Genomic DNA, 72,089 nt, shown 5'->3' with positions numbered 1-72,089 from the left:
AAATATATTGTGTTTGTTTATGACTGTCAATATGATAAAATTCCTCACTGATAAAAGTTATTTGCTGGATTTACTTGTACTTAGCATTATGCAAAAATGGTGCATGTATAATTAAAATAAATTCAAAGTAATTTGATGTAAAATTAATAGATATATACATTGATATATGAGTTGGATAATAATTACCATGCATCTGCCACATACTATGTTGCCAGGATTAAGCAAATTGTAGTCACAATTACTCTGTTTGTTTAATTTTAGAGCTTGCAGATTATATTTTAAAAAATAATTTCCTACATTTAAATAACAAAGACTCAATGTCATCATGGCCTTCATATGATGTATTTTGAAATTTGGCCATTGGCTGCATTTGGTAAATAACAACTGATATTATACAGTCATGGCCAAAATTGTTGGCACCCCTGGTAAATATGATCAAAACTGGCTGTAAAAAATAAATCTGCATTGTTTATCCTTTTGATCTTTCATTCAAAAAATTGCCAAAATTCTAACCTTTCATTGAAGCAAGAGAATTGAAAGTGGGGCTAAATCACATTATGAAATAAATGTTTTTCTCCAAAACACGTTGGCCACAATTATTGGCACCCTTTTATTAAATACTTTTTGCAACCTCCTTTTGCCAAGATAACAGCTCTGAGTCTTCTCCTATAATGCCTGATGAGTTTGGAGAACACCTGACAAGAGATCAAAGACCATTCCTCCATACAGAATCTCTCCAGATCCTGCAGATTCCCAGATCCATGTTGGTGCTTCTTCTCTTCAGTTCAGCCCACTCATTTTCTATAGGGTTCAGGCCAGGGACTAGGATGGCCATTGCAGATCTTGGTTTTGTGCTCAGTGACCCATTTTTGTTTTGATTTTGATTTTTGTTTTTGGATCTTAACTTGCTTCAGGTTAGAATTTTGGCAATTTTTTGAATGAAAGATCAAAAGGATAAACAATGCAGATTTATTTTTTACAGCCAGTTTTGATCATATTTACCAGGGGTGCCAACAATTTTGGCCATGACTGTATATGGTCCCTGGCTCATAGTGAATGTATCTAATATGTTCTTTAACTCACACTAAACATATATGTCACTGAGCTAACGGAGTACATCAAGATCAAATCACCTGATGAAGTTGTAGATGATTCAGAGTTTGTGAAGTTCTTCCCTAGTTTCATCTGGGCTGTGAGGGACTTCACCCTGCAGCTTAACATCCATGGCCAAGACGCAACCGAGGATGAATATCTAGAGTTTGCTCTGAAGCTAAAACTAGGTAATATTTAAAGCATGAAAGTTTAAAACCTGGAAAGTTTAAAGCCTGAAAGTTTAAAACCTGGATTATCAGATTGTGAAGCTAGTTTATGGATATGTGGAACTGGCTAGGTTTTGTTTGCTAACAATATAACAGATAAAATAACTGTGTTTATCTACAGTCAATTGGTCATTATGATTTAATTTTTGTAGATACATTGGAGGCTTACAGTTTCTTTGATTTTAAAGAATTAATTTCATTCACTGTGTATCATTTGACTGAAGGAAAGCTTTGTGTTGTTCTTTTGAAGGTAACTCGAGTCAAGTGAATAATTACAACCTTCCAAGAGAGTGCATTCGTAAATATTTCCCTTCACGGAAATGTTTCACCTTCCCATTCCCAACCAATCCAGACAATGTCTCTTATCTGGAGACACTGGACCCAGCTGAGATTTCAAAACAATTCTTGGAGGTCACTGATCGTTTCTGCCAGTTTATCTTTGACCAGAGCCAAGTGAAAAATCTGAAAGATGGACACACGGTCACCGGCAGAGGTAAATCAGGAAGCCTCAATGTTTTGGATTGCCTGTGTTTTTTATGGTGGGCAGTGACGGTGGGACTATTTTTGCACATTTTATTCACCAACATCTTCGTGATGCTTGAAAAATTAAAAACAGCTTCTGAAATTAAGCCTCTCCCGTTAACCAGATTACCTGCCATTTGCTAGGTAGCCATCATCCATTTATTTTGACCTTTTTTATTTCTTTGTGTTTGACCCCTAAAGTTTTGGGTCATCTTGTGAAAACGTACGTGGACACCATCTCCAGTGGGGCTGTGCCGTGTCTGGAGAACGCTGTGATCGCCATGGCAATGATTGAGAATGAGTCTGCTGTGAAGGAGGGGCTTGAGGTTTACCAGAGTGGAATGGAGAAGCTGAAGGACTCCTTCCCTGTGGAACTGAATGAAATCACCTTGGAACACCAGTGTTTCAGCCTCATGGCAACACAAACCTTCATGAAACGCTCCTTCAGGGACCATGATGGGAGTTACTTGACATCTTTAGAGGTGGGTGGGAGTTGCGATACCAAATTATACCATGGTCTGTCTGAATACCTGAGTCTGATTGGCTGGAAGGTGTGTAGTCAAGTCAAGTCATCTTCATTTATATAGCGCTTTTAACAATGTAGATTGTTTCAAAGCGGCTTTACAGTAATAAACGGATAATTTAAGGTAACAGAGATTGTTTTGGCTTTATAGCGGCTCTTGAATAAAGATATTTTCCAGCTAAAGTTAGTTTTGGTTGTGTAATAAAATTGTATAAGATACTGTTTTCTTGAAGCACACACACACACGCATTAGTCACTGTGAGATCGTCTGCTAAAGGATTAGATGGATAATATGCAAATTAACTTAAATAATGAGCAACAAGTATCCTTCCTGTTTTATGTGTGCTGTTTTAGGAAGCCATCAATCGTCAGTTTGATGCGTATCTCTGGGACAATGAGAAGGCTTCTGAGGCAAAATGTGAAAGTCTTATGTCAGTTCTCTCTGACCCAATGACGGAGAGAATCAATCAAGGATTTTATGCCAAAGCTGGTGGTTACGATCTCTTCTGCCAGGACCTGGAGGACATTGTAAAGCAGTACAATACACTGGCCTGCAAAGAAGTCAAGGTCATGAATGTTAAATTATACAAATGATAACTATCATATTTTCAATATGATTTAATATTAGTTAAAATGCAGCAAAGCCATAATAATGCAATAACATATTGTGGTATATATTTTGAATGTAAAGTGATATTATATTTTTTAACACCACTTTTACTCTTCCCTTGTGTGTCCTCATAGATTGCTGAGGTGTTGGAGAAGTTTCTACAGGAAAAGGTTGCAGTGACCACAGCCATTCTGCAAGCTGATGATAAACTAACTGAAAATGAAAGAAGGATTTGTGGTAAAAGCTTTGTGTTTTCAACCTAGTAGACACACATGATGCACCATCCCAGTTGTACAGTTGTTGTTTTCAATAAAAACTGCTCTTTTAAGTATAGCTATATAAGCTATTAATGCATCTAGTAGAAAGGGGATGATGTCAGTCAATGGCCAAGATAATCTGAGGCAGTCTTGTTCCAGATCTACAGCATTTTGAATGCTGCAGTTTTAGTGTACTCATTGTAAACCTGTGGGATGACACTGTAGAGTTGGTCTGTGTTAGATTGTCTCCATGATTGGACTCTTGTCTCTTCTCCCTCTTTAATTCACCTGTTTCCTTAAACTGCTCCTTACTTATTTTTTGGCTCCCCAGAGGAGAGAGAAAAGGCAGTCCTTCTGGAACACGAAATTATAGCCCAGGAAGAGAGGCAGCGTCAACTGGAGGAGAAGATGGAGACTGAACAACAGAATAATGAAGAGAGGGTGAGACAGGTCATAGAAAGGATGGAAGAGGAGATGTCCCGCCAACAACAGGAGACAAAGCGTGCAATGGAGAGTAAGCTGAGGGAGCAGTCTGCCCTGATGGAGAAGGGCTTTCAGGAGAAAGCTGACAGGATGACCTGGGAGATAAAGGAGTTGACGAGAAAGAATGCAGAGGTAGAGGAGAGTGCATCGAGAAAGTATGCTCAGATGATATCAGATCAGCAGCGCAGAAATGAACAGAACATGGAAGTACTGAGGCAGCAGCACAGACAGCAGATGCAAGCAATTCATAGCAGACCCAGACCCGCATCTCGATCCTCCTGTTCTATACAGTGAAATGTGTTGAGAGATGTAGTTCACGGCTTTTACAGAATTTGTAATTACTATAATCTCACTGCATTTGATGTGACTTTTTGATGTTTTTAAATCATAGCTACAAACTTTTATATGTAATATGACAGCTGTTTCAAGTTCTGCGTTTTGTCAATTTAATATGGTAATGTTTGGTAGCTGATCATCCATTTATCTAAATTACATAGTTGATTTTGAAATTCAGAATCTGACAGAAACATATCTGATAGCAATAACATTGCAACCACTGTCTAAATGATTACATTATTTTTTGTCTTCTTAAGCTTTGATAAATATCATATATATTAGATTTAGGCTAGATTTGATTTAGCAGTGAAAACTTCATAGACTGAATGTCTCAGATCCTCACTGAAGTGAGCATGTGAAGCCTTGGCCAGCTGCAGCCAATCTTCTTCCTGTATCGGTGAATGTTGCCTAGATCTTCATGTTCTGTAAACATTGGATTAGACTAAACAAAGGAAGGCAACATGATGTTTATAATAGGTTGTATAATAATACAATACAAGTAGGAGGAGTGGACATTTCTGTGAGTTTCTGGGTGTGGATATTTGAGAAGGGTCTGGCTGCAGACTTGTACTTGCAATCAACACAAATAAACTGGGAATGCGTTTCCTGCAGTTCATTCGAATTATTGACGCTTTGAAGTACTTACGTGTTAAAGCACCACCAAAAGTTATTGTTATGTGGGAGTGTATTTACTTTGTGTTGTTGGGGAAGATGTATATTCGTGGTCTAGTTCTCCCTGGTATGTTTCTTTACTCTCTAACAGTAATGACTCACAGGTGAGCTGCTAACAAGTTTGATTGTTGACGGGAGTGATTTTAATATAACAGTAAAGCTAATGATCATCAAGGATACAAGGGAATTATCAAGTTTTTCCATTTTTATTGTAACTGTTAATTTACATCTATTATTTTTTTTATTACTGAGTAACATGTACAAATATACAAATAATACAATATAAAGATAAACCGGTACCACTTCATTTTACAAGGACCTTATGTACTTACCATAGTAATAACAGTAAATTATGCATAATTACAAGCAACTAACCCTAAACCAAATCCTAACCCTATAGTAAGTAGGCTACATGTTAATTAATTTTATTCAGTACATAAATGTATAATTACACTAACATGGACACCTTAAAATAAAGCGTAACCGATAAACCATTATAACACCTCCATATTTAAAAATAAAAAAATATACAAAAAGAGTCATATTGGCACATTATGTACTTTCTTCTGCTTCAAGCGTAAGCAAAAAGATTTTCAACATTTACTGTTGTTTTTTACTGTAAGTGTAATTCATGTATTGTGAAACTACAGCTTCACACTAACAAAATAAATATGAATGTAAATTTAATGTACACGCAAACAAAATAAATATGAATATACATTTAATTTACAATCTTATGTACACTTCCACAAATCTTACCCTGTCCATGCAAATCTTTTTGGCATCATCAACTTTTAAGTCGTTATAAAGTGGGGACGAGGAGATGGCGTAACGATGGTGGCAGGATGTGGTGAAGGGATGGTGAGGGCTGGACGACTGGATACAGGTGTGGTGAAGACCGGGTGATGAGACACAGGGATGGGACGACGATCCCCAGGTGGCGACGATAGTGTGCTTGGCCAATGGCACAGACCCAGAGCTCCCCAGTGCCGACAGCCCATGACGGGGACGAGGGAGGGATGAGTCCATGTGGTGACAGCTGGGGAACGGCTGGGCTGGAGGACTGACTGAGTTCTGGGGTGATGGAGGTGGTGAGGATATTGACAGAATGACGGTTGAAGTGTAGCGGCGTGTGGTAGCTCTCCGTCTGCAGGGAGCACACACACAAGTACTCCGTGGTCGAAGGTGAAACGGGCTCTGCGTCTGGCTGTGTTTTGAATCCGGGGGCGACGCTCTCCAGACACCTGATGGCGGTCTCTTTCCAGTCCAATCCTGTGGAGTCTATGGTGTCGATATGGTGGTGGAACATTGCCTCGATCCAGAACAAAGTCCTTAGGGTCTCGTCGTCCAGGGCGCTGGTGGCGGCAAGACACAAAGTCCTTCACAAAAGAAAAGAGGTTAGGGCTTACCTGAGGCAGGACGATCATTCTTGCCCTATCGTCCATATTGGGCGGTCCAAACTTCTGTCACGGTTAGCTTAGATAGGAAGATGAAGACAAGCAGTTTAAGACCAATATACATCTATTTTAATGAAAGTTCTCCAAGCAGAGATCGGACAAAGACAGAGTGAACAGGAGGAACTAAATAGCACACACAGATGATGTAATTATTAGGACACAGGTGATACAGTGCTAATGATGAACTAATGATGGTGACCAGGGAGACTAGTGGCGGGGAACTGAACAAAGGAACATTGAGAGCTGTTCTCGGACGTCGCAGGCGGCGGAAAGCAGGTGTCGATTGCAAGTGACGTCATATTTGAGACACTATTGGGATATTTTGCCGCAAGTGATAACTGCCAAATTACATTTATGTATATGGTGCTTTATACAATAGAGATTGTTTCAAAGCAGCTTCACAGTAATAAAATAATGTCAATGTTGCAAAAGTTTAGCAGTTATGAAAAAAGTTAAGATATAAAGAAAGTCAAGTCACATGAGTCACAAAGTCATATGGTGCTATATATATACTGTATAATACTGTAATAACTTTATGCATAGAATCCCAAAAGCCCTGGCCATTATCAACTACATTTTTTAGTGATAGTAAAATAAAATACATAATCATGGCTCTAAAAACCTCTTAGCTCAGCATGTCAGGCCATGGCAGCAATCTGCTATTTCAGAGACCTTAGAATCTAAAGTTAAACGAAGAGTTGAACTGCACATTGCCGTTTGCTCAGTCAATAAAAGGAACATAAATACCATAACTTACTCTAGACCAATTAGCTTTAAGAAGCCGAATCTGAAGGAGTGTCTAAGATATACAGATAGAATGACAAGGAAGCTAAACATGTATTCAACTCAGATTGAGCTGCTGAAAAAGTGTCCCAATCAGCCTGAATTCACCCTAAGTAAAGCCAAAAGGTAAGTGACACTCCTTCACCCATGGATTAAATGGGTATTACAACGGATAGAAAATGATGTTTAAAATAAAACGCTATTACACATATGAAGTCACCATAAGTTATATTTAAGTGTGCGTGTGTGTGTGTGTGTGTGTGTGTGTGTGAGTTGGTATGAGAGAACTCTACACCTTGACATGTCTTGATACATTTAGGGTCTTGTTACAGCTTCAAGTGACCTTGATCATCAACTGAACCCAGTAAGGCCGATATTTTAGCTGGACACAAACAAAGCTTACAGCATTTTTATGCGCCTCATTCAGCTTGTTTGTGTAATTTGTTATGAATGTGTGTATGTGTGCATTATGTGAGTGTGGAAGATGTGGGTTTTATTGGAATGTTTGTATTTGTGTATTTGAATCTTTTGTCCGTTTATCTTTCCATAGTTTTATTTTCTATAGTGTTAAAATCCCTATGAAATCAAAATGGAAGTTTTTTGGCTTTTAGTTATGAATATGTTACTCTTACTGTTATCTAAAAGAAAGTGTGCTCCAAAACGCCAATATGGATGACATCATTCTGCACTTTAGCTTCTCATCAGATATAATCTGAAGTGTCCTTCCCTTAAATGAAGCTGTGGCTAAAATTGGTTACTAGTTCAAACATTTACTATTTTCTACATGGTGAATGGCACATAATGCACTAGTGGCTCCCTGGAGCTTTTTCAAAAATATGAAAATGGAAAAAAAAAAAATATTTTTAAGCCTTTCGCACGTACGATCACACCGGTGTGATTAGAACGGTCAGTGCATCACGCGATCAACTGCTAAATTCAAACGTGCTTTGGCGCGTTGGCTGGCGCTGAGCCAGAGACGGACGCGCTCAGTGCTTGTCATATATCACAACTATTCAGTGTTTTCAACCACATAATGGTTATTTTAGGTTTAAGACATTTAAGAATCACATAGGTACTAAAAAAAACTATTATGGAAGCGGTAATAATAATCCTTTATAATATAAAAAGACAACACGTTTTATTCATATCAGATACACATTGTGTAAGTAGCTTTACATTTTACCCTATGTATTTCGGGAGAAGTGGAGGAATTGACGTGTTGTAAATCCAACAGATCCGATTCTCTGAACTGTGGCACAAACTAACATGGCGCGGCGCATAACTTACAGCTCAACTAACGCGATCGTTATAAAGGTGTTTATACAACAAAACACATCCACTTGCACATATTTGACAATCGGAATATCAGTGTTTCATACTATAGATAATGTGTGAATATTTTTAATAAAAAAGGAAAAATTACATAAAAGCAGATCATCATTCATTCAGCGCTGTGTCGTGGTTGCGCTGTGTCACGTGACAAGCAATAACGCGTAACCATGGAAACAATAAAGTGACAGATTCTAAATAACGGTCGGCTTGCTCATTATGTATTTGTACACTACTTATCATTTTGATACTAGGGGGCTAATAAAGCTAATATAGACACTTACAGCATGTGTTGTCTTCATTATAAAGCTTATATAAGGCTTTTATTTTTTTGCTGTAAGTTTGTCTGTCTTTCAACATACCCGTTCATTCATGTTTATTTACTAGATGATCGGTTCGCGTGCTGCTTAAACAGAGGCGCTACAGAGATGTCGTAATAAAACGTGAATTTCGAAATAATATTGACAGAATCTGAGAGCTGAGAATTAGTTTTTTTTTATCAAAAGTAACCTTTGTTGTCTTGTCTCTGTCGGTGTCAATGTTCTCTGCTTCGCAATTTTTCTCGCCGTGAGAAAATGGATGTGTGGCGTGAGAGCGTGTGAAAAGTGTCAATTGCGTGAGTCTCACGCTCAGTGCGTGAGAGTTGGCAGCCCTGTTTGAGCTGACCTAAGAAACACTTTTACAGAAACTTCCCCAAACAAAAAATGCTGCTCATCTAGTGTTCGGTAAAATAACTGGAATATTTCTCAATGCACCTCAACTTTTATTTCTTGTACACTGCAGTAGCTTGAAGGATTTTAAACGTGTGTATCTGTTGGACAGCTGTATTCTCCAGTGATCATGGATACACCAGTCTGCTTGATTGACACTGGGTCAGAAGGGAAGCTGTGTGTGCAGGAGTCAGCACTACAGATCCTGCAGAAGATCCAGGAGCCGGTGGTGGTGGTGGCCGTGGTGGGTCTCTACCGCACCGGGAAGTCCTACCTGATGAATCGCCTCGCAGGGAAACAAACAGGTTAGAACAGGCAGTGATGAGAGCATCCAAAAGCTCAAGAGAAACATTGTGCAGTTACATGCATACAAGTCTGTTACATGCATACAAGTCTTTTTTTTTCTTGGTGTGGCATTATCAGGATTTGCATTGGGCAGCACCATTGAGTCCAAGACGAAGGGCATCTGGATGTGGTGTGTGTCTCACCCCACTAAAGCAGGAACCACTCTGGTGCTGCTGGACACGGAGGGACTCGGAGACGTGGACAAGGTGACGTAAAAACCAAAGTACTGAAACACAACTAAAAGCATCAAATGTCACAAGCATTTTCAATAGTCCAGGAAGACTTTCATTTTCAGAGCAGAGCAGAGATACCCTTATTCAGAAATGTCACATTCAGCATGTTGTTGGCTTTTGAGTATGAACACATGTATTTCATTAATAGCTTTCTAGTTTGTTGTTGATAGGAGTCAGTGAATGCACTTTCTTAGAAATGGACTGATGCAACACATTTACGTAAAGACTAATTTGCACTCTTTTATTACACATCATTTACACTGATTTAACACTATTAAAATAGAGCAGCTTTCTTTGAGATTAATCTCCAGTTTTTCTAACTCCATGATTGTCTTTCTCTTTCTCAGGGAGACTCAAAGCATGACACCAACATCTTCTGTCTGGCTGTGTTACTGAGCAGCACTCTGGTCTACAACAGCCGAGGGACGATTGACAACAGGGCTGTAGAGGAGCTGCAGTATCCTTCTGACAGTCTAGACAAATTAGTACATATACATCATGACATTGTAGTCAAAACAAGGAGATGTCTCTTGCTCCACATTGCCATGTACAGGTACAGTCTATTATGAGGAAGTGCATTGGGTTTATTTTGCATTGGTTTTATTTATTAGTTATTGAGAAAGACACAAAAAGATGGAAAACTGGTTGGGGGACTTATTTACATCTACTTACCCACATCTACATCTATCTGCTTCCTTCATAGCTAGGCTTTGTGATACTAAAAAGTATTTAGGAAATGGTGTTGAGAGTTTGCTTAGTACTTCATGGAATGACACATTTGTTTTGTTAGACCATCAATAATTTGTTTTTTGACAGTCACTTGACATTCCTGAACAAACTGTCAGATTTGTTACTGAACTAACAGAGTGTATCAAGGTCAAATCATCAGACGAGGATGCCGACGATTCAAGCGAGTTTGTGAAGTTCTTCCCTAGTTTCATCTGGGCTGTGAGAGACTTTACCCTTGAGCGAAAGATCGATGGCAAAGACGCAACAGAGAATGAGTACCTAGAGTTTGCTCTGAAGCTCAAACATGGTAATTTATTAATAGTCTAAAATATTATCAGAGCAATCACCATCACAATGTGTGACTAGTTTTTGTCAACAGGATTGTCATCAGATCTTTGTATTACTCTTTTAAAATTCATAGTTTATTGGGGTAATACTTATAGTTTAATAATATTTTAATTGAGGCACATCAAATTTTGTTTTAGGCACATCAAAAAAAGTGATGGAGTTCAACTTGCCCAGGGAGTGCATCCAAAAATTCTTCCCTTCCAGGACGTGCTTCACTTTCCCGTTTCCAACCGCCCCAGAGAATGTGTCTCATTTGGAGAGCTTGGATCCTGCTGATCTTTCCTCTGAGTTCCTAGATGTCACAGATCGTTTCTGCAAGTTAGTCTTTCACGAGAGCCGAGTGAAGAAGCTGAAGGATGGAATCACAGTCAATGGCAGAGGTGACTCAAAATAAAATCTGAAGAGCTTGTACTTACAGATGACTGTCTATTCTTCAATACCTTTCCCGTATCATGTTGTTTGACTTCTTTCCTTCTCTGAAGTTCTGAGTCATTTGGTGAAAATGTACGTGGACACCATCTCCAGTGGGGCTGTGCCGTGTCTGGAGAACGCTGTGATCGCCATGGCAATGATTGAGAATGAGTCTGCAGTGAAGGAGGGGCTTCAGGTTTACAAGAGTGGAATGGAGAAGCTGAAGGACTCTTTCCCTGTGGAACTGAAGGACGTGTCCTCAGAACACCAACATCTCAGCAGCTTGGCGACACAAACCTTCATGAAGCGTTCCTTCAGGGACACTGACGGGAAGTACCTGAAATCTCTAGAGGTAGACAGAATCTCTTCACAGATTTCCATTTTCAGTTCATTTAGGATGATGCTGTGAACTGTTGACTCAGTAACACTGGGCAACCACCTGCAAAAATTGTATCTCTCTTCTGGCCCTTTGTTGGTTCTGAATACAAACCCAATAATCAGTGTGATTATTTCACTGTCCTCTCCTGGGGTTCAATGGTATGAAGAGAAGTCAGAGTGTACATAGATGAAAATGAAAGATGTATATAACTGGCAACTGCTACTTAAATTCTAAATGTCATGTTTTTAGGAAAACATTAATAAACTCTTTGATGGATACCTGTGCCAAAACGAGCAAGCTTCAAAGAGACGATGTGAGGATCTCTTGTCATTGCTCTCGGAACCAATGACAGAAAAACTCAATCAGGGTTTCTATGCCAAACCTGGTGGCTATGATCTCTTCTGCAAGGATCTGGAGGACATTGTGAAGAATTATAATAACCAGGCCAATAAAGAAGTCAAGGTCTTGCCCATATTACACTAATTACACCTCACAGAAATATGATCATTGTCATAATTATTGTTTTTCATTGTTTTTCTATATGTGTCTGTATGTAATAGGCTGAAGAGGTCCTGGAGGAGTTTCTGAAGCAGAAGTCTGTGGAATCAAAAGCAATTCTGCAGGCTGACAAAAAACTGACCGAGAAGGAAAAAAAGATTAAGGGTGAGAGTCTTAAGTCTAGGGTTGTGCTAATAGACGATAGTATCGTGTATCGACGATAACCAGAGATATCGCCTATGACGATATTATCAAGACGATAATTGGCTCGTTTTCCAATTAATGCATAAAATGATAATTATTATAAAAATGCTATTATTATTATTAAATTATTATTAGGGCGGGACCACAATTCATTTGCATTCCCTAATTTCATAACGACATCGCATAACCACACTTGCGACACAAACAACTACAAAACTACATCCCACATCAAAATAGAATTTCAAGAGTGCTTGTTGTTAAAGAATATACAGTAATCCAAGTCAAAAGCACATTTTTAGTACATAGTCATACCTGGAAACAAATCCTGTTCAAATAGGCTATATGAGTTATAGTTGGAAACATCTTGAAAGCAAAATTGTCTTTTTCCACACATTTTTATGCAAATTGTATAATATCCAAGGTAAACATATCTAGTGATTGTGCAGTTAATTCTCATACTGTATTTTCAGAACGTTTTGGAATATACCCTCTCCCCAAATGTGTCACTAATAAAAAACAATAATAAATAATTTCATGAGAAGGCTTATATTGACCTATTAATATTTTGTGTACATCTACCTTGTAAATATATTTTTTGCTATTTTTATTAAAAAGTTTTCACATGTAAATCAACAACATTTCGAATTTTAACAATATTTCAAGTGTAATCTTTCTTTTTTTAAAGTATACTTTTTATCATACATATTTCAAAGTTAAGGATTTATTAGTTTGAATATAGCCTACATTGGAACAAACACTATAATAAGAACATCTTAGTTGATGACTTTATTTTTTACATACTAAATATTACTTATTAATATTTAACATATTAGTATGAAAACATACTAAATATTTAACACATGAGCAATTGGCGAACAAAAGCTATTTTGATGTGGCACAGTAGTCTATTTTACAATTTATTTATTTTTTTATCTATCCAAAACTAGTCAACGAAATGTTTAGCGCGTTTACCGACCCCAGCTTTATAAAGCATCTGTTTCCCCCTTTCTCTTTTTGTCAATGACTGACCAGAGGAAATAGAGAAAACAGCCCTTCTGGAGCAGGAAATCAAAGCTAAAGAGGAGAAGCAGCGACAACTTGAAGAGAAGATGGAAGCAGAGAGAAAGAGTAACAAAGAGAGTATGAGACAGATGAAAGAGAAGATGGATGAGGAGATCAGACTCCAGAGAGAGGAGGCTGAGCGTGCCATGGACAGCAAACTGAGGGAGCAGGCTGATCTGTTGGAGAAGGGCTTTCAGGAGAAGGCAGACAGGATGAGCCAGGAGATGGAAGTGTTCAAGAGACAAAATGCTGAAGCTGAGAGAAATAGAGCTAGAGAGTTTGCAGAGATGTTAGACAACTCCAACAAGAGACATGAGGAGTCTATGGCTATGATGATGCAGCAAAGCAGAGAACAGATGCAGGCCATCCAGGAGATGAATGCACGCTCTTCAGACGGATGTTGTATCTTGTGAAATGCTTTAATTCTGTGATCATCAAACTCATCAGAGGATTGTAATGGCACAGTATATATAGAGGTATATATAGAGGTATAATCTTACATTAAAACAATACAATCGATCTCATTATCTTCACAATAACTTTAGTGATATTTTATATGATAAATTAGGAAATTTTTATTTCAGTTCACAAGCATGTTTTGTGTGTCCAGTTAAAATGATCTATGACATATCATAATAGTTGTTATGTTTATTTGACATTGCTAATTAATTATAAACAGTGACAAATAAGGTTAATTAGTGAGTCGGTAACACTTTATTTTGATGGTCCCTTTTAAACATTCTGTTGGCTAAAGTAATGTTGCACCTATGTGTCAAATAACTCTCATTAAGGTATGAGTAGACTATCTGCTTAAAGTCGGCATGAAATCAAAATTGACCCTATTTACTTTGTTAGCGCATATTACTAGTCTTGTGGTGAACAATTAATCCATGCAAGTTAATACACAGAAAAAATTAGTTTGCCACGGTAATCTTTAATCAAAATCTGAAATGTTACTTCCGGTCTGGAATGGCGTTCCTTTTCTGATGACGTCAGTTTGACGGCTTGGGTTGAAAACGCTTAACCACTCCCCTCAAACCGTTAGTCTGCTATGAGTGAGAGATGGAGAGAAGGAGCGCTAAAGTAAAACCCTACCCTCTGTTCAATATTCCCTTTCACTTGGAAATACGTCACAACACTGGAGAAAAGTTGTTTGCAACTTCCGGTTCACGCAGACTTGAATATCTGCTAACTGTTTATTGTTGTGGTCCTCCAACAGACATTCTACTGACTATAAGTAACTTTGCAACTAAATGTCACTTCTTATAACCCTACCAGTCTATTAAGTATCTACTAACACTCTAATGACATGTATAATAGACATGTAGGCGCAACGTTACTTATAGTCAACAGAATGCTCAGGGGAAAAGGGACCATCAAATTAAAGTGAAACCAGTTCAACTATTTATCTGACATTCCATGTAAGCGTCAAATAAACTGATGGTATTTGTAAAAACAAAACCTGTGTGTTTGTGGTATGGTTAATTATTTGAGTACTAACTGTCAATATTCAGACAAATAATGAGATAATTACGCAATTAGATTTGTCAGTTTTTCTTCAATGGAATTGTGCCTTATGCATGCTACAACAAACAATAAAAATAATGACATTAAAGGAGATTTTCACAATATGCAATGTAAGGGTCACAGGTCGGGGCGGGCCAATCAGACTGCACCCACCCCTGAGACCCTTACCACCCTTGGGGAGTCGGACAGAGGCCAGGCAAGGAGGACAGACACAAGGCTTCAAACAACAGTTTCTTTTATTAATATAAAAATAGATAAAATCATTTAAAATGGTCAGTCTTCGGAGCAGGGTCGTTACATCCTGCTGACCCGCCGAAGGCCCACTTACGGCTGGGTAGCTTCACTGCCAAGCAGTCAGGTGAGTACACAGGCGCGTAATCCTCTTCTTCAGCAAGTGACAGACAGGGAACTTACGGCTGGAGGCTTCACTGCAAAGCAGTCAGGTGAGTATACGGGCACGTCTTCCTCTTCTTCTCCGCTGGGGAGCTTCACTGCAAAGCAGTCAGGTGGGTGTACAGGCACATAATCCTCTTCTTCAGCACGTGACAGACAGAGAACTTACGGCTGGAGGGCTTCACTGCAAAGCAGTCGGGTGGGTGTACAGGCACATAATCCTCTTCTTCAGCACATGACAGACAGAGAACTTACGGCTGGAGGGCTTCGCTGCAAAGCAGTCAGGTGGGTATATAGGCACGTCATCCTCTTGAGGGGCCGGCAGACACAGAGCTTACGGCTGGAGAAGTTCACTACAAAGCAGACAGGTGAATAATACAGACACGTAATCCTCTTCTTCAGCAGGGGACAGAGAACTTACGGCTGGGGAGCTTCACTGCAAAGCAGTCGGTTAGGCATTCGCCTACGTGTCCCTCTTCACAATGGGCTGTCAGATAATACACTCAGATACCTTTGGAGTACAACAGTGTTAGCCTCTTCTTACGTCGTTAGAACGTGATAGAAAACTCAGGTAAGTAATGGACATCCAGCGGGTTTAAGTTCACACTTCACACATCAAATCAGTGCATCACATCACTTCAGTTTCAGCACTCAGTGGGAAATACATATATAAATGGCCGTCGCCCATTTTCTGATCTGGCATTCACATCAGGGAGTCCCATAGACACGGGAGAGAGGATGGAGATCGATTGGACTACTCACAGTCTCTCCTTCCGGTTGAGTCGGCATGTTCCTTCTCCCAAAATCACAGTGCCGCGCCCATCTGCCAGCCCCACTTCCTCCTCAGCCCCACTTCCTCTTCTCCCCCGCTCACGCTTCCTCCGAGATACACAGTCCCCAAAATAACTCACCCCTTTGGTCTGTACTCTCTCCTTTTATCCTCCCCCAATCGCAACGTGTCCCGATCGTGGAGCTTCAATCCCCTTGTGCACAGCTGCCGGCGATCATGGCTGATCACCCCCATTCGCGGGGATTTTCGCGCAAACCCGGAACTAGGCCGGTGTTTCGTTATTATGGGTCCGGCGGGAGGCAATCTCGGCGAACATTAGTTCCACCTTGCAAGAGAAAAAGTCTGAAATTTGTCACCTCGTGACATAAGGTTTGCTAGTGCTAAACTCTATAAGCTCTTAAGGCTTAAGATATTGAAAGAGAAGGTTAATAAGAGGAACTTAAAAACATATTGTTTTATCTAGCCCCCATAATGCAATTACAGGTCTCTCTTGTAAAAAAGATTTTTGATCTCAATGAGACTTCCTGGTAAAAAAAATAAAGGAATTGCATAACAAATTAGTTAAAGTCAAGCAGTTAGTCAGGAATCTCACCAGATGTGCCCTAAGCTCCATCTAACCCGAGATCTAGTATGTACTTAACCTTGGATGTAGCTTTGCGGTAACAAAGTATAGAACGTAATCTACTAAAGTTAATAATTTAAGAGCAAGTCAGAATAAAATCAAATGTAACAATTTATTATTAGTCAGGTAAATGCATCAATGCCGATAAGATAATGAATTCAAAGATGATCAATACATAACATCAAATGCTCTGAGGTAAAGAGTAAAAGATGCATACCTGATTTAGGAAAATAGTATACATAATGCTAAGTGTCTAAAGACATTCAGCATTACAGGCTGATCTCATTACAAATCGCCCTGAGCCTCTTTTTGACATTTCTTTATATATTCAGACCATGACAGAAACCTGCATTAATCATGGTCTCCAGAGTTTACACCTTTTGAGGGCAGGATGTCAGTTGCATGAAATACCTACCCTCTTCTGTAAGCAACATATCTTTAAACTTTTAAAAACTTTATTACCTTTTGGTTTACTTATTTGGGGATGAGATCTTTGTGCCAGTTGCACTGAGACATTTCAAATGATACCAAACATGTATAGTAGTATGATAATTGTTCACATTATACCATATAGATTTTTGGGTGAATTTCAGGTTATCTCAGCATGAGAGAGAGAAGAGATGGGGGAAGAGGGGTCAATGGAAATACATTTGAATTAATACAATACTGAGGGGATTGATTCAGCGTGATTTCGTCTTGGAGGGGAATGCTAGTTTTTCAAGAGTGAGTTCAAATGTGAATTTCTCTGGGAGTGGTCGTTCGTCAAGCAGACGGCTCGCCATTTTCTAATTTCTCAAGTCTTACACATTAGTACTCTGTAGTAGTAGTGCACGGGAAGTGGAGCTGCCTGAATCGAAGAAACACATTGCATTACTTAAAAATGCTTGCATTTTCTTCATCTTCAGCTTTGCCTCGTTCAGTTGGTATCACTCCCTCGGTCAGGTACAACTTTGAAACAAATCCTGCTTTGTACTGTCCAAGTGGCGAAAGCACTCTACCTTGAAGTGATTTGCGCACACATGCAGGTTTTTGCTTACTGTTTCTGGGGGATTTCCATTGAAAATAAAAAAATATATACTGCTCTGTTGTCCCCTCTGGGGCTGGGACTCTAAATAGTATTCTGTGCTCGTCTGTGCTCCCCATTGCCATGTACAGGTACAGTCTATTATGAGGAAGTGCATTGGGTTTAATTTGCATTGGTTTTATTTTTTTATTGAGAAAGGCACAAAAAGTGTTGGGGGATATATTCTTACCTACATCTACATATATCTGCTTCCTTCATAGCTAGGCTTTGTGATACTAAAAAGTATTTAAGAAATGGTGTTGAGAGTTTACTTGGTACTTCATGGATTGACACATTTGTTTTGTTAGACTATGAATCATTTGTTGTTGTTTGAAAATCAATTGACATTCCTGACATGTTTGACATGCCTGAACAAACTGTAACGGAAACAAACAAACTGAACTAACAGGTTGCATTAAAGGGGATTTTCACAACATGCAATGTAAGGTTTGGTAGTGCCAAAAACAAATAACTTGAAGGAAAATAGAATCTAGAAGTGTGTGACTGCATTAGTGGGTGTAAATAAGGCCCTGTTTACACCCCTGGTATTAGGATGCATTTTGGTCAGTCAAATCACAAGTGGGAGACACTAAATACAGGTGTAAACAGGGTCTAAAATGTTTTGAGCTTGTCCACTTTCAACCACTTATAGCTGCACTTCATTCATCCCAGGCATGCCATTGCTCATGGCCTAGGCCGAACACCGCTCCATGTCTCATGGTTGCAGCCACTGTTCCACGGCCCTGGCCCACACATGTTCCACATTCCATGCCCACCTCTGCTACATGATCCATGACATTATCCAGTTCCCCTTTAAAGGCCTGGCCCTCCATCCCTCCCCTTGGACCACGTTCTCTCCACCACTGGACTTAATCCTGGACTTTTGGTTTTAGGGTGGGTGTACCTATAGGGGGTCTGGAGTCATCCATTTGAAGGGGAATATGTCACGTTGTTTGGGTTTTGGTTATGTGTTCATATCTTATTTTGTATTTATGCTCACAGTGTTAATACTTTGTTTGCCATGTGATCTGCTTCAACAACTTCCAGCTGTTAATACAATACTTCAGGGCAAATCCTGAGTATGCAGATGTGTCACATGATCATTAACACTTAACTCAGAGTATTGCTGTCTCACCCTGAGCGAAGGACTTAGGCCTGGGACACACTAGACCATTTTCACATCTTAACCGATTTTAAAACTGTATGAGACCACAGACATAAGGGCAGTTTCACCCAATTTTTAGCATTATAATCCTCCGTATGCACACACTAGAAGATTCGTCCGGACCGAGAGACCACACACCTGTCGATTTTAGTATAATTTTTACAGTGAGACGAGATCTCATAGACTTGCGAGATCAAATGTAATTGAGAATAAAAACAAACGGAGGACGATCAACGTCAACTCAACGGCGTGAGTTTTGTTAAACAAAGGAGAAAAAAGAATATGGGTGATCTTCTTTCTCAATACTCAACTTTTGTGGCATGTTTGCAGCTGCCAAGTTTCAGCTATAGAAATACGCAACATCCAGTTGGTGAAGCTTGCCCACTCTCATTGGCTATCGCGGGTATCACCTCAGAGGCAGCCTGATCAAGAGTGCGAGCTTTGATGATCCCAAGAAGTAAAATAATCATTATGACACCACACAATGACACACAGGTTTTGTTTGCGACAAAACCTCGAATCGGGCAACGCATAAATTCTTCAACGCTAACACTGACTAGTTTCTGATCATCTGGGCGTACAATCTTTAGTACTACTATTTCCAAGATGCAGAATTCAAGAACACAATTTGCTCTTTGCAGGAACAAAGTTTTATTCCTCAATAGCCGGGTGCACTCCCAGGACAGAAAAAATACATTCTTGCAAATCCTCTCAATAAAGAAAGACACGATGTAGGTAAGAGATTCGTTATGCAGTGTGTGTAGACAACTTTATTGATTTTAATGGAACGTTGTGAGATCGTGAACTGAGATGATTGATAGCTCTTCAGTGATTGTAAAGTGAGCTCTGGTTAGCGCTTTCGAGGCTATATAGCTACTAATCCATTGAATAAAAATTATTGTTTTAATGCTACTAAGAGGACTGCAAAGTTTTGTAAGTTACATCTATATAAAAATGCAGGATTCACTCTTGAAATTGCAATTGACATAGTGATACAAACATTACTAGCATGGGACAAAAATATGGCATGTCATAATATACTGTAGGTGCGCAATGTAAATGCAGAGGAATAGACTATATTAACAACTGATAAATCAAGACTTTTGAAAATTGTATCACGTAGCCTAGAATACCCTGAATACTCATTCAGATAATACAATATATTGATTCAAAATTTGTAGGACATGTCTTGTGTAAGAAAGCTGTATGCGAGTAGGCGTAAACCACCCCATGAATATTGAGTGTTTCACACCTGAGAAAGACAAAAACCCTCCCATAATGGCCCTATTAGGTCTATGAGTAACCTTGCACAAAGAATGAGGAGATTTAAAAAAGAATGGCTTTTTGATTGTTTGGATTTATTTACAACACAACATAATCCAAAGATACACAACAAATAGCAAAAAAAGGACACATTATTTATCACACTGAACTAAAGACAGAGACTTAACCAGTCACACACATTTGTGCCATTCCTGAAATATAGTGCATACCTGTCATTTCCCAGGTTTTTGATTTTTCATTTTACTTCCTCATGCTCATGTTGAAGTCAGCAGGACTGGTACCTAAAAAAAAAAAACTGTGAACATGCTGATATCAAGAGAAACTAGGGCTGCACGATTTTGGGAATACATTTTAGATTTGTTCTGGTTAAAATAGCTTTTTAAATTTTACAAAATACACACACACACACACACACACACACACACACATATATATATATATATATATATATATATATATATATATATATATATATATATATATATATATAATGAACAACAGGTTTGTTGTGCCTTGTAGGCATATACCTGCAGGGCTGATTAAAATAATAATAACAATAGTAGGCTATAGCAGGCATCGTTAAAAAGGAACACTTCAGTAACACTACACTAGAGAAAAATATATTGATTATCATATGTTACTTCAAATGTTTACAATCGATATGACGTTATGAAATGAGATTGGAGTAAAATCATGGTGCGTTTTGCTTTTCAAACGCACGTCGTGCGACTGACTCACAGCGCGTGCAGGGAACATTCACTGAAGCATTGAGCAACAGTTCAATGGCAATGTAAAGTTTATGCAACAATAACACTAACTAATATTATTCAGAATTATTTACCTTAAAATCTTTCTTGTCTTCAAATCGCGATCTTCTTCTTCAGATGTAAACCCAATAATCTCACAGCGTGTCTTCCAAACTCGACGACAGCAGAGGACTGAAAAAGTTTGGCGGCACTTTGTTTTTGAGGTAATGAGCGCGACGCATGGAATATTTGCATGTCAATATCTTTTGCGCGTGTGGGTGTGGTCACATTTAAACTAATGAGCAAGCATTAGAGAAACTGGATATCTTGTTGGTTTTATACAAATTACTTAAACAGGGAATATTTGTTTTCGTTTGGAATCAGGTCATTTAAAAGTACACACTTAAATGTTTATAAAGATACAGAGCTCATAAATGTGTGACAAGTATTCGCTGAGTTTTGTTTGTTTATGGACGTGCTCAAGAAAAAAAAGTTCACGAGACGGAGAGGCAGAAAGCACACCCTGTTTAATTTCTTTATTTTACAAAAGCACAACGTTTTGTTTTGATTGTAAGTGGACACATACAAAAGAAGACATCTCACAGATTCAAGTCCATTTAGCTGCTATGTGAAAATCGCGCAACTCACGCCGGCGTGATTGCCGACCCCAGAGGGTTAACATCTGCACTCAAAGTAAAGTGTTATGTTTTAGTAAACTTTAAAGTTCAGGGTAAATGTTTGATTTGTCCATCTGATTAATAAAATAAAAATGTGTGACTGCAAATCCATTCAAATAATTTACAACAACTGCAAACAACTGATAAATTGTGATTTTATTCGCAACATGTTTATTATGATGCATAAATATCAATCTTCTTTTAACAATGAAAAGTAATATACAGACAGTGATGCATGTGCAACAACAATAATGTGCATAGATCGGATCTACTGTCTTAAAGCAACAACAAGTAGTTTTTCAACCTTCATAATATATTTCCAAGACCCTTGTGATGTAATAGGTTGAATGACACGTCTGCCATAGCCTGACGGGGTCTGAATCGCTTTTACTGGCACTACGGAACTTCGGGGTTTGGGTAGTAACCCGAGCACAAGAAGAACTACAATATTCGACTGCTTTACGGCATACCTCCCCTGGTGTAACCATGACAAATTTTACGACAGTAGTAGAAGACAATACTGTTTCCCAACTGTAGGGGGACCCTGAGAGCAAAAGTTACATGGTGTTACTTTAATATAATATAACTGATTCGTAATCATAATATGGCTGGTTTCTATTGATATCAAAATGTATATGACTAGCTCTGTTTGACGCATTTTGTATTGGGGGTCCCTCCTCCATGTCTCTATCACCTGAGTGGTCCTTGCCCTGAAAAAAGTTGAAGACCCCTGACATAGATAGTAGTCAAAAGGTGCACACCTCTTTGATCTTGAGCATCCACATCTGCACATTTCAAATCTGTTATTTTAAAATACCCTTTCTAAGGGCATTACATCTCTTATTGCAACATAAATATAACTGTGATGATGTGAGAGAGGACCCAAACGCGAGATGCGGCAAAACAGTCTTTAATATAAATTTGAAGCGGTCCACAGATAATATAACAAACAGAAAAGTTCGGAGAAGTCCGTTGAAAACAGGAATAGCCAGCAGGCTCTTTAACGAGAACTCAAATCCTCTCCTAGGACAGCGCAGCACAGGATGCGGCCAGTGAACAGTGAGTGTGTGGCGAGCCTCGGGTCTCACGTGAAGAGAGAGGAAGCCGGTAGCTGGAAGCAGGTGCTGTACAGGTTCTCGGAGACAGGTAAGCTGGATAGAATTCAGAGAGAACGTAATAGCATAAACTAACAATATACTGTCGTAAATAACGCTCCAGCAAGGGTATGAATAGGACTAGACAAGACACGAGAGGATTAGAGAAATGCGATACGCATGTAACATCAAATAATCTGACAATGAGACAGGGAAGGAGAAAGCTAGAAAAAGCAGAAACAATTAGAGGAAAAGAGGGAACAGGTGGGAGTAAATCAGCGCGGAGAATGTAGAGAGTGAAAACAGCTGAGGGTGACGAGATGACGAGAGAGTGGGCGTGAGTGAATGTGTGTGTGTGTGTGTATGTGTGTGTGTGTGTATATGTGTGTGACCAAAAGAGGGTGACAGAAAAGGAAGAGAGAGCCAGGATCATGACAATAACTTTATTTCAAAAACAGGAAATTAGTAAATCACAAAAAAATTTATCTCTAAAAAAAACTTTCGTTTGCACCCTTTAAAAGAGCTTTCAATCTTTATCAAGAAAATGTCCAATAAAATTGATTCATGCATATCCCAAAAACCTGATTATAAAGATTATATGTGAGATTGTGGTTAGCAAAGGAATATGTGTAAAAATTAACTGGCAGTTTTTATTAAGAAATAATAAATAAGTGTTATTGTGTTATTAATCATTGGCAATCAAGTCACATGTTCAATTCCAAAGACAAGAAACAAGCAGACAAAACCATACAATTCACTGCCAGTCAATAAGAAGAAATGGGGCCGGATTCAGAGGTGTGGTTTTAAGGGTGCCTACCAGGAAGTAACTGCTCTCAAACTGCGTCCTTCAGAACTCAAAAGAAATCACAGAGAGCAGGTAAGTTTTTAGTAAGATTACAGCTCTCTCTTATATAACTTAGGTCTCTTTATGTCTCTGTTCTGTGTTGTAACCTTATGTGTAAAGGAAGCATGCATTTAATAGTTATATGTGTCTATTACAAATGTATGAATGCATGTCCATATATATATGTGACGGAGCGGTAAAGGATTTCAATAAGATACTTTGCTTATGGTGGTGATTGTTGACTACGCCACCCTGAATAAATCAGGGAATATCTAAATAACCCAGCAGTTAGCATTAGGTCACACAGGTTCGTGTGTGTCAGGGAGGTTAGAGACCAGAGTACAACTTAATTACAAAAAAGGTATTTTATTGACATACAAAAAAATAGTTAAAAACAGTATCTTCTTTTAAAACAAAGGCGCTCAGCGCTCAATGCACAAATGTCAAGGCACAAAAACAGGTGCTCACAAGGGGGGGCAATATGAGTGGCACACACCAACATAGTCCTCTACCCACGAGGGTAGGAGGAGTTTGTCAAACAAAAAGTAAAACAAAACAACCAGGCTGAGCCTACCGGCGGAAGGACCACTTAATGGCTTTTCCAAAAGCGTAATTCTACTCACACACGTCACCGTGCACTTGGATCATACACGCAAGCACTCCAAAGGTGTCACTCACTGCAACACCACCACCACCACAAATGCACTCGAGGGTCCTCCCGCCTGGTCACCTCAGTTCCTGGGAGAAACAAGATAAACAACTGAATTTGTAAAACCCAAAAATAAATAGCCAAAATAAAATATAATATTCAAGGTCAGCAACGACACACAAAAGTAGTTACAGAAACAAAATCTAAATAAAATAAACACAGCTGAACTAAAGAAACAAAAGAATCACAGCAGATAGAGCTGGTGCAGCACGCACACACACACACACACACACACACTGGTTCTCGTACAAATAACAGTCAATTATTATTGATCAACTTTTCTATCACACTAAAAACTAAAGGAAGTAGACGGTATAATCCTGTGCCCTTATGATTTCCCGCCGGCACGATCAGCACGACACGGAGGACAGCGCAAGCACCGTGGTTATCCAGGTGGACTCAAGTTCATAGGAACACAGAAGAACGAGAGGAAGATTGTGCAGGGAACCAGCAAAATGGTCCTGAGGACGAAAGGGAGGCTGGGCCGGATTAACCATTAGGGCAACTGGGCACTTGCCCAGGGTCCCAGAACCAATATTATGTTAGATTAGGGGTGTGCGATATCACGATTTTTGATCATGGACGATTAAAATGTCTCCACGATCTGCTTTTGAAGAATTATCGTAGGATCGTGCATTCTATTAGTTTGCAGTTCTGGCGCCTCCGTCTCAACATACTATACAGCGCGACGTATATCCATATGAAATGCAGAGGAACGGGACACTGTAGTTTATAAAAATTAATTATTTGCATGTGCTTTAAAGCCTTGCCGGTTAAACATGTCATTCGCTGCTGTTGCGCTGTTCTAACGGGCGCTTTTCTGAGCGCAATACACCCGACGCGCACATGCACTAAACGCCTGTCTAACAGCGCCTGTTACTGGACTAAGTTATCTTTCGAGTCTTTTTGAGCTAATACTGTTAAATACACACAAGGTTTACATAAACAAAGTTGGTTATGTCTAAAGTGAAAGAACAGTAGAAAAAAATAAGAAAAAAATCGTATTGTCAAATGTGTGTATATAAGACTCGTCGCGGGCAGATCTTAAAGAGACAGTAGCCCTAATAGTAAACATGCTGCCGCTTGTCCTTAAAGGGATAGTTACCCAAAAATAAAAATGATGTCATTATTTACTCACTCACTCTAATGTTGTTCAATACCTGTATTAATGCTTAAATGAAACGCTACAATTAGAAGATAAAACATATCAGTGGCGTTCTAAACACACGATTTAAACCACCCGCTACCAGCACACCTGAGGTGATAGTGGATGACGCAGGAGGGGGAGGACAAGACATGACGCATCTCAGAGTACAGCCAACCAGCGTTAAATAGACCGTACTCTTTCCTGATAGGACACCAGAACTGTCACTCACTTAAAGGGGTCATGACATGTTTTTTTTTATTTTATTATTATGTTCCCTTTGGTGCAATTATAGTATTACTATAGTTTTTTTTACAAAAAACTTTTAAAATGTAGTGATTTATGACCTTTTCCCACCCTGTTTCTCATCTTCTGATTCAAACAGTCTGTTTTGGGGGGGTTTTCCCTTTAAGAGTTCAGTGTTAACGCCCACTGTTATGATTGGCTAACGTCAGTGCCTTTGCATCCATTATTAACGCCCCCAGCCAGAACATTTGCGGATTTAGTGTATTTTAAAAGTAGTTTAAAGTTTTAAATACATTACTTACATTTTGGGATTTGTTCTCAAAACAGTCATCCTTCAAATGTATAGAACAAACGCTTAAACTAACACTGCCGTGACTGAGACGTCGGCAAAAAATAAAGTGCATCCATTTTTCCCTGACGTCCGGATCTTTCGACAGCGTATTCAAAGATGTAGTTTGTCCACAGCCAGGAACAGCACATCTGCGTGGCATCGTAATTTCCCTGAACACTTGTGAGGCGCGCGTCAATGATACGAAATGAGCGTAGTTGCCTTGCGCTTTAAGCGTAGTTGTCTTGTGCTGGAGGAGGTCATTATGCAAACGCTGGTATGTCACTTCGTACCGTGACGTCACTTCTTACCATGGATCCAGAACGAGCTGTATTTAGAGCTTGATTAATTAAATGATTCGTTTATAATGGGGAGGACGTCTTAAGCTATGAAACTTGCAGGACATTTGAATGGTACAAAGACCTCTTATATACCAAAAGATCAAGGCAAATTTGGTTTCTCATGTCATGACCCCTTTAACTAATTCTGCCACATATATATATTATATCAGATCTGTGAGAGTGTGTATATATTGTTTTGAAATACTTATATGTATGAAAATGGCCTCTGTATGTGTACTTAGAATTAGCTTCATTATGAGAAAATAAAAACTGAGATGGGGTTAGAGGTAGGGTATAGAAAATATTATTAGCTCAGTATAACAACCATTACACCTATATAAAGTCCTTGTAAATGTACCAAAATGTAAGTGTGTGTGTGTGTGTGTGTGTGTGTGTGTGTGTGTGTGTGTGTGTGTGTGTGTGTGTGTGTAAGGGAAACGGACGAACCAGTCTGCTTGATTGACACTGGGTCAGAAGGGAAGCTGTGTGTGCAGGAGTCAGCACTACAGATCCTGCAGCAGATCCAGGAGCCAGTGGTGGTGGTGGCCGTGGTGGGTCTCTACCGCACCGGGAAGTCCTACCTGATGAATCGCCTCGCAGGGAAACAAACAGGTTAGAACTATACAGGCAGCAACATTCAAAGAGCAACCCAATGACATGACTTGATGACTGTTTAAGAACCATACTAACCATATTTTATGCCTAGCCTAATGTGCAGTCATGGTGATGATGTGCAAATCTCTCAACCACAGGTTTGACGGTGTAGCAAATTAGCTCTGTGAAATATTAATAGCCAATCATAACTTTTTATAATCGGATTAACTTGATGTAGCTACATTAACATTACAACCAATTACTCAGTTCATCCTGTGAACCCTCAATATTGGTTATTAACCCTCTGGGGACCAAGGTGTTTTTGGGGCCCTTGGGATGTTTTGAAATGCCCTGACATTTGTGCTTTTTTCAGTTATTTATAAACATGTAAATGCCAAAGGTGTAAATTCACTCTATATAGCACAAAGGGGGCTACCATAATATGTAAGCATATCATGTACATGTTTGTATTTTTAAGAGAATAATGTTTATGCGTGGTTATTGAGAAAAATAAAAATGAAAGTTGCTGATATAAGACCACAAAACATATACTAAATATGTGTTCCCAAGACTTTTGACTAATGGATGTTGTCGCTTCGAGTTCTGGCTTCAAAATGATGTGAAAAACATCCTGCCTAATCGTTCACATAAAACAATACATTGATTTAAACTTTGTAATACAGTTTTTTATGTCAGATGAGGTTTATGCGTATGAATGGTAATGGCTTATCAATATTAATGAGATTATATAAAAAAACGTCCGTTGCCGTGATTTTTGGAATGACTTATCGCGAGAGAAAAAAGGACGTTTTAGTCGCATAACATCAGTCAATGGAAATGGCGTCATTTCGCAATAGTTTATCTATATTTAGATAATAGCGCAAAACATTTGCACAAATATGTAATGGAAACGCGGCTACTGGTGGACATTTAGCAATACTGATAACACAAAACATATGTAACATCATCAACCAATCTCCTCCAACTGGACTTTCCTCCAATGCTGGGCCTGACTCCACCCATTCGAAGAACATGGACGCGCAATCATGCACGAGTGAAAACTCAGATGCGCACCTACTGTACCGGGGCAACTTGCACTTACTGTGACTGGGTCACAAGCTTTGAGTATGCTGACGAAGGGGTCACGCGCGCGAGGGGGAGGGGGGTATGGTACGACCATTTGATTGACGATTGACGTTGATTTACTGTCCAATGATTCTAGGTGGTCTTCGAAATGATTGGCTGGAGTTTTTTGAGTCCTGCCCGTTCCACAGATGATTAAATTGCTTAAAAGTGGGTTATGAATAGGATTTCAAGTGATTTTGAAAAAATGGACAAAAAAGAGAATAACATACCCCACCTTTAATGTATCAAATAATGATACTAAAGCCGCGTTTCCACCGCGGGAACTTTCCCCAGGAACTAGGAACTTTGGGGTGGTACTCGGTGTGTTTACATCGCAGGAACCAGGGTCTAAATGAAGTTCCGGGTAAATATTTCCCCCTCCGAAAGTACCTGCTGGCGAGGTAGTACTTTTTAAAAGTTCAGGAACTTTCGGGGGTGAGACTTGTGCGCTGAACATGCTGATTGGTTGTGTTCATGCCGGATTTTGACTGGAGGACTCCACGTAGCATTCTATTTTAACAGGCATTTTAAAAAATCTATTGCGGTTCGTGGCTTCATGCATTAAGAGTTGTCTGTCTGCAAATATGGAATGTAATAAAAAAAAATAAAAAAAACACAGCTGGACTGGACCGACGACGAGGTTCAGGCTTTATTAAGCGTATTGTAACAGGAAATTTTCTGCGCGTCCAATGTCTTGTCTTCAAATCGTGTTCTTCTTCTTCTGATGTAAATCCAATGTAAGCTCAAAGCGTGTTTTCCAAGAATTGATGAAGTTCGGTGCATTGTTTTTGAGGTAATGGCGTGACGCGTGGAAGATTTGCATGTCAATATGTTTTGCGCGTGTGGGTGTGGTCACATTAAAACTAATGAGCAAGCGTTTGAGAAACTGGATATCTTGTTGGTTTTATACAAATTACTTAAACAGAGAATATTTGTTTTCGTTTTAAATCAGATAATTTAAAACTACACACCTAAATGATTATAAAGATATATAGCTCATAAATGTGTGACAAGTATTCGCTGAGTTTTGTTTTTGTTTAGAGACATTTTTGTTTGTTTGAGTTGCAGGCATGCAAACTTTGGGCAAAAAACAAAAGCAGTGCTTTTTCCCATTTTTGAAATGTCACTGGCATATAATGAAACAACGATGGCTAAAGTCATTGATTTAGCTAATAGACCTAACGATCTCTGTGTAAAAGTAACACAATGATGCTGTTCTAAAGTAATTTTAACCACCCTGTAATCTGATTCCAAATCTCAGGTGAAAATTTTAATTTTGACCCATTTTACAGAACAGTAAATTACTCAGTAAATTTACACCCATCAAATGTAATATTTCGGATTTCTTCTTCATTTACGTTTGTCTTTCCTCAGATTTTTTTTATTTTTATAACAAAATAAAAAATTTGAGCAGGGAAAGTTTCTGTAATTTGTTTGATTTTTCCAGGAAATTACCCAAATGTGTTTGTCTGAGAATCTTTTATGCGTCTTTTGTACACATATTTAACTGCAGATGCTGAAATGACATGCACTGTGTGGTTGTCACGGCTCCAAAAGATGTACAGACTCCCCCCACTCGTTCACTCTCCCCTGATTACTAATCACCACACCTGTACCTCGTCATCTGTTCACTATATACATTCACTTGCTCTACTCTTCATTGTCTGATTTCGTCTTTCCATGGACACACAGAGTCTACCTCGATCCTTACGTGTTCTACTGCCATCCTCGTCATCCGATCTCGTTCCAAGAACCTTCTGCCATCTTCAGTGACTCTCATGTGTTTACTAGTGATGGTAAAATTAAGCTTTGTGAAGCACTGAGGCTTTCCCCTCAAGTGTAAATTGGTTCATTATTTGAAGCTTTTCAACACGGTGCACACTAACGACATCTTGTGGTCAAAAGGTGGAGAAGCTACCTTTCCCAATTTCTTTTTAATTGTTTTATGTAATTAATCACTTTGTGCTATGAAAACCACAAATCAATCAGTGTTGATGTTTACACAATGTATGAACAAATGAGTCTATTAATTAATTTATGAAAGAATTAATACATAGGACAAATTAATTCTGCTTTGTTCAACAAATGCAGCCTTAAAACTTTAACCGTAGTCCTAAACCTATGAGGTCATAGGCAAGGCTCATATAGGCATATATAATCTTTTCTTGGCTGGTTCCATGCTGAAAATTCAAAAGAGCTCACTCACTGTTTCAGTCTCAGTCGGTCTCAGTTCACTACCGAAGCGCATGACACTTGAAACCTGCGCAAGGGGTTCGCGCTATTTTTGAATCAGAATTTGAAGCAGTCACATAGTTGTGTGTCGAAATGAAGCTTCGGACATCACTGATCACATGGTTATGGCAAGACGAATCAAGCTCCTATACAGTGGTTCATGTGAGATGTTCCGTTTGCCTCGGTTGCAAACGTCACATCACTAGTGTTTACCATCAGCCTTGTTTCCGATCTCCATCTGTAAAGGACAATACTGTTATTCGTCAGCTAAGTTCCATTCATCTATCTTCATTGTGTTCAACTCACCATTTACATCTGCTGGATTCCGTGCTTCTGTTCAAAATAAACTTCAGTATTAATTTACTCACCTGTCTGCTTCATCACTATCCGTGACAGAAGATCAGACCACATGCAGAATCCCACGAAACCCGCTGCAGATCCCCCCGCGATCCGTTTGCTGAGTTGGTTCACGCAGTCAGATTATCACTTCAGCCACTTCCTCCGGATAATCCACCTTTCCTTCCCGCCGATGTTCTGCTCATCCATCTCTTCTTCCGTCATCACCTGTACCATCCGACCAGCGACATTCACCGGTGAGGCAGAGGACTGCAGCGGATTCATCCTACAATGCTCCCTGTACTTCGAGATGCAAGCTCATCAATTTCCCAGCGATTCTGCCCGAGTCGCTTTTGTGATATCCTTGCTGTCTGGCCGTGCACTCCAGTGGGCGCAATCACTGTGGAATTCCAACGCCCAAGTAAGTAAATCGCTCAACAACTTCATCGATCATTTCAAAGAGGTATTCGGTCAAACCGCTTCGGAACTCTCCATCCACGATCAACTATTTAACCTGCGTCAAGGTAAACAATCAGTCTGTTCCTATGCCTTACAGTTTCTTACCTTGGCGGCATCTAGTGGGTGGAATGAGACTGCCCTACTCACTGCTTTTCGTCATGGTCTTAACACTGACATCCGCAACTCTCAACGCCTAACTGCCTGTGTCAGATCTTCCTCCGCTGTATGTCCTCCGCCAACAACACCGTCTGTCATTCCTCCAGCACCAGAACCTATGCAAATCGACAGTTATCACCTGACCCAAGCGGAGCGTCAACGCAGAATCCAACATCGTTTATGCCTGTACTGTGGTAAAGAAGGTCATGTTATCAATGTCTGTCCTGTGCGACCCCAACGCCCGGTGGTGGGTACAATTCAAATTCCTCCAAGAGTAGAAACCCTATCTCGTACCACAGTTTATGTTCTAACATCTGATATATGTGTCTCAGCGCAAGCCTTCATCGACTCCGGTTCAGCGGGGAACTTCATCTCCACCCAACTCAGAAATTAAATGCACCCAAGAAACAATGTTGCCAAAATCTTCGCATCCAAACCATTCAAGGAAAGCCGCTGGGAAGGGGTCGCATTCGTTACTTCTCACTTCTCACCTACTCTGACTCTCCACATTGGATGTTTGCACACGGAGGACATTACCTTCATGGTGCTGGAGGAATCCATGGCAGATCTCATCCTGGGATGCCCGTGGATGATTCAACACCAACCACACATCGACTGGAGATCCGGTGAGATACTTCGATGGAGTGCTGAATGTTGCCTATCCTGTCTACCTCATGTTCAGAGAATTCCTGGCAACTCTTCGTCTTCATCTAACCGGAATCATCAGAACCTCGCCATCAACTCCACCTCCGTGGAAAGTCCAGAAATCAGAATACCGGGCGTTCCAGGATGTCTTCAGTAAACAACTGGCTACCAAATTACCAACTCATTGGCCTGGGACTGTGCTATCGACCTTCTACCTGGGGCCACCTTACCTAAGGGTATGGTATATCCTTTGTCCATCCTGTAGCAGAAGGCAATGGAGGAGTATGTCGAGGAAGCTCTTCAACAACAGTTTATTCCACGTCCCCTGCCAGTTCCAGCTGCTTCTTCGTCGCCAATAAGGACGGAGGCTTGAGGCCGTGCATCGACTACCGCCACCTCTCACTCACAGACTGTCAAGTTCAGCTATCCCCTTCCTCTGGTCCCCGCTGCTCTGGAACAACTAAAATGAGCCCGTATCTTTTCCCGAAGTTGGACCTGCGTAGCACCTATAATCTCATCCATATTCGTCAAGGTGATGAGTGGAAAACAGCCTTCATCACACCCAAAGGTCACTACGAGTACCGTACGGCACTACGGTTATGCCGTACGGCCTGTCCAACTCTCCAGCCGTGTTCCAGGGATACATGAACGAGTTATTCAGAGAATTCCATAATCGGTTCGTGGTAGGTTACATCGATGACATCCTCATATACTCCCGGAACCTCTCAGAACATCATCATCACGTTACGCAGGTCCTAGAAAAACTTCGAAACCATCAGCTTTATCTCAAACTTGAAAAGTGTGAATTCCACACCACCTCAGTCCACTTTCTTGGGTACGTCATAGATCAACACGGCATCCAGATGGACCAGAGGAAGGTGAACACCATCCGGAACTGGCCACAACCCACAGCTGTAAAGGAGCTTCAACGTTTCCTAGGATTTGCTTATTTTTACCGCAGATTCATCCACAAATACAGTCTCATCAGTTCACCCATGACTTCCTCCCTCAAAGGCCGGCCCAAGTCTCTGTCCTTCACCTCCGAAGCTTCTGAATCCTTTCAATGGCTTAAGGACGCCTTCCAGACCGATCCGATCCTTGTCCATCCCAATCCTGATCTTACCTTCATCGTCGAAGTAGATGGCTCTTCTACCGGGATCGGAGCGTTCCTTTCTCACCGGCAGGGTGACCCTGCTAAACTCCATCCATGTGCCTTCTACTCTAGGAAGCTGTCCTCGGCGGAGCAGAACTACGACATCAGGAATAGAGAACTGCTTGCTATGAAACTGGCCCTAGAAGAATGGAGACCTTGGCTGGAGGGAGCCATTCACCAATTTGTAGTTATCACCGTAATCTGGAGTATCTCTGAGTAGCAAAAAGACTGAATCCCCGTCAAGCCCGGTGGGAATTGTTCTTTACACGGTTCAACTTCAACGTAACCTACCACTCTGGAAACAAGAACTGCAAAGCCGATGCCCTTTCCCGTCTTCACCAAACCACTCCAGATGAAACCCTTCCGGAACCCATTCTCCCTCCAGACATGTTCGTCAGTCCCATCACTTGGGATATTGATGAACAGATCTCTCAAGAAAACCGTGCCAACCCTGCTCTAACGAGAGGTCTGGACTCAGCCCACACATTTCTGGGCTCTGGACACCCAGGTAGTAGGCGTACCCTCTCGCTCCTACGTCAACGCTACTGGTGGCCCTCCATGCCTCAGGATGTCTCCGATACGTCAAGGGTTGCTCAGTCTGTGCCATTACCAACACCACGAAAAGACTTCTGGAGGGTAAACTAGTTCCTCTTCCGATTCCACGTCGACCCTGGTCTCACATCGGTATCGGTTTTATGACCGGTCTGCCGAAGTCGAAGAATTACACCTGTATCTTCGTCGTTGTGGATCGTTTCTCCAAGGCCTGCAAGTTGATTCCCATGTCCGGTCTACCTACAGCATTTGAAGCCGCCGAATCTCTGTTCCAACAAGTGTTCAGAAATTTTGGTATCCCTGAAGATATCTTGTCGGACCGGGGTCCTCAGTTTATCTCGAGAGTGTGGCAAGCTTTCTTCAAACGTCTAGGAGTCTCCGTAAGCCTTTCCTCCGGTTACCACCCACAAAGAAACGGCCAGACTGAGCGAAAGATCCAAGAAATTGGGAGATACCTGAGGTATCTGCCACCAGAACCAGGACAGCTGGAGCCAATACCTTCCCTGGGCAGAATATGCACAAAACTCTCTTCTCCAGTCCACCACTGGGCTCACCCCGTTCCAGTGCATATTTGGTTACCAACCTTCGCTGTTTCCTTGGGTTGGGTGAGCCATCAGAGGTTCCAGCTGTCAACCACTGGTTCGAGCAGAGCGAGAGGGTATGGGACTAAGCTTACGTGCATCTCCAACGGGCAGTGCGGAGACACAAAACTCGAGCTGATTGTCATTGTACCTCCACTCCACTGTACCAACCAGGACAGAAAGTATTGCTCTCTACACGGGACATCCGTCTTCGCCTGCCCTGCCGTAAGCTGAGTCCTCGATACATTGGACCGTTCACTGTCCAGAGGCAGATCAATGAAATCACCTATAGGCTCAACTTTAGAATCTTACCTTCCTTCCATGTGTCACTCCTGAAACCTCACACTGAACCTGTCTCTCCTCCCCCCACACATCTTGGTGATGCCGACGTACCTTCTTCTCCCAACCTTGCCGAAGAGGAGCCTATCTCCCGGGTTCGAGACATTCTGGACTCACAACGACGAGGTGCCAGATTAGAGTACCTAGTCGACTGGGAGGAGTATGGACCAGTAGAACAATCCTGGGTTGCTCGTGACGATATCCTCGATTCAGCAATCCTTACCCAATTTCACACCGAGTACCCAGATCGTCTAGCTCCCAGGGGTCGTGGTAGACCTCGTGGCCGTCGTCATCTTCTTTCCACCCAGTCGTCAGGAGCCGCCCATGGAGGAGGGTGTACTGTCACAGCTCCACCAGATCTACAGACTCCAGCCACTCGTTCACTCTCCCCTGATTACTAATCACCGCAGCTGTACCTCCTCATCTGTTCACTATATACATTCACTTGCTCTACTCTTCATTGTCTGATCTCGTCTCTCCATGGACACACAGACTCTACCTTGATCCTTACTTGTTCCACTTACCTGCCATCCTCATCATCCGATCTCGTTCCAAGAACCTTCTGCCGTCTTCAGTGACTCTCATCTGTGTTTACCATCAGCCTCGTTCTGATCTCCATCTGTAAAGGACAATACTGTTATTCATCAGCTAAGTTCCATTCATCTATCTTCATTGTGTTCAACTCACCATTTACATCTGCTGGATTCCGTGCTTCTGTTCAAAATAAACTTCAGTATTATTTTACTCACCTGTCTGCTTCATCACTATCCGTGATAGTGGTACAATACAAATATTTTGAGTGTCCCATATTCTGTCCCTTATTTTCCTATAAAGAACCACAATTGTCCCTTATTTTTCTTTCCATAAATTGGCAACCATGTCCGGGAGGGGTGTGTGTCGCGTTCTTTACAGGTCCAATTTGAAACAAATACCGTGACGTCAAAACAACTCATGTAAGAAGAAAACCATCATGTTTACAACTGTGACAATGAGCGCTTACCAGGATCAACTAAACACTGGATTTTCAAAAGTATGGGAAGTTCACGTCTCCATTGTTGCAGTAAACTTGCATAACGTTCTGGATTGAATAATTTTTTAGATCTACGCCGGTCAGTTATTGTTGGGACATCGACATTATATTTTTGTGCCCTTTAACATGATGTGGAACAAAACAAACTGTGATTGATTGCGTTACATGACAGTCAAACTGCGATAGAGACAGACTGCCGTCAGTCTGAAGGTCTAGCTACGTGAGACTACTTGCAGCCTACAAAATATACTAATAATCTACTAACTACTTTCCATTCCTAAAATAAACATATTGTGTAAATGTTTATTTTAGGAATGGAAAGTAGTTAGTAGATTATTAGTATATTTAGCAATACTCGTCTTCACAGTGGTTTGGCAGCTGTTTGTCAAAAAGCTTAGGCCACAGTGGAACCATGTTTCTTCTTTTTGCCTCTTAAGTGGTATTTCTTAATAAACATGTTATTAAGACATTTGTGTTGTCAGTCTGTCAGAAGACATGGTTGTTGTCAAAATCTAACAACTACAGATCTTGGTGGAAATTTGTCAGAAAACAATTTGACAGATTATTGTACTGACCATCTTCCAAACTTTCTCTAGTTCAGCAAGACTGTTATTTAATATGAAATTAAGCACACAATCTAAATAAGACACTACTCTATTCGACAAATAAAAAATATTTTGGTGATAGGTGTTCCATGTTTCTTTGCTCTTTCTCTCTTTTAGGATTTGCATTGGGCAGCACCATTGAGTCCAAGACGAAGGGCATCTGGATGTGGTGTGTGTCTCACCCCACTAAAGCAGGAACCACTCTGATGCTGCTGGACACAGAAGGGCTAGGCGACGTGAACAAGGTGACAACAGCCTATATACAGTAATAGTAATAATAATAATAATCACATGACCCACAGGAACCATGGCTTAACTTCAAAATAAAAGACATGAAACAAAACCAAACATAACTAAAGGGCCTCAAAGGGCGGTTCTAGATGGGATTGTAGAGCCCCTCATCCACAATTCCCACAGTAAACTATGAACCGCTACGCAAAATTGCATAGCCAATATATTCGTCAAGGGTTTTTAGGCTGTTGCTTTTGGGCATTAGATAGTTTTAACAGTCAACATGGTGCCACAACATTAAAATCCACCTGGGAACATATTTGACAAAAATTTGCGACATAATCCTCATTGACTTTTACACTTTTAGTGTATGGATACAGAACTTTCCCCCCTGAGGCAGAAGGGGATGAGCATCCTGAAATGCTTTGAGAACTGGCTCATAACAGAGCCGATCTGAGCGCACCCGTTGGCTGCTCGGTGGGAACTGCATGAACCTATGGCAAAGCAGGATCTCTGTGTGAGCCATTTGCGGCGCAGAGCCCGCCCAAAGTGGCGGGGTGTCTGCCTATAAAAGCAGCTCATTTCGCCATAGGAATCAGATTTATTTTCTGTCAGCGACGAACATACCTCATTGATTCTCGAAGAAGCCTTCTCGGCGGCGAGAAAGCCTGGCAGCGGAATGAGTGCTCTTCTGCAATCAAGCAAACCATCGGCCTTTGATCAGCGCGCGCTCCGGCCAGCTGACTACAGCTGTTTCACCGTTCCCCTGCGGCTAAAATAGCATAATTTCGCCCGCGTTTGTTTCAAAATCCCATACCTCTGAGCACGCTACTTGCTGGGCCTGCTCCCGGGTTCATTGAAGGTGGACACTCTCACTATAAGAGTGCCGTTCTCTTTCTCTCAAGCATGAGACTAAGAAACAATGGAGCCACGCCCCATGCAAGCCGCGTTCATCAAATACTAGCAATTGGGAGTGTGCGAGCCTCGCTGCATTTGCAGGTTTCACTAAGAAACACTCTCAGAAGCACAAGATGGAGAAACAATGGAGTCACATGCCTGAGAGAACGGAGTCTCACTCTCCCTGCAGCACGGGATTACACTGTGCTGCTTCCACATAAAAAATGGCCGCTCTCACAGTGAGAGCACGAGTCTTGCTGTGCTCACGTTCTGCGGCTCAGCAGCGACCCAGACGGTCAAATGCCTGGTCAAACGCTACTTCTACGAACGCCAACTCCCCAACCAAGGGTGGAGAGCTGCTGTCTGAACTGATTCAGTCCCTAGTTATCTAGGCAGAGGCCTGGAAAGCCATCCCCGTGTGTCAGAATGGGTGCTAATCACAGTGATAAGAGGTTACTCGCTTTGCATACTTTCATATCCAAATAGCCCCCTGTCACAGACCACTTTTAAGATTCGTGTTCGAAGGAGTGGCCTACCAGTATACGGTCCTACTATTCAGACTGTCTTTGGCACCACGCACTTTTACTGAGTTCATGGATGCAGCACTTTCCCCCCTGAGACAGAAGGAGATGCTCATCCTGAATTACCTTGACGACTGGCTCATCCTGGCCCAGTTGTAGGAAGAGTTGCACAGATCGCGCTCAGACTGTTCAGCAGCTCACTACTGCATCAGCTGCATTAGAGCCCTGGCCCCTTGGAAGGACCCCAATCATTATCAGATTGGAGTAAGCATGGGGTTTGTTTCAAGATGAAATGTGGTCACCACAGATGCTTCCAACACAGGTTTGGGAGCTCTATGCAAAGGCAGACTGATTTCCGCCTCCTGTTCGAGCACAGAAAAGCGGCTGCATATCAACTGCCTAGAAATGACCTAATAGGACACCACGTCTTAGTCCGGTCGGACAACATGGCGGTAGTGTCCTACATAAACCACCATGGCGGCCTCTGTACAGACTAGCCCGATGCCTTCTATTATGGTCACAGCACAACCTGCGCTCTCTGAGAGAGGTGCATGTGCCGGGCAGACTGAACCAGGGAGCAGACATGCTGTCCCGGGACAACATGTTCCCAGGGGAATGGTCCCTCCATCCCCAGACGGTTCAAACAATCTGGAGCAAGGCAAGGCAGAGGTCGTTCTGTAAAAAAAATAATAATTATGCGCTGGCCTACGAATGGCCCAGCCTTCCCCTTTATGCCTTTTCCCCAGTTGCGCTGCTCCTACTTCTTGTGAAGTACCGCTGGTACTCTCCTTCTTACAAGAGCTAATGGTTCCGGGTCGCACCCCCTCCACACTCAAAGTCCACGCTTCCGTGGCCGGCTAGTCTCTGGGTAGAAGCAACCTGGCTGTATACTTCCTGAAAGGGGCGCGGGGGCTCAACCCTCCTCCTCCTCTTATCATACCCTCTTACTATCTATCTACGGTCCTTAGGGCCCTCATAAGCACAAGTTATTACGCTGTTTGCTATTCCCCATTTGAAAAAACCTGTCAACATTCAAAAGACAGCTGAAAACTCATCTCTTCCGTGAGCACTTAACCTCATAAAAATAAAAATCTTTCCTTTTCCTTTAATCTTCCCATGTCTGGCTTATGCTACTCTGAGCAATGCCTGAACTTTGTATTGTAAGCACTTCTTGCGTTGTTTTTGCCTCTTCACGATGACTCGCTTGCTTTAGTCCTCATTTGTAAATCGCTTTGGAAAAAGGCGTCTGCTAAATGTAAATGAAAGACGAGCATCAACTTCACTTACTCTGCCCTGTTCGGGCCATAAGAGTATACATACAGCGCTCTGGCCATTTCAGACAGTCAGAGCAGCTCTTTGTATGCTTTGGTGGCCGCACCAAAGGGCTTCCGGTCACGAAGCAGAGACTATTCCGCGTCGGCGTCAGAGTTCACTCCACCGAGGCGTGGGAAACCGAGGTTAAGTAACTAAGACATTTTGTTCATTTCAAACGTACAAAATAAACAAAGACTTGACTTGGCGTGTGAACTACACTTGAACAAACATAAACTCACCAACAATGGGTTACAAAAACAAAACTAGAAAAGAGACAGTAGAAACATGAGGGCTATAAATTCACAGAGATTCATGACTAACAAGGGATACCTGTGTACAATCAAACAATGAACCAATGAGAACACATGACTAGATGTTAACACACTCTTTCAAGACATTGCGTCTAACCCCCTGTCCTGCATTGCAACAGTTCTAGATCTGGGATTTAAATAACATTATTTTGACGCGGAGAAAAAGCAGCCTGCACGGGTAATGATACAGGCGGAGTTAGAGGTGATGGAAGCTCTTTCACAGAAAAGAACTGGTTAAAAAAAAAAAACATTCACAAACCGGAAATCATTAACCATTCATGTGTTTCTGACACATTTTTTACCACTGGGGTGTGCACAGATCCACTATGCTGTCAGGGGTTTATGTATGCTAACAATCTTGCAATGTCATTCTTTGCCAAATGATTGTATCCAATCGGTTTCAGGGGGACTCAAAGCATGATACCAAGATCTTCTCTCTGGCCGTCCTTCTGAGTAGCACTATAGTTCTGAACAGCCGAGGGACGATCGACAACAGGGCTATAGAGGAACTGCAGTATCCTTTCATTCATACATTATACATTTTTCGAGTTGACTTTTAATTTAATTTACATATTTTCCAAGAATGTGTCTGTGAAAAAGGGATGTGTGCTCGAAGCACTACTCCACTCTGCGTTTTGTTTATCATCAGCTTGCACACTGCAGCTATTATAGGCATAAATAATTAATTAACATGGATATCCTTCTCTGATATATCCACTATTCTCTCTGTTTACTCTAGTGTTGGTGTTTCTTTTCATAAGTACTGTACTCTGCACACTGTGGTATTGTTTGTTGGTATAGGAGCAGTTTAATGAATATAGGGCTAATATATCGATAATGTTTTTTCGCTGAATGCCAAGTGAAAAGGAACATTTGATGAAGTATATGTAAACATAATACTGTAATCTACACTTTCCATGACTAACTAATCATTTTACCCAATCATAGCAGTGGGTATTTACATAAACACGTCCCTTTAAACATGTTTACTTAAGAGGGTCAAAAACAGTGTAGAAAAGTTTTTGATGTAAAACTCTTACTAATATTTTAAGTGTACATCAGGGAGCATTGTAAACATAGTAATAAATATAGCTGCAAGCAGCGATTACGGGCCCAAGCCGGTGGCACTGCCACCCCGGTGCCTTTAGTTGCACTAAGCGTGTACGGATCGGCCAATCTGGTTCCGTCCATTAAAATTAACTTTTGCAAATAACAATAGCGGTCCTGGACAGTGAGTGACCTTGCACATTAAGATAAAATTGGTCATTGTTCAAAAACAAGCTAACAAAACTTGCAGATAAAGTTAGTGAAGCAGCCAGTGGGATCCTTCTGCCTCCACCTAAGCTCTGCCCACAAAAAAAGTCACCATGTTTACTAACACAAAATTGGTCTATTACCTCTATACTGTTTTCTGTGTTCTCTGTTAGCTTAGTGTTCAAACCTAAACAATTTCCAGATATGTCACAGAGCTGACTGAGTATATAAAGGTCAAATCATCTGATGAGGATGAAGACGACTCAGAATTTGTTAAGTTCTTCCCTAGTTTCATCTGGGCTGTAAGGGACTTCACCCTGGAAAATAAAATCAATGGCAAATACGTGACTGAGGACCAATACTTAGACTATGCCTTGATGCTGAAACCAGGTAATATTTAAATTGAGCTTTTAAATGACCTGGTCATCATTGAGAAGACTACGTAAGAGATACTGTACAGCCAGCCAGAATAAAAATAAATAAACCCAGATTCTGTATTATACTGAGGGGCTTTATTACACCATAATAACCAGCTGGCTGCTTTCCAAGTTTACAATTTTAGAATATATCACTGAGCCCAGATTTTTTTTTAAAACTTCTAATATAGTGTCTGTTCAATCTTGCAAGTAACCAAAACCAACAGGGAATGGCAATTTACCAGCAACATTATATTTTGCTAACCTTTTAACAAAGAGGTGTTTCGTATCTTTTAAAGGCACTAAAAGAACAGTTAAAGAGTTCAACCTTCCACGGGAATGTATCCGAAAATATTTCCCGTCCAGGAAGTGTTTTACTTTCCCGTTTCCAACCAACCCAGATAATGTGTCTCGCCTGGAGAGCTTGGATCCTGCTGACATTTCCCCAGATTTCCAGAAGGTCTCGCATAATTTCTCCAAGTTCATCTTTGACAGGAGTGAAGTGAAAAAGCTGAAAGATGGACACACAGTCACAGGCAGAGGTGATTCAATAGGACAAATTATGTGTCAATAGGACATTTGTAAAATAAACATGAATATATGATTAATCTACTATATTCAATCACATAAGTGAATGGCCCAACTTCCCAATTGCTTAACTGCTGTCAACCATGGAACCATGAGGAACCCACAAGAGGAACCATGTTTTGGTTCAAAAACCCAAGCTCGTATTTATTAGGTTGCGTGCTTGCTGCACCATAATACCCCATACCAGTAAGGAGACTAAATCGAAATGTTCTTCCATATTTGTGATGTAATTGCACTGAACTGCGAGACACAATGTAAGCTCCTAATCTTCAAAAGAGAGTGGCAAATGCTAATTATTCCCACAAAAAATTTGCATAAATTGAGTTATCAGTTGAGCTATGACATTGTTTGACACTTTCTGAACTGCATGTTAATAATCTATAGCTGCCCAGTTCATTTCCTTGTGTCTGACCCTTCTCCTTCCCTGAAGTTCTTGGTCAGCTGGTGAAGACATATGTGGACACAATCTCCAGTGGTGAAGTTCCATTTCTGGAGAATGCTGTGATCGCCATGTCATTGATTGAGAATGAGTCTGCAGTGAAGGAGGGGATTCAAGTTTACAAGAGTGGAATGGAGAAGCTGAAGGACTCCTTCCCTGTGGAACTGAAGGAAGTGTCCTCAGAACACCAACGTCTCAGCAGCTTGGCGACACAAGTCTTCATGAAGCGTTCCTTTAAGGACAATGAGGGGATATTCATGAAATGTCTAGAGGTGATGCCCAGTAAATAATGTACAACTCCTGTCTGTCTCTGTCTCTATATATCTATCTTTCATAGTGTCTGGACTGAATCAACTTTTGGACTCCTTCATGTAAATCAAGGGCCTAGTGCTGATAAGTCTGTGCCGAATTGCCCCATATCACTTTAGTGGCCTGGCAGATGCTAAGCAGGAACACCTTGAAGCTCCTACGTGACTTCAAAAAGATCTTAATCAACTCCCCCAAGGCAGGCACAAAAGCCCATGTGGTACAGTACATTGGGAAAATGCACCCAATATACATAGACAGACATTCTCTTAATTTAACTCATAATTAAGTCATCCCAGAATGTATATGAAATATTCCTGTGTGTATGTATGTCCCCACATTATATTAACCTAGTTACAACCTTTTAGTGGTAATTACATTTTAAATGCTTATATTCATATGTGAGAATGTTTCATTCCTTTGATGTCTTTCCATTCTATCATATTTGATATTGAAATGTTCCTCTCGTTACGCTTTAATATGTTACGATAAAATGCATTATATTATGTTTACAATCCTTTGGGGTAAAAACTACTAATTCTGACACCATCATAAAACATGCAAATTAGGCTGTCAGAAGGAGACAAAGAAAACTCTCCCGCTAAAAGTTCCTACATACTATTGGTCATTTCACCCAAAATAGGTGTGGATTGATTTATCCTTAAAAAACTATGACACAAGCTGATCTTCGCTCAGTCTTTCCTGTCCTCTTATTTTCCTTTCCTTCGGATGAGACAACATCTTCTTGATTTTCGGCAACTTTGCTTTCAAGTTAACCTTTTAAACGTCCCTTTTTGTTACCAGCTTTTATACTGTTGAGTACTTTAGTAAGTAATCTAATAGAACAGAAAGGTTATTCTTCATGGCCAGAAGAATAGCCTTTCTTGAGAGTTGATAAGAAGAAGAATCTTTCTTGAGAATTGATAATAAGATCGTACTGTCGAACAGATCAGTTGATTTTAAATTAATTATTTTAAAAGTTATTCTGAAAGCAGATCTACCCTGCCTATATATTCAGAATTAATTATAATCTGTTGTAATTAATTATCCATATATATTTATCCATATATAATTTCTCACACTATCTATCAGGGCTGTAAAGTGATTAAAATGTTTAATGTAATTAATTAAATGATGTTCGCACATCAAATTTGGCTGAGAAATTACATCCTAAAGATAAAGTCATTATTCTTAAATGAGAAAAGCATAAAATAGACATTATAAAAAGTAGCTTTAACTTGAAAACAGACATGAACATAACAGAAAAACAGATCAAAAATAAACTCTAAACATGAACAAATAAACTCAAAAAGTTACAACATATTAACTTATTTATTGAACTACTGTAGAAAAACAATATCACATTTGCACTCGTAAAACAGCACTCGTGTGATGATATATGAAGTATATATTTATATCACCTGACATAAATATGAGACAGAAACTCACAACCTCTACTGGTTAAACAATTCGCCTCAGTTACGGATGTAACCCTCGTTCCCTGAGTAGGGAACGGAGACGTTAAGTCGAATGACGACGAAATGGGGTTCGCTTAGAAGCCTATCCTCTTCGAACAGTAATAAAACGAGCCAATGGCAAGCAAATGCCATGGGTCTGCTGAATTTGCATAGCGTAACTCCGCCCCACCTCGTGGGTATAAAGGAAGTGAGCCGGCAACATGCAGATATGTTTCTTCGCTGAAGGAGCCAAGGCTGAACTCGGCTGTTCCAGCGGTACAGCGGAAGTGGCAGGAAGATGTAACGTCTCCGTTCCCTACTCAGGGAACGAGGGTTACATCTGTAACCGAGACGTTCCCTTTCGTTGTCACTTCGAGTTACGTCGAATGACGACGAAATGCGGTTCCCAGTCCAATCACGCCACCTCGGCTGTCTTCCAGTGCCCTGCATAAGTCTGAGCTCCCTGTCGTGAGACTAGCACGGACGAAGGACTCCTACTTAATACAGGAATACTAAGGTACACTGGGAAGCATATCTCAGTGGAAATATGCAATCAGTGCCCGCCCGAAGGGGGGACTTAAGAATACACATATGACCCGGAGGGGGGTACATACGGAAAAACACTGGGGTGTCCATCCCAGGGTGGAATATTTCTACCCCAGGGGTGGCAGACTGGCTTGCCAAGGGAAAGACACATGCTCGAGAGAGGCTTACAGTGGAAATACACACGTGGGGGTTTCCCAGAGGGGTCCCACAGGCTCACCTGAGGAGAATATCGCACATATCCAGTCCGTGGAGTGGAATGGCAAGCAAGCGAAGACACCTGAGCGGGTCCTAGTACCGACTGTTGAAACGAGTACACGACGGGAGGACACTGGCTCCACTCGGAGATTATAGAATCTGGTGAAAGTTTTGGGTGTCGCCCAGCCTGCAGCTCTGCAGATGTCTGTTAGCGAGGCGCCATGCGCTAGAGCCCAAGAGGAGGCCACACTCCGGGTGGAGTGGGTCGTCACACCAAGGTGGCACGGTCAACCTTGCTGCTGGTAAGCCAAAGCAATGGCGTCCACTATCCAGTGAGACAACCTTTGCTTGGAGAGAGCCTTTCCCTTCAGCTTCCCACCATAACAGACAAAGAGCTGGTCTGAGGTCCTGAAACATTGCTTTCTGTCTACGTAAGCACAGAGGGCGCGTCCTGGACAGAGCAATGCCAAGGCTGGGTCTGCCTCCTCCAGGGGCAGCGCTTGCAGATTCACCACCTGGTCCCGGAAGGGAGTGGTGGGAACCTTGGGCACATATCCAGGCCGGGGTCTCAGGATCACGTGAGAAAAGGCCGGCCCGAATTCCAGGCACGCTTCGTCTACAGAAAATGCGTGCAGGTCCCCTACCCTCTTGATGGAGGCCAATGCAACCAGGAGCCTGTTTTCTTGATTGACAGGAACTTAAGCTCCACTGATTGCAGAGGCTCAAAGGGAGCACTCTGCAGGGCAGTTAGAACCACTGAGAGGTCCCAAGAGGGAACGGGAAGACTACATCCTCCTCGCCCCTCTCAGGAACCTGATGACCAGGTTGTGCTTTCCATGGACTTACCTTCGACTGCGTCGTGATGTGCGGCAATAGCGGCAACATACACTTTTAGGGTGGAGTGAGACAGCCTTCGCTCCAACCCATCCTGCAGGAAGGAAAGCACGACACTGATCGGGCATGATCTGGGGTCTTCTGAGTGAGAAGAGCACCAAGAGACGAAGAGGTTCCACTTCAACGCGTAGGCATGTCTAGTTGACGATGCTCTAGCGGAAGAGATGGTAGCCACCACCGCTGGTGGTAGGGTACTCAAACCTGCCTCGTCCCGTCCAGGAGCCACACGTGGAGGTTCCAAAGATCGGGACGAGGGTGCCAAAGGGTGCCCTGTCCCTGAGAAAGGAGGTCCTTCCTCAGAGGAATTGGCCAGGGAGGTGCTGTCGCGGGGAGTACAAGTTCGAAGAACCAGGTTCGGGTGGGCCAGTGTGGCGCAACCAATATGACCTGCTCCTCGTCCTCCCTGATCTTGCACAGGGTCTGTGCAAGAAGGCTCACTGGGGGAAACGCATACTTGCGGAGGCCCCGCGGCCAGCTGTGCGCCAGTGCGTCTGTGCTGAGCGTGCCCTCGGTCAGGGAGTAAAACTGGGCGTAGTGAGACGAGTTGTGGGAGGCAAACAGGTCTACCTGTGCGTCCCCGAACTGATCCCAAATCAGCTGAACCGCCTGAGGATGGAGTCTCCATCCCTAAGGGCCCTCCGGCCCGTAGAAAGCTGAGGTTCGTCCACCGGGTGAAGGTCTGACGGCAGGTCAGAGTAACTGGTACTCGGAACGTGCCCTGATGCCATGCCCACCTTGGGACTCGATCGCGAAGCCAGTGCTGAAGCGGTCTCATATGAAGCAATCCGAGCGGCGTTGCTGCGGCTGCAGATGCCATATGCCCCAGGAGCCTCTGATGAGTAAAAATCAACTGAATACGTTGAAATAAAATGTCTTTGTATAAGCAACATATTAAACTGCAAATTAACATTTATGCCCTAATATATATTATCGATATGTTACAGACGAAATATGAAAGACAACATTTCGTTTTGGATAGATTATAAAGTTTTTACTGCCACATCAAAACCTAATTTACAAGGTGCAAACAAAATCTTAAAAGGTCAATATAAGCCTTCTCTTTAAATTATTTTTGTTGCTGAAGCGGTCTCATATGAAGCAATCCGAGCGGCGTTGCTGCGGCTGCAGATGCCATATGCCCCAGGAGCCTCTGAAAAAGTTTCAGTGGAACCGCACTCTTGCCCTCAGGAATTGTCTCAGGCAAGTCAGCAGTGACTGCGCGCGCTCGCTTGTAAGCTGCGCGCACATGGCGACCGAGTCGATTTCCATACCGAGAAAAGAGATCCTGGCGTTTAGCGGGGCTGGAGAGGGCTGTGGTGCCTTCCTGCGGCTTCCTCCATGACGTGGCCCGGGTGAAGGCTGCTGCTGGGGCCGTGCGGGAGTAGCGGGAGCCGCGGGAGGGCGCCCTCGGCGGCGAGCAGGCTGAGGCGTCTGAGCTGACGGCTGGGTGGAGGCAGCAGCGGGCCGTCGGGGCAGAATGTGTTTGATGGCCTCAGTCTGCTTCTGGGCGGTTGAAAACTGTTGGGCGAAATCTTCAACCGCACCGCTGAAGAGGCCAGCCTGGGATATGGGGGCGTCGAGCAAACGAGTTCGCTCAGCGTCCCTTATATCGGCCAGGTTTAGCAAAAGATGTCTCTCCTGGACCACACTAGTGGACATCACCTGGCCCAGGGAGCGTGCGGTCACTTTCGTCGCCCGGAGAGCGAGGTCAGTGGCGGTACGCAGCTCATTGAAGAGCCCTGGGTCAGTCCTCCCCTCGTGCATGTCCCTGAGCATCTGGGCCTGGTAGACCTGCAGAGTGGCCATGGCATGCAAAGAGGCGGCTGCCTGCCCCGCAGCTCTATAGGTCTTCGCCACCAGAGAAGACGAAAACCTACAGGCCTTGGAGGGGTGCTTAGGGTCACCACGGGAGGAAGCACTCTGAGGACACAGTTGCATCGCAACAGAGCGTTCCACCATAGGTACCCTAGTGTACCCGTAAACAGCCGCCTGATCGAGGGGAGGAAAGGCGGAGGAGGTCGCCGAGCGATCACGGGAAGACAAGGGTGTCTTCCAGGACCTCGAGACCTCCTCATGCACATCCGGGAAGAAAGGTATTGGGGTTGGACGCCGACGTGAATCGGCGGCCGCCCCAAAAAACCAATCACCTAGACGCGAGCGCTCGGGGCAGGGTGGCGGATTGCACTCTAACCCAATGCTCACGGCCGCCTGGGAAAGCATGGCCGTCAGCTCGGGATCAGGATCGGGCAATGCTGACGCGCCCGGAGGCGGCAACACAGCCGAACCTTCATCTCCCGAGGACTCCTGCCCACCTTGTGATGCTGTGACCGACATAGCATCTTCCTCAGGAGCGCCAAACGACACTCCCGGCCTGCCTGCGACCTCTGGCCGGGACTGGTCGGGGGCATCATCTGGTCGGCTCACGGGTTGCAACACTTGAGAGGGGGATGTGGCCCGAGGACGAATCGTCGGTTGTTGTTGCCACACCGTCACCCTCAGGTCACCCTGGCCACCAGCCGAAGTACCAGCTCTATTGTCACTAGAGGGGGTAGATCGGGGTGTGGATGAGGGGACTCTCACTCTTTCGAGATCACTGAGTCTCGACCGTAGTGTTGCGATGGTCATGTTTCCGCAATGAAAACATGAGTCATCCACAAGCGCTGCTTTAGCGTGCTCTAAGCCCAAACACGCAAAGCAGCGATTGTGCCCATCTAAGTCAGATAACCAGTGGCCACAACCAGAAGGGCACGGGCGATGCATCTTTAAAAAGATGTGCCACTTTCTTTGCATCTTTAAAAAGATGTGTGACAACGAAAGGGAACTGTAGTATTTGTTGTCCAAGAAAAACTGTTATGAAGAAAAATAAGAAAGTATTGGTGGATGAGGCCCATTGTTTTGGCTGTAATAATCAATGTATCTGAAACCGAATCAAAAGCTAAAAAAATAGTTTTAAATGCCCATTTTATATATATATATATATATATATATATATATATATATATATATATATATATATATATATTTATTTTTATTTTTATTTATTTTTCAATAGTTGTAGCCTCTAAATAGTATTTAAAGTTTTCTGTTTCTGATATTTTGTGTGATGCTGCAGGAAGACATTAATAAACTCTTTGATGGATACCTGTGCCAAAACGAGGAGGCTTCAAAAAAAAGATGCGAGAATCTCCTGTCATCACTTTCTGCACCAATGACAGAAAACCTCAAGAAAGGATTTTATGCCAGATCTGGTGGTTATGTTCTTTTCTCCCAGGACCTTGAAGACATTGTTAAGGAATACAAAATCCAAGCCAATAAAGGAGTCAAGGTGAGTAGCAACATTTGACACAATTGTTGCAACATCACAGATTTGAGATGTTTTCAGTCTGTTAGAGGTTTGTCACGTTTTCTTAGAATATGTGTACATAGAATGTGGGAAACAGTGGATTAGGGGTAGAGAAATCAACTGAGGCCCCCCACTGGTCTAAAAATTACCTGATGAAATTGCGTGATCCGCTATAACATTTCATTTGACAAAAATGTGTTGGTTGTGATGTAAAATCAAATTGCATGACACAATATATAACTGACCCAACTTTATCTTATTATTATTACTAGCAGGAGCATTATCTTCACTCCATCATTATTAACATTAGTAGTAGTAGTGGTGGTACTAGTCTCATAGTTACATAATAACAATAATAGTTGTAATAGCAGTTTTGAGATTATCATATGTGTGTTGTCTGCAGGCAGAAGACACACTTGAAGAGTTTCTGAAGCAGAAGTGTGTGGATTCTAACGCCATTCTGCAGGCGGACAAGAAACTGACTGAGAAGGAGAAAAAGATTATGGGTGAGAGTCTTTTGCATCCTGTCAATCAAGCTCCCTGCGAAGGGTCAATTATGATAATAATAATAATAAGTTTAATTTATATAGCGCCTTTCCCAAGCTCAAGGACGCTTCACAATAGCAAATAACAAGCAGTTTACACATAAACAGACAATTATGGGTTTAAAGGGCACCTATTATGGAATTTTGAAATGTACCTTTCATGTAGTGTGTAACATAGATCTAAGTGAACAAAAACATACTGCAAAGTTTGAAATATGAAAGTGCACCGTATATAAAGTTATTGTCTTTCAAAAGTAAGAGTCGACTCTGAGTCATTTTTATGAATCGTTAGAAGACCGAAGCTTTTTCTCTGACTAGATGACGTCAACTTGTCAAGTTATTTGAATACGATACGCCCACTTATTGCGCTCCAAGGCCAGCAGGGAAAACTAACGTGAAAACGTCATGGCGACGAGACGCTGTGTTCTGAAGTGCGGCTCAAACTCAACTTTTTTCATCTGCCCAAGGAGGAGCATTTGAAGACTAAGTGGCTACAATTCATATAACTATACCACAGAAGTGTAGTCCGAGCCTTGTGCTTTGTTCGCGCCATTTTGAAGACGATTGCTTTTTAAATGCAATCAAACTTGGATTCGCGAGCTGGCTGATATTGAAGGAAGGTTCAGTTCCAAGTGTATTTGCATCAGCTTCCTCCTCCGTATCACAGCCTGTAAGTGTTATTAATAATTGTTGCTTTTATGTTTTATGTAGCATGCTTAATAATTATTTTGTTTGTTGTGTAAGCACCGTTTAGCTTCTAGGTCTTCAATGACAATTGTATTGAGATATGTGAAGTGTTTGTCGTTGTTTTCGGAGTTGTCTTAATGAATAGAGGAACGTAACTGCATTTTTTTTTTTTGTAAAAACGTTATGTTTATGCATCGGGCTAATGCAAACAAAGACTGATTGTGCTTTTACAATATTAACTCTGGGCTATGCTCGCTAACGTAACATTAAATTCTTTATCTTATTTTTAGTTTTTTACTACAAACTACAAAGCAGTGGACTATATCATTATTATAACACGATTTAATTGATAAAAGCATCATTGTACTCCGTGTTAAACAATAAGTATTATCTCTGTAAACACTGCTGGGTCATCTGACCAATCAACGCAGATTAGCGTCGCGCAAGGAGGGGTTTGGAAAAACGAGTCGTTGAACGAATCATTTGGGAGTCGGTGAGCAAATCAGGTAAAAATAAATGCATATTATACGAAAATAAAAGTGTTTTTTGACATTGCATGCACGTAAAACTGTTGTTGGGGACTCCCTAAACCAGTGGTTTTCAAAGTGGGGGCCGCGGCCCCCTGGGGGGCCGCCAGGGGGCGCCAGGGGGGCCGCAGAAAGTTGGACGATTTTTTTTTTTTTTATAAATATTTTAAAAATATATAAAAATGTATATTATTATGAGTATTGTTATGAAATAGCATTATAATAATTAGTCGCATATCTAAACATTAAACTTTTAATGGTAATCTTTCTGATTGGCTGGTACACCATCATGTAATCTGTCAGTGTAGCCTTGGTAACAACCGCCAGTGCTCAGCTATTAAGCTATTTATTTAGTTTGCTGGCTAGCTCTATCAAAATGGATAGATTTGTAAAACGGACTAAACCTAACGAGCCAGCTATCGAAACCGCAGATAAAAAAAAACAGAAAACGAACTCCTGGCCGAATAAGACTCGTAGGTATGACGCAGCATACTTAAAGTATGGATTTACCTGCGTCACTCAGAAGAATGGACATGAGTGCCCCAAATGCGTTCTCTGCTTCGAGATCCTCTCCAATGAATGCCTAAAACCATCAAAACTTCAACGTCACCTGAACCAGAAGCATCCAGCAGAGGCCGAAAAACCAATAGACTTTTTTAAAAGAAAGGAAGAACATTTGACCAGGCAGTCAGCAACATTCGCGCTGCAAGCTACTGTCCCTGAGAGAGCATTGAGGGCATCATTTTTGGCATCCTTTCACATTGCGCGAGCTAAAAAGGCGCACACAATTGGGGAGGATTTGATACTACCAGCTACCAAAGACATTGTTAAAGAGCTACTGGGTGAGGATGCTGCCAAGAAAATTGACGCTGTACCACTCTCTGATAACACTGTGAGCAGACGTATTGGAGACATGGCTGAGGATGTGTCTGCTCAACTTTTGGACCAGGTGAGAGCTAGCGAATATTTTGCACTACAGCTAGATGAGAGTACGGATGTGGCTAACGCGGCCGAGTTGCTTGTGTACATCAGATTCATTTCCCAAGAAAAGTTCGTTGAGGAAATACTATTTTGTAAAGCACTTGAAAGTTGAACCACCGGGAAAGAGATTTTTCAAGTGTTGGACGAATATATTGATTCAAATGGACTTGACTGGTCTCGTTGTGTGGGTGTGTGTTCTGACGGGGCCGCGGCTATGACTGGGAAAAACAGCGGCGTGACGGCGCTCATCAAACAGAAGGCCCCGAATGCGGCGTTCACGCACTGTATGCTCCATCGAGAAGCACTGGTGGCTAAACGGTTGGATGATGAGCTTAATCAGGTACTACAGGACGTAATACACGTAGTAAACTTCATTAAAGCACGCCCCTTGAAACACAGACTGTTTGCTCTTCTGTGTAAAGAAATGGGAGCCCGTTTTGATGGATTGCTGCTTCACTCAAACGTACGCTGGCTTTCACGGGGGGCAGTTTTGAACCGCGTGTATGAGTTGCGGAGGGAGGTTGCAGAGTTTCTCTTGTCTGAGAAACATCAGCTGGCTGACCGTTTTACAAATGCAGCCTGGATTCTCAAACTTGCTTATATGGCTGACATTTTTTGTCATCTGAATGTGCTTAACCAAAGCATGCAAGGGCGTGACACATACATAGTGCATATGCAAGACAAAGTACATGCTTTTTCCCTGAAGATTACGCTGTGGTCAAACAAACTCAAGGAGGGAATTACAGAAATGTTCCCACTATTACACCAAGAGCTGCTGTCATCTGGTGGTGAGTTGGACACCATTTCTCCACTGATACAATCCCACCTGGAGCACCTCCAGGGATATTTCAGAGACTATTTCCCTGACCTTGACAGCACTCGTCTAAACTGGGTAAGAAACCCATTTGCCCCTGATGTAGGCTCTTTTCTGGACTTAAAATCACAGGAGGAGCTAATTGAGATGACTTCTTCATGGGATTTAAAAACTAAATTTGAGGATCTTTCCCTCTCTAACTACTGGATTTATGTAAGAAATGAGTTTCCCATCCTAGCTGAGTGTGCTCTGAAATGCCTTCTACCTTTTGCAACTACTTACTTGTGTGAGTCTGGCTTTTCGACTTTAAAAGTACTTAAAACAAAACACAGAGCACGTCTAAATGTGGAGAGTGACATGCGTGTTGCACTGACAAACATAAAGCCCAGGCTTGACAAACTGTGTAGGAGCCACCAGGCCCATCCATCCCATTAATATGCTCACACACAGTGTTGAATGTTACTACCAGGCCCAGCCCTCCCATTGATACTGATACTCACTCACTCACTCACTCACTCACTCACTCACTCACACACACACACTGTTGAATGTTGCTACCAGGCCCAGCCCTCCCATTGATACTGATATTCACTCACTCACTCACTCACTCACTCACTCACTCACTCACACACACACTGTTGAATGTTGCTACCAGGCCCAGCCCTCCCATTGATACTGATATTCACTCACTCACTCACTCACTCACTCACTCACTCACTCACTCACTCACTCACTCACTCACTCACACACACACACACTGTTGAATGTTGCTACCAGGCCCAGCCCTCCCATTGATATTGATTCTCTCTCTCTCTCTCTCTCTCTCTCTCTCTCTCTCTCTCTCTCTCTCTCTCTCTCTCTCTCTCTCTCTCTCTCTCTCTCTCTCTCTCTCAAAGACACACACACACACTCTTGTTAAGATCTCTCTCTTTTTCCATACAATGTTGAAATATATATACTATATATGAAGATCTGACATACAAATGTTATTATTACAACACCAATAAAGGTTCATGGATGTTCACAGATGTTTTATTTATTAGGGGCCAAGCACTGAAGGTGCGGGCACCTATTGTATCTGTTCCCGTTCTTATTCTTCTTTTTCTTTTTCTTTTTTAGGGGCCAAGCACTGAAGGTGCGGGCACCTATTGTATCTGTTCCCGTTCTTATTCTTCTTTTTCTTTTTTTTCTTTTTCTTCCGACTGGGCGTCTATGGCAGCCTATAGAACCGTTTGCGGGAAACTTATGAAAATTGGCACAGTGATAGAGGACAGCCTGAACTATCACCATAGCAAATTTGGAGTCTCCAACTCATTCCCTCTAGCGCCACCAGCTGTCCAAAGTTTCACTCATGTTTATGCTAATAACTTTTGAACCACAAGGGCTAGAAACAAAATTATTTTTTCCTCTGATTCCTGAGCTCACGACGATTCGACTGCACCCTATGTCGTCATTTTCCGTCATAATAGTTTTCCCGCCATTTTGAATTTTCCGAAAAACCTACTTTTTCGAACTCCTCCTAGGCCGTTGCTCCGAATTTCACGAAAATTGAACCAGATCATCTCCAGACCATGACGACAAAAAGTTATGGAATTCAAGTTGATTTGTCAAAGCGTTCACGATTACCACGCAATTTAATTTTACGTTGCGCTTGCAAAAACAGACGTAAGGCTGTATCTCCACAACGTTTTATCGGATTCAGACCAAATTTGGTACATGTCATCACAAGCATGACCTGAGGCTACATGCTGCGTTTCGGCGCAGCGCCACCTACTGGCCCGGAGATATGAAGAATTTATGTTTTTGCTTATAACTTCTGAACGGTTTGTCCAAAAATCACAAAAGTGGTCTCGTTAGGTTCAGGGCGTCATACTGAGTTGACTGATATCCAATTTTCCCATATCGGCCATTTTGGCTGTCGGCCATTTTGAATTATGTGCTAAAATGCTGTATTTTATGAACGCTTGAACGTATCGTTACGAAACTCAGTATGGGTCATCAGTACAAGGCCCTAAAGGTACTCAAAAGATTATGAGACAGCGCCACCTTTTGGTCAAAAGTTATAATGAAATTTCCAAAAATGCTAATAACTTTTGAATAAATTTGCCTATAGTAATGACACTGATCTCAATAGATTCCTTGGGTTATGCTGAAAACATAGATACTAATTTTGCCATAGTCAGTCAAACTTCCTGTCCGCCATCTTTATTTTCTTTTAAAACCTACTTTTTCGAACTCCTCCTAGACCGAACGTCTGAATTTCACCAAAATCGGATCGTGTCATCTCCAGACCGTGCCGAGTAAAAGTTATGGATTTCGTGTCGATAGACGAAACCGTTTTCGTATACCGCAGTGGCAAAGTTGAGGCATGATGCCAAAATGACTATTCAGGCTTTATATCTGCAATGCCTTGACATATTGACACCAAAACTTTGTATGTGTCATTGTCACTTCACTCTGACCACATCACATCAGTTTCGTAACTGCGCCACCTATTGGTCGAAAGTGATAATCATATTTTTAGTTATTGTATGTGATTTTTCAACCATTTTGCCAAAATTCATCTTCAAATGTCTTTAATTGCTCCTTGCTGCAGTTTGTCTCACACTTTCAGCCATGTAGGCATATCTCGTCGTCTGCTTTTGCGCTTGGCCCCGTAATGGCTGCTTGCAGCTATTTTTCTTTTTCTTTTTCTTCCGACTGGGCGTCTATGGCAGCCTATAGAACCGTTTGCGGGAAACTTATGAAAATTGGCACAGTGATAGAGGACAGCCTGAACTATCACCATAGCAAATTTGGAGTCTCCGACTCATTCCCTCTAGCGCCACCAGCTGTCCAAAGTTTCACTCATGTTTATGCTAATAACTTTTGAACCACAAGGGCTAGAAACAAAATTCTTTTTTCCTCTGATTCCTGAGCTCATGACGATTCGACTGCACCCTATGACGTCATTTTCCGTCATAATAGTTTTCCCGCCATTTTTAATTTTCCAAAAAACCTACTTTTTCGAACTCCTCCTAGGCCGTTGATCCGAATTTCACGAAAAATGAACCAGATCATCTCCAGACCTTGACGACCAAAAGTTATGGAATTCAAGTTTATTCGAATTACCGTTCTTGAATACCGCGCAAATAAATTTTACGTAGCGCTTGCGAAAACAGACGTAAGGCCGTATCTCCACAACGCTTTGTTGGATTCAGACCAAATTTGGTACATGTCATCACAAGCATGACCTGAGGCTACATGCTGCGTTTCGGCGCAGCGCCACCTACTGGTCCGGAGATATGAAGAATTTATGTTTTTGCTTATAACTTCTGAACGGTTTGTCCAAAAATCACAAAAGTGGTCTCGTTAGATTCAGGGCGTCGTGTTGAGTTGACTGATATCCAATTTTCCCATATCGGCCATTTTGGCTGTCGGCCATTTTGAATTATGTGCTAAAATGCTGTATTTTATGAACGCATGAACGTATCGTTACGAAACTCAGTATGGGTCATCAGTACAACGCCCTAAAGGTACTCAAAAATTTATGAGACAGCGCCACCTTTTGGTCAAAAGTTATAATGAAATTTCCAAAAATGCTAATAACTTTTGAATAAATTTGCCTATAGTAATGACACTGATCTCAATAGATTCCTTGGGTTATGCTGAAAACATAGATACCAATTTTGCCATAGTCAGCCAAACTTCCTGTCCGCCATCTTTATTTTCTTTTAAAACCTACTTTTTCGAACTCCTCCTAGACCGAACGTCCGATTTTCACCAAAATCGGATCGTGTCATCTCCAGACCGTGCCGAGTAAAAGTTATGGATTTCGTGTCGATAGACGAAACCGTTTTTGTATACCGCAGTGGCAAATTTGAGGCATGATGCCAAAATGACTATTCAGGCTTTATATCTGCAATGCCTTGCCATATTGACACCAAACTTTGTATATGTCATTGTCACTTCACTCTGACCACATCACATCAGTTTCGTAACTGCGCCACCTATTGGTCGAAAGTGATAATCATATTTTTAGTTAATGTATGTGATTTTTCAACCATTTTGCCAAAATTCTTCTTTAAATGTCTTCAATTGCTCCTAGCTGCAGTTGGTCTCACACTCCCAGCCACTTTGGCATGTCTTGTCGTCTTGCTTGCGCTTGGCCCCGGTGATTGCTGCTTGCAGCTATATTTTATTTCTACATTTGCAATTGCCATAGTATTGTCGATGGGTTCAATAACACATCATGCGAAAGGGGGGCCTTGGCCAAAACCTAGTGGTATTTGGGGGGCCTTGTCATGGAAAAGTTTGGGAACCCCTGCCCTAAACAACATTAGGAACATTTTAAATGTCATAATAGGTGCCCTTTAAGATGTGCATCACTTATACAACACCTCAGATATTACCATTTCCCATAATTTGTCTCAAGCAATACAGATGCATGTCAAATCAAGATCCAAGTGCTAAACAACATTAACAACTCCTGGTTACATTTATCATTTGATTGAGGACTTTTCGTTGAGGAATTGCCTCAATGCCTCATTGAATTGAAAAAGCCTCATTGGAAAGTCCAGTTTTGAAATGCAATACAAAATTAAGTTCAAAATTACACCTTTTTTATATACTTTCCATTTAAACATTATTTAATTTGCCTCAACATCTTCCAGAGGAAAGAGAGAAGGCTGTTCTCCTGGCTCAGGAAATTAATACCAAGGAACAGAAGCAGCGACAACTGGAAGAGAAGATGGAAGCAGAGAGACGGAGTAATGAGGAGAGGATGATACAGATGAAGGAGAAGATGGATGAGGAGATCAGACTCCAGAGAGAGGAGGCGAAGCGTGCCATGGACAGCAAACTGAGGGAGCAGGCCGATCTGTTGGAGAAGGGCTTTAAGGAGAAGGCAGACAGGATGACTAAAGAGATGGAGGACTTCAGGAGGAAGAATAAAGAAGCAGAAAAGAAAAGTGACCAGCTGTTTAAAAATATGACAGAAAACATGATCAAAAGACATGATGAGAATATGAAGCTAATGATGAGGCAACACAGTGAGCAGATGAAGGCAATCATGAGCATGCCGAGGCCTAAGTCAGACTCCTCCTCTCTAATCTTATGTCTGCTGCTCGCCGGTCTTGCTGGCGGTGGTTTAGGGTCAGGTTCGTGTCGCTGCAGCTGTTAATGCAGCTGTAAGCCATTTTTGCATTTGTGCAAACTTCCACCAGATTTAGCCACTTGCCATAATGCCCCAACTATCTATCTATCTATCTATCTATCTATCTATCTATGGCACTCAGCATGGATCAGAGAAGCAATGGGGGGTTACGTTTAAACGTAACCCTTAGTTATGTTTGAGGTCTGGTACAAATATGACATACAAAAATAGATAGGCTATAGGCCCAGATATATATGCATGATACATTATTAAAAGATTTTATAAATAGTCATTTATAAATAGACTCATTTATAACATTAAATGCAATTAAATTAAATGCAATTTAATTCTTTGTCAGAGGTTCTGACAAAATATTCTGTTATTTTGTTTAGCTGTCTAATGTTTTATTTTCAGAATCATGGGAGAACCGTGATCTCTACTTAAAAAATAAATTATGCTTAAAAGAATATGTAATATTTCTGGCATCTAACTTACACTATTACTGTTTCTAATATTAATATGTACCATTAATATTAATGTTAATATTAACCAGTGGGTTGGAGATGATCCAGCATGCCCTCTCTGCCAAACCCCAGCAACTCTCAGGCACATCCTCACCGGCTGCAAGACTAGTCTGTCCAAAGGCCGTTACACCTGGAGGCATAACCAAGTCCTACGCCAACTGGCAGTCATTCTGGAAGGAAGGCGATCCTCCATTAATGACCTCCCTCACCCAACATCCGGACACTCATCCACTATCCCCTCCGTGAGAGCAGGGCAGTGCCCATTCTCAGGGAACCGAGGTTACGTTAATAAACGAGTTCGTTCCCTTTCGAGTGGTGTTAATTTTGTCACCTATTTTTAATTTAGTCTTGGTCTTGTGCCAAATGTCCTTGTTAGTTTTAGTCATATTTAGTCATTCACATATCTTTTTTTGTTAGTCAAGTTTTAGTCGACTAAAAGTCTCGTCATTTTAGTCTAGTTTTAGTCAAAGGAAAACTCAATATACCTTAGTCAAGTTTTAGTTAAAACATTTTAGTCTTTTATAAAATAACAAATTATTTTTTAGATAATTTCTGAAAACCATTTCAGTCAAATAGTGTTTCACACATCTCAGATATTGGTTAAATGTCATAATTACCTGACAAAATTGTTGAATGAAGGCAAATACATGCAAAAGTCATCCTTACTATGAAAAAATAAAGTTTTTGCCTAAAGATCAAAACCCTTTTTAAGTTGTTCATTTATGTCTGCAATATACTGTATTAATGTGCTGTATCGAAAATTGTAAGAAAATTGCCTTGTTTTTCCACCACATACGAGGTGAGCAACAATGCTAAAATAAAATGTTCAACCAACCATATTTCATGCTTTCAAATGATGGATTAAAGACCCCGTTTTAAAACTTTATTTTAACATAAAGCATTTTGCAGAAAGGTGGAGGCATGCCTTAGAAATACATATACTAATTTTTCATAACAGTTCTGCCTGTTGAATTTATAAGGGCTATAATTAAGTGGTCACGACGCTTCAGTGCTCTGTCACGTCCGTAACGTTTTAAAGATTAAGTTTATATAATATAAAAATTATAAATAAAAATAACTTGAAACTTTATATGCAAAGCTAAACTATGTTTATGTTTATTAAGATCAACATTTCATCCCACTACTTTGCTCTGAACAACCATAATAATGTGTTACGGACGTGATCGTTACGGACGCTTCATAATATATTAAATCATATGCATATGATTATTTCTGTGAACGGTTTCAGGCTTACCGTATATCAGTGCATATCCAATAATCTCAATAATATTTGTGCTTTGTTAGTTTTAATATGGAAAAAAGTGTCTCAACTTTCAAATTCAGTCGATTTTATAACAAAATTCATACAATAGAGGCCGCTCTTTAATAGCCTACGGCATGATATATTTCTGTATAGCGCCTCAGTGTAAGAGGTGGATCAAGCGCACATGAACCGATCTTCTCTTCCTCTTTGCCAGTTACAGGAAGAAATATGAATATCAAAAGGTATATATGATACAATACATCTTACACAAGAGCATGTGTCTTATAGGACACTTCCCTCGGGATGTCGCGTTTTTCCCTCTTGGTTAAAACATGAATATTCATCATAATCCCACGATCAAGCTTACAAAATAATAATAATAATAATAATGCAATCATTTTGACACGAAATAAAATGTGATCATTTTTACTCACGACTGTGCTTTGAACTGCACAAACTGGCTGAAAACCGGGCAATCATTTAGACACAAAACATAAAGCTCATGATTGTGAGCGACTCGCACCTGCGGACTATAGTGTCAGTCAGTTCACCTGACTGTGGAGGAAACCTGCGATTTGAACTCCTATATGATAAACATTAATATTTGTTAATGTATTTTAGCAAGCAGTTCTGTTAGTTGGAAAATGAAAGCTGACAGGATGACCTGGGAGATAAAGGAGTTGACGAGAAAGAATGCAGAGGTAGAGGAGAGCGCATCGAGAAAGTATGCTCAGATGATATCAGATCAGCAGCGAAGAAATGAACAGAACATGGAAGTACTGAGGCAGCAGCACAGACAGCAGATGCAAGCAATTCATAGCAGACCCAGACCCGCATCTCGATCCTCCTGTTCTATACAGTGAAATGTGTTGAGAGATGTAGTTCACGGCTTTTACAGAATTTTTAATTACTATAATCTCACTGCATTTGATGTGACTTTTTATTATCTCATAGCTATAGACTTTTAGCTGTTTTAAGTTGTGTTTTGTCAAACACACAATATGGTGTTTGGTATATATGGTAAACCGAACGGTCTGTGCAGCGCCGGTTCAAGTAGAACAAGCCCATAGTCCTGTTTGTTGTGAGCACATGGCTTGTCATGTGTTTCCTTGTGCCATGTGTTCTCCTGTTGATTGTCTAGCCCCTCCCATCTTGTTACCTGATTATTGATTAATTTGTCCCACCTGTCCTCCCTCGTTTTGTTTGCTTCCCTATTTAGTCTCCCTGTGTTTGCAGTCCTGTGTTGGTAACATAATGATTAATGATATTTTTTCAAAAATGGATGGATGCATTAAAACAGCACTATATGCGGATGATGGGGCTATTTGGATGAGAGGAAGGAATGTGTCATATTTATTAGGTAACATAAGGAAAGCAATTAGGGAAGTAGTGATGGGCAGATTGAGGCTTCGTGAAGCAATGAAACAGTTGAACCAAATGGTCCATATTGTTTCGAGGCTTCGAATCAATCCGACACCCATCTCCACGGTGACACCTAGTGGTCACTTGCAGGTGTTGATCTGAAACAACCTTGACGAGCCATTAAATTTTTTTATTTTTTTTTATTATTGTACTTTTCTAATATGTGAATCTTGTAACCTAGAGGCTCCTCACTGTGCATAATGTTATTTTGGTCCTGCAAAATTAATATTAATAAAATAAATCAAGCCACAATGTCTCACTTTTTTAGATAGTTTTATTCAAAAATATTAATTTATCTGCTGTGGAAGGACTTAGCCTACTTCTTGTTTTACAGATAATCTCCAGCCTTTGAAAAAATCCTCTCACAACGGACACTTGTTGCTGGAATGCAAAGATATTTTTTAGCCATGACATACAAATGAGGAAAGATTACTGCTCTCTCTTTCCAGTAAGTTAGTGGATCATGAGTTCTGGGTGTAATATACTTGAATAACAGGAGGAGACGTTCGTAACCTTGTGAACTTTTACTGAACATGGCAACATGGAACATGCATCTCGTTTGGCAAACACCCGTCAAAACCCTGGCCAAAACACATATCTCCCCGGAACAGCCACACCCTCCCCAGGCTCTTAGCCTCTTAAAGGAACCTCACTATTGCAATAGGCAGTCAATACATTACACTGGGCAAATACGCATCGTTGATGTATTTTTTCACTTCCACTGTGGAATCAGCTGTAGCATTGTGTATCATCATGGGTTTGATGGATACGAGTATCAAAAAGTTCCCATAAACTGTCTTTTTACTGGTGTTGATGTTGATGATGTTGATGGGTCTGATGTTGACATTTCTATCCCTATCTTTAATCTATCTATGTATCTATCTATCTATGAATCTAGCTGTCTATATATATATTTATATCTATGTATCTATTAATGTGTCACTATATGTATACTCTGTGTCTCTAGCCTATCAGTCAATGTGTTGTGTAAATTTAAATGTAAGCCTAAATATAACTAAACAAATCGCACTATAAATGTCACTATATCACCAAAAATCCGCTATCTCAAAATCAAACTCCTCTCACAAAAACCCACGAGGTCAATATGTGTTGATTTCACTTTTATACAGATGTGCGATCGTGTGGTCTGTTCCCGACCGTGTCAATTAAACGCTGATTCGGCGGATCACACCTGATGAAACACTTTAGTGAAACACTTCGAGGCTTCGTTTGGCCATAGTCACGTGACATGGGTGTTTTGAATCACGCTTCGGATCAGTGTTTCGAAACATCTGCGCTTCGGGATCTCGCAAAGCTTCGGAACGACTGTTTCGCGTCAGCCATTCCTATAGGGAAGTAGAGATGTGGTCATATAAGTGGGGATTCAAGATGTCGACAAGCAAATCTTGTTATATGATGTTTACAAAGAAGCGCAAGTGCCATGTTGAAAGTTTAACATTAAATGAGCAGACAATGGTGAAAGTAAATGAATTTAAAGGTGCCCTAGAATGTGTTGAAATAATAGTTTAATTTTGTCCCTGATATCTACATAGAGGGTTTGTGGCTTAAAAAGCCATTTAAAATGTCCAGAAAAGGTTTTACAGGTCAATTTCCAACCCTATAAATTGGCCCTAGAATGAAATGGTCTGTTTTTACCTTATTTGGAAGGGTCATGAATAGTAATGAGGAGTTCTGCTCTGATTGGCTCTTTCACTGCAAGCCTCAATGGCAGAGGAGAAAACCCGCGTAATATCAAAATACTACTGTTATCGTGTCACAAAATGTAATTCTAAGAGTGTTTCAGTCGAGAATGTAGTTGTTTAAAGGTCAAATCTGTGGTTTATTTATAAAGATAGCGCCTATTTGAAAAATATATCTGACGGTTTCGGAGTTGTGAGATCCAGGCGATCACCAGGCGTTCAGCGCTCAATAACCCCGACTGGAACAGCTTTTCCTCGGCTAGTGCTTCTGATGTTTGCCGCTGGCTCTGGTGTCTCTAGTCTAGTGGTTAAACATGAGATATTATTTGTCTTGTGTATATCTAACGGGCGATCTTTGGTCTCATTAATCTATAATTTGTTCCATGGCAACTCGTTTTGGCTGAGGGCAAAGTGAAGTTTCATAATTGTATATATTTAGGCTATTTAACTTGAGCTATAGGCTATTTTAAGCTGACTTATGTTTGACTAAATTGTTTGCTTTATTTATTTTTATTTACTTATACTTTTATACTGGATATCAGATCATTAAAACTGACATTTAACAAAAAGAGTCAATTGTGTAATTTTATTTTAGGCTGACAGTTATATATTTTAAAATATATATAATATTTTTTATATTTATTTTATTATACATTCTCTTCACTGTACATGTATAATAAAATAAAATGACACAACCCCGTCTCTGTTTTTTAAATGTCAGTTTTAATGTTTCATAAAAGAAGCAGGGTTGCGTTTTATATTTCGTGTTGTTATAAATATATGCAGTGAAGATAATCAATGTACACGTTGCCTTAACCACATTTGTGTGGCCATTTAATGTGTTTAAGAATTTTTTTTTTTAAATGAAAAGAGGCAGAGTGTTGTTTTATACCATATTTCGTTTTTGTTGCCTAAAATATACATAAAGAGATAACCGGAGTAGCCAGAGCGTGCTGAGTGACGCGATCAAAAGCGCCGCTGTCCCATTTGCAGAATAACCGGACTTGCGTCCTCTCGTCCTCGGGAGTTCGTTCTCCTAAGTCGAATTTGGCAAGTCTGAACTACCAAGGACGCAAGTCCGAAGTTTGCGTACTTTGTATTGAGAAACGGCCTCGGTGTACAACCGTATATGTTTGAGCCGGTTTCAGACGACGATGCAGAGTTTGAGGAACAAGCGGTTGTTTGTAGAATGCAAATGGACGTTTCGGAGTGGTAAGTTTATTCATTATTTTCAGTACGAACTTAACAGTCACGTGTGTGCGTGTATGTGCGTTCGTTCGTTCGTGCGTGCGTGCGTGTGTGTGTGTCTGTGTGCGTGTGTGTGTGTCTGTGTGCGTGTGTGTGTGTGCTTCACCTGCGCAGCGCAGTTCTGTGTAGCACCGTATCTCTGAAAGGGCTTGGCTTATGCAAATTTTGGAGGCGTACATATTAATGATCCCATCGGTTACGTCACAGTAGGTGTTATGTGGAGATTCGCCCGTTTTTCAGGGGTGTTTTTCAAAAACGAGATTTAAACAAGAAGGAGAAAACAATGGTGTTTGAAACTCACTGTATGTCATGTCCATGTACTAAACTATTGTTATTTAACTATGGCAAGTTAAATTCAATTTCACATTCTAGGGCACCTTTAAGTATTTGGGACTATGGTTTGATAGTAGGTGTACATGGAAAACGCATATTAAGCATTTAGAAACTAAATGCAAAAAAGTTATAAACCTGATGAGAGCTGTGGCTGGATGTGACTGGGGTGCAGAAAGGCAGTCGTTAATTAACATCTATAGGGCTTGCCTGAGGTCATCAATAGACTATGGTTGCGTAGTTTATGGTGCAGCGGCAAAAACAATATTGGAAAAAATTAATAGATTACAGTATAGAGCATTACGTGTATGCATCGGAGCTGTTAAGACAACCCCCATTAATGCTATACTCATAGAAGCAGGAGAAGATACCTTGGAGTTAAGAAGAGAGAAACTGGCGATGGCGTATTGGATTAGATTGAAAGGAAGTGGGAAAGAAAACCCAGTAAAAGAAACAATACAGGAATGTTGGGAGTATTCCAAGTTTCAGGGGCTTGGTTTTGGATGGACAAGAGAAATGAGAGTGAGGGAATATGAAATGGAAGCCTTAAATTTCACCACGGCCAATCCAGTTAGTAATTTTCCACCATGGCTCTTTCCAGAAGTAAAGGTTGATATTAATATATTGGAAAAGAAAAGAGAATGGAGAATGGAGGAAATAGGAGTTAAAATAAACCTTTACATAAGAAACCGTTACTATAATTATTTATAGTACACAGGAATGTGTGGGAGTTGAAATATATATACCAGAATTTAAAATCCATCTCTCCAAAAGACTATCTGACCGGTTATCAGTGTACACAGCAGAAATAGTAGCAGTCATTATTGCACTACAGTGGGTTGAAGAGGTCAGACCTGATAGGGTTGTACTGTGCACAGACTCTTTGACCGTAATTAAAAGTATTCAGGCAGTAATATCAATAAGAGAGGATCTTCTAATATAACTTTTTAACAGTTTATTTAGATTACATCGGGGTGGCATAGACATTCAGTTTCGTTGGGTGCCAGCACATGAGGGGGTTAAAGGGAACGAGATGGCAGATAAACTGGCCAAAGAGGCACTGCTAAAAGTAATTATAATTACAATTCTACTAGGAAAAGGCAGTGGTTAAAAGGAAAGGTCTTGAAATATGGCAGAAACGATGGGAGGAAGAGAGGGAAAGGTAGGAGATATTATAAAAAGTGTCAGTATAAAGAATTACATGGAAAAGACCAGGCGTGAGAAAATTGTAATGACAAGACTGAGAGTGGATCACACAGGGCTGAATGGCACATTATATTTAATGGGGAAAAGGAATAGTGAGAACTGTGAAAACTGTGGGGTTAAAGAAAATGTTGAACATGTAATATTGCACTGTGCATTGAATGAAGTGGAAAGACAGGTGCTTAAAGATAAGGTTCAGGAGGCAGGGAGGGAGTGGAATCTGGTAGGGATACTGGGATCAGAAGGAGAAGGAGAACGAATAAGAATCACTAGGAAGGCTCTATTTACTTTTTTAAAAGACTTAGGGTTATGGAGTAGAATTTAAAATGACATGATAATACACACTCCAGTTCAGTAGGTGGCGGCATGCACCTAAACGTTGTTTGCAGTCTGCCATTAAATAAGAGAAGAAGAAGTAGTCCTGTGTTGGTTCGTTGTCTATGTTCCTCATGTTTCCTGCTATAGTTCTGTTGAGCTTGATGCCTGCCTTGTTTTCCACCTCAGGGAGTTTATTTTTTATTTATTTATAACCACTTAATAAATACCCATTGTTCCTGCACTTAAGTCCTTGCTCCTTTCATCAACCCAGACCGTGACACGGGGTGTTTCTCAATGCTTATTTGTGCATCCTTGTTTCCTTTCCTCGCGTCTCAGCTCCACCCCCTGTAGGACGCGAGGGAAGGCTGCAAGGAAAGAACAGGAGGCCGGAGGAATCGAATGAAAGCTTTTTTATACATTGAAATACTTGATCACTCGAGCGTCACTTCTCAGCATCATCAGCAACGCTCAAAGGATCTGCCCTTACGTTGTATTAGTTTGGTTATTTAAGAAATTTTGGTTATTTAAGAAATTCATAATAAATAATAATAAAGCAAGATACCCTGTTGAAATATGTGTGATGTGTGGTGTATATAAACTGCAAATGTAAAGGATAAATTAAAATGATTGTGACCGATGTTTTATATGTGCGTCACGTTTAGTCGATAAAACACTTTCGCATAGGATACACCAGTGTATCCTCGCTCAGGACTCCTCAGCAAGCCTCCTCGACTTCTCGCGGTGCGATTAGAGAATCAAGATCTCCTTCAAGATGGCCGAGCTTGATCAGTTTCCGGGTCATAGGATGGAAGAGCGAGGAGAGAGTAGACGAGGAGGGATATTGAGAAGCTCCCTGAAGGTCTCAGATCCTCACTGAAGTGAGCATGTGAAGCCTTGGCCAGCTGCAGCCAACCTTCTTCCTGGATCAGTGAATGACAGCAGTTGTTTGGGTGAATGTTGCCTAGATCTTCATGTTCTGTAAACATTAGATTAGACTGAACAGAGTAAGGCAACATGATGTAAACATGATTTATAATAGTCAGAGGTAATGTTGTAAAGGTGGAATAATAATATAATATGAGTAGGAGGAGAGGACATTTCTGTAAGTTTCTGTGTGCTGCAAGTGCTTTAATTATATAGTGCTTTATACAATACGGATCGTTTCAAAGCAGCTTCACAGTAATAAAGTAATGCCAATGTTGCAAAAGTTCAGCAATTATGAAAAAAGTTAAGTTCAGCTGTAAAGCAAGTAATCACATTTAATTATACAGCACTGTATACTGTAATTCTGTTTATACTGTAATAAAGTTATGCATGGAATCCAAAGTTATAAATGTTATGTGTATATAATCAGTATACTGTTTTTTTTTTTAGTGACTGTAAAATAAAATGCATAACATATTCTAAAGATGATCTACTTTACAGAGGTGCTGATTCTGCCTGAAACATGTCTCATGGTCAATGAATATCACGATCAATCCTCTACAAACTTTTATAACAAAACTTCCCCCACTGCCTGTAGGAGGAGCACACACTAAAGCCCCTTTCACACAGAGATTCCGAAAAATACACGGATAAAGTGACCCGGGATTTGACCCGGGTTCGTTTGAAAATGGTTCATTCACACTGCCAGTGATTTGCCGGAATCAGAGAGCGCGTTCACACACAACCCGGGTATGTCCCGGATAGACGCGTGACGTTATGATGTGACGTATAAGGTGGCGAACGATCTCAGCTTCGGCGCGGATTGCAAGGAGCTCTCGGGTCTCTGCTTCAGTCCAGTTTGCAGACATCTTTTCGTTCTTTCTTGTATCGATGACGAACACAAACTTTCTTCTAACAGAGTAACAGAGTGGCACGATAACTACCACATTGCGAAGGCTCGTGCATCATCACTACGACACACCCCTTACGGCATTTGTCCTGGCTTTTGTTCACACAGCGCGCGTTCCGGGTCTGAACACGGCAATGTTACTAGGTCCCCAACCCGGCATCGATCCCGGCATTAAACCCGGGTCGTGTTTGCGTTCACACAGAAGGCGTTCCGGCAATTTGCCGGGTTCAAAGTGCTGTGTGAATGGGGCTTAACTAAACTACCTACTTATCAAAGTTTCATGTTTAGTTTAAAGAAACAAACAGTTTATATATTGCTTCTACAAAGTGTTATTAGTTAACGTGTGTGTGGACTGCTCCCCAAAATCACTTACATTAGCTTTAATTTGATATCTTCATGAACAGTCATTTACCCCTCACCTACTTTTGAGCATTAAACGCGTACAAAGGATCTGCGATCATGAGTTGCTTCAGACACGGTTTATTGATCACGGCTCTAACAGATCTTAGCTCAGCATGTCAGACTGTGGCAGCAATCTGCTGTGTCAGAGACTTTAGGATCTAAACCCTTTCCATGTGTTTGTTGAAGACACAAGGTTATGTGTTGTTTATCTTGCAAGGTTTGATATTTGTATCAAGGCTTTATGCAATCATTTTATTGAACACATTTTTAAGGTAGAAAGTTCCTTGACTCTTGCCCTTTGCATTGTCAGTATCAGTATCATTACTGATTAAGTAACAGGCAAACATATTTTCACCAACCTTTTCATGTCTGATACCCAGGAGAAAGACAGACATCGTTGGGAATTTCCAGTGGCTTTCATCAGCGCGGGGGAAAAAACACCACTTATTAACAGGGATGTGGTTGCACATTCTGGGAAGAATCCAAGTTTCTTGAATTTGCTAACATGTTGCAGTTGTTTATTTTGAAAGTGAAACCAAAAGTTAAACTGCACATTGCTATGACCAGGGAAATCCCCTAACTTTCTCTAGACCAATTAGCTTTAAGAGGCCGGACCTGAAGGAGTGTCTAAGATACACAGATATAATGACAGGAAGCTAAACATGTATACTCAGATTGAGCTGCCGAAGTTAAGTAAAGCAAAAGGGTAAGTGACGTTCTTTCATCCATGGGTTATACAACAGATAGGAAATATCATTAGCTAAAAGCTATTATGCATATGGAGAGTCACCATAAGCCATATATAAGTGTGTGTGTGTGTGTGTGTGTGTGTGTGTGTGTGTGTGCGCGCTTCAATACTTCAAATGACTTTGTTCATCAACTAAACCTAGTAAAGTTATAGACCAGAGGAGTTTGAGTTGGGGCTGATATTTTAGCAGGACACAAACAAATCTTACAGCATTTTTGTCTCATTCAGTGTGTCATTTGTGGTGAACGTGTATGTGTGAATTAGGATGTTAGTCAGTATATTATGTAGCTTTTGTCTGTTTCTCTTTCCACGCGCGTGTGTGTTAAAGGAGAACTCCGGTCAATTTTAACATTGAGCTCAATTTTTAGTAAATTTGGAGTGCTGTCAATACAGAGAACAACGACAAAAATCGGTGTTGCCTACACTGTGTTATCCTCTTTTTAAAATTTGCACCCTATTGACTTGAATGGGGCAAGTTTTAAACCTGCTTTTAGCCTCTTAACATCCTTAATGTTTCATTACAAGTGCCCAGCCATGTTGAGTGATTCCTTCAGAGTGAACACGAGTGAATCTGACAGCAGTAGATGTGAAAGACATGAATAAAAATGATGTTATATCAGCCAGCGCACAGACCTGTATTTACTTCCTGTTTTCGGTCGAAGTCCAAAGTAGTCGATTGTTGAGTTCACGCGCGTGATCTAAGTAACTAAACCTATGCGCTTCAACTCGACAATCGACTACTTTGGGCTTCGACCAAAAACAGGAACTAAATACAGGTATGTGCGCTGGCTGATATAACATCATTTTTATGGCGAATGGCGCGAATTGAACGTCTTGCGCGTTACGTGCGAATGATTTTATGTAGTGCTTTTTGTGCATTCACGCGTTTGACGCGAATTCGCGTCTGCCGCCCTAACACAGTCTCACCCCAAAACATCACATACTGACGTGACGGGTCTTGACCATACGGCAACATACGACGAAAAGGGTACCCTTTAACGTCCATGTGTGACGATTCGGGTATGGTTGGGTTTAGGTATGCGTTAGGGTACCGCTAGGAGGCGCTGCTGGTGCGCTTATGTCTGTGTCTCATATTGACGTTATAGGGGTACCCTTTTCGTCGTATGTTGATGTATGGTCAAGACCCGTCAGTATATGACGTTTTGGGGTGAGACCGGGCTGGCCGCCCAAGTTGAAAAATCTGAACTTCTGCGTCAATTCACGCCGCGTTAAACAATCGGAGCCTGCTTGCTGCTGTCACGTGGTGAAGTGACGTGATAAACGGGGGCAGGCCCGCTTTTCAGATTACAATACATAAAACTACAATATTTATAATTTAATAGGATATAGGGCCTACATTTGGACACATCGAGAGATTTATCTTTAAAAGTATTTTGCCTTTGCCTGGTCATCAGGCTCACTCTCCATATGAAAGACAGAACATTTAACACCTCCTGAACCCCCAACCCCCCGCAGGCGATCTGAGTTTGAGACCGACTCAAAACAAAGAGAAGTTGCAATTCACACTTAATTCTAGACATTAGCATTAGGCTAGTAAAGTGTTGATAATGAAAGAATTTAATTATTTAGGCTACATATATTTCTGTCATAAAAGTTTATTACTAAACATTTAATTATTTCAATAATTGAAGAAATAAAACGCTACCTGAGTTTGGGCCAGCTTTTTCAAGCAAAACTAAATACAATCTTCAAACGCATGTTAATTTGTTGTCATGAATACAATGTTCAACTCAATGTTAAATTCCACGGGGATCTTTGGATCCTTACAACCAGGGTGCGCGATTTGTGAATTAGCTATTATTATTTTTTTATATATAAATCTCGAACCACAGTGCTTGCTGCTGCTAAACTAAATAACATTTATATAATAATTATGAACTTAAATGAAACAATATCGCAACATTTCGACAAATAAATTATCTGATCTATTTTTACAATTTAATTCAGGGCGATTTAGCCTAGACTACATTTAATTATAGCGAGATTTTCACCCTTGTCCATTCCTCATTGGGAAGCACTCACATAATAGCTAGACATGTCTGAGTAGATCCTCTGCACCTCTCGGTTTCATACGGATTACCTAATCAGATAACATTTATTAAATATTTTGACATTTAAAGGCTTTAGACATAGCCGATTTCTTATCGTGACTGAGCGGAGGAAAGTGGCTTTCGGTTCATTTTTGTGACGCGCAGTTCCTGGAGACAGAGACGACAGATAAACTTTTGAATAAAAGTTTGAATATGAATAAAAGTTTACAGTTTTGAACGATGTAGGCTAATCTACTCTGATCTGTATGACTAAAAAAACTACGGAGTAGCCTAAAGGGCCTAAGTTATTATAGCTGTCTGTTATGAGAAAAATAAATCCAAATGAACGCGCAGCCGCGTCTGCCGAACACTAATTCAACATGCCAGAATAAAACCCGACTTTAGAACAATAGATAGCGCCACTCGGTGTGGTGTGCCAAAATACTTAATTATAAACTTCAATATTTCATTAAAAATAATCTCAAAAAGCTTTGTGACATTTTGAAAGCCGTGCATGCATTAAGGGAACCATGAACGTAACTGAAACTGGTTCTGATTTTATTGTTTGTCGTTTAAACATGCCTTGCATATCTTTGTTTTATATATTTTAAATGGTCTATTGGTGAAGTAATTTATAGCATTGATTACTGTGGAGGGAGGGGGGATTAAAATAATTCAGCAGAAGCAGGGATGTTTAGACCAGAAGGAAATCCCCGTCCCCCCTGGCAAATCGCACCTTGCTTAAAACCATGTTTTACAAACTCTTTATAGGAACCAAAACAAAAAAAGGCAATCCTGTATAAAAAAAAATGTTTTGTTTGTTTGATTGTCTGCATTAATAACAGGCTATGACATGCATTAATAGTCTAATATAAAATGTACAATAGTCTATGTTTGTTCGGGATTCGAACCCGTGTCATCCAAATTACCGATACGTAAGTTCTACCATTCGGCCATGAATGTACTCATTTAGAAATGCCCGGTTTATCCAATCTGTTCCAAGCGCTCATCATTCGTCTTATTCCTCAATAGAGTAGTAAACAAATAATCAGCTTCTTTGCACCTAATTTATTTTTGTTCGTTATTTTTGTTATTATTATTATTTTATCACGCTGCTCCCAACGGGCAATAGGCTTATGTCGCCCACCGACGTCTAGGCTACAATATGAAATAAAGGCTATATTGTTCTCGTCTCTATTTTTAAATTATGATTCTATTTTTCTGTCCTAAACAATGTTCTACAGTAGCCTATTTCATCTGTTAATTGACATTAACCCCGCTTACATTTCAAAATACGGCAATAGCTGCTGTTTTGCACAATGTCCCTCTGCGCCACCTGGCGGTCATTTCACGAATGACTTTGAAATGCGACTGGATTATTTTTACCGCGGTAGTTTTGCCGCGGTGCCTGTCGCGGCGGTAATAGGCATTCTGGTTGAGTACCATCTGTATATGTATTTATATATATGTATTAGGGATGGGCATTTTTGTCATTTTCTCATTTAGATCATCAACAGGTCTCAAAAACGAGTACTCGAGTAATCAGGGGGGCGGGGCTTGTGCGGGGGGCGTGGCGTGTCCGTCATGAAAATGTTACATGTAAGACTGTTACGAAAATTAATGTTGACAAATAAAAATATGACATTAAACATGAA

General features: G+C 41.1%; 4 protein-coding genes across 5 annotated transcripts in view; all 4 read left to right on the top strand.

Moving 5' to 3' along the window:
- Positions 1-5,400, top strand: part of LOC307003866 (guanylate-binding protein 4-like) — a 13,391-nt gene extending 7,991 nt beyond the window's left edge. Inside the window, exons 5-10 of the mRNA XM_079622722.1 lie at positions 1,093-1,280; positions 1,570-1,812; positions 2,043-2,323; positions 2,719-2,931; positions 3,109-3,211; positions 3,563-5,400. Of these exons, the coding sequence (XP_079478848.1) occupies positions 1,093-1,280; positions 1,570-1,812; positions 2,043-2,323; positions 2,719-2,931; positions 3,109-3,211; positions 3,563-4,008 (1,474 nt within the window). The 3' untranslated portion in view covers positions 4,009-5,400. The remainder of the gene's footprint in view (positions 1-1,092; positions 1,281-1,569; positions 1,813-2,042; positions 2,324-2,718; positions 2,932-3,108; positions 3,212-3,562) is intronic.
- A 1,616-nt stretch (positions 5,401-7,016) lies between these two features.
- On the top strand, positions 7,017-14,661 carry LOC307004229 (guanylate-binding protein 4-like). Its single transcript, XM_079623328.1, has 10 exons — positions 7,017-7,088; positions 9,114-9,306; positions 9,425-9,552; positions 9,927-10,036; positions 10,425-10,615; positions 10,794-11,036; positions 11,139-11,419; positions 11,696-11,908; positions 12,007-12,109; positions 13,181-14,661. The coding sequence occupies exons 2-10, from the start codon at positions 9,132-9,134 to the stop codon at positions 13,621-13,623; spliced, it is 1,887 nt and encodes a 628-aa protein (XP_079479454.1). The 5' UTR covers positions 7,017-7,088; positions 9,114-9,131; the 3' UTR covers positions 13,624-14,661.
- Positions 14,662-23,246: 8,585 nt separating this feature from the next.
- LOC307004700 (guanylate-binding protein 4-like) lies at positions 23,247-58,752 on the top strand. Of its 2 annotated transcripts, none has more exons than XM_079624107.1 (10): positions 23,247-23,448; positions 26,634-26,795; positions 36,108-36,235; positions 39,669-39,778; positions 40,721-40,908; positions 41,234-41,476; positions 41,953-42,233; positions 48,472-48,684; positions 49,106-49,208; positions 56,909-58,752. In XM_079624107.1, the coding sequence occupies exons 2-10, from the start codon at positions 26,768-26,770 to the stop codon at positions 57,415-57,417; spliced, it is 1,803 nt and encodes a 600-aa protein (XP_079480233.1). In that variant the 5' UTR covers positions 23,247-23,448; positions 26,634-26,767; the 3' UTR covers positions 57,418-58,752. The 2 variants fall into 2 exon arrangements, with proteins under 2 accessions (XP_079480233.1, XP_079480232.1); XM_079624106.1 differs by having other exon boundaries at positions 26,617-26,795.
- Positions 58,753-68,251: 9,499 nt separating this feature from the next.
- The window catches only part of LOC307004699 (guanylate-binding protein 4-like), a 12,245-nt gene continuing 8,407 nt past the window's right edge, over positions 68,252-72,089 (top strand). The window contains exon 1 of the mRNA XM_079624105.1: positions 68,252-68,341. The gene's annotated coding sequence lies outside the window, so the exon portion shown is untranslated. The remainder of the gene's footprint in view (positions 68,342-72,089) is intronic.

The sequence above is a fragment of the Phoxinus phoxinus genome (assembly GCF_949152265.1).
Source record: "Phoxinus phoxinus genome assembly, chromosome: 9".
Classification (NCBI taxonomy): domain Eukaryota; kingdom Metazoa; phylum Chordata; class Actinopteri; order Cypriniformes; family Leuciscidae; genus Phoxinus; species Phoxinus phoxinus.
The sequence above is the reverse complement of the archived record's forward strand: the minus strand, read 5'-3'. Positions and strand labels throughout refer to the sequence as shown.

Bases quoted from the DNA above. Each gene is read 5' to 3' on its own strand.
- LOC307004229 (XM_079623328.1), top strand. From the start codon at position 9,132: ATGGATACACCAGTCTGCTTGATTGACACTGGGTCAGAAGGGAAGCTG. The intron at 9,553-9,926 runs GTGACGTAAAAA...TCTCTTTCTCAG, and splicing joins GACTCGGAGACGTGGACAAG to GGAGACTCAAAGCATGACAC. The intron at 11,420-11,695 runs GTAGACAGAATC...TCATGTTTTTAG, and splicing joins AGTACCTGAAATCTCTAGAG to GAAAACATTAATAAACTCTT.
- LOC307004700 (XM_079624107.1), top strand. From the start codon at position 26,768: ATGAATCGCCTCGCAGGGAAACAAACAG. The intron at 42,234-48,471 runs GTGATGCCCAGT...GTGATGCTGCAG, and splicing joins TATTCATGAAATGTCTAGAG to GAAGACATTAATAAACTCTT. The intron at 48,685-49,105 runs GTGAGTAGCAAC...TGTTGTCTGCAG, and splicing joins AAGCCAATAAAGGAGTCAAG to GCAGAAGACACACTTGAAGA.